We start from the raw sequence: 71642 nt of genomic DNA, 5'->3' as shown, positions 1-71642 counted from the left end.
CACTTAGCAAAATGCCTAGCACAAGGTAAGTAACCACTAAATGTTAATTTATCATCTAGATGAATCGACATAGAAAATTAGTCATAGAAAACTAGATTGTTAACTTGCTTCTGTTGAAAGGCCTTTTCTCCTGACTTGTCCTGCATCCTTATGCTCATAGAGTAAGGGCCAGATTGGGTCAGGGTCAAGGTCCGTTCAAAGCTTTGCTCCTCTGTGGACCTCCCTCTCTCTCTCAGACAGAGCAGGTGGCCTCTTCAGGGTTCCCTGGGTATCCTCAACGCTGAATTGGAATTGTTACCGATGCCCTGGGTTCTTGTTCTTCCCAGGACAGAAATCAAGAGAGACAACAAGTGAGAGTAAAGAGAATGAAAAGTTTATTAGCTTGTGCACAAGGGAGCCAAGCCAGGGAGAGAAAGAGGAGGCGATGGCTCCCCAAATAGTTTTGCTACGGGGGCTTTTTATGGGGCTGGGGCAAGGGGAGTGTCCTTTGTCACAGCATGCAGAGGTGGGGTTGTTCTTGCGCTGTGCTATTGCACATCGCGATACTACATGCGTCGCATGTGTCATCAGCATGCTAGCTCTCCACCCTGGGTGTGATTTTTTACTGCAGTAATGAGGGAAAAGTCACTTTCAGGCAACTCCGGGGTGCTAAGGCGCAAGTGTGAGCCTGGGACAGTCCCGAGGCTGCAGAATGTGGATCTTGGTGGTCTCTATCTGAGTCTCCTATCTTGCCGATTGGTTAGGGGCCTTATCTTATTAGGTCAGGGGCCTTGTGGTTTCAGAAGACTCTATCTCATTAGGCTGGTTCCTGTCTCAGATTCAGCTGTGCAGTGGGGCTCCCTCTCTAGAGTGTAGGGGCTCTGAAGACAGGGACTGTATTATTCTCCTCTGCATCCCGTAACACAATTTGTTGAATAAATACCTGAATAAAGAAGCGAAGAGCCAGTAGTGAAAGGAGATTTCGGCCCTTTCTCTCTCGTTAATCAGATCCTGAGGGAGAGCATAGAAGAGGTTACACAAGTGGAAGAGTTTGGTATGAGAATAAAAAAGATCCTACAAACTAGGGAAAGACTGATTGTTCTGTAGCCATGGTAACAACGAGCCATCAGAACTCGTTTGAAATCTGTTCAAGCTGTCCGTGACAACTAGCTGCAGCGAACATGCTTTTGCAAACCAACCAGTTGGTGTCAGCTCTTATGAAAATCAGCCAATAAGAATGGATCTACTCCAATAAAAATGCCTCCGAGCACAATAGGTCTCACCTCAGCAACCACACTTTACAGATGATGTCAACCCACTCACACCTCTGAAAGTCCACCAATCCATGAATTCCACATTTCTCAACAACCCTACGTGAGATCAGCAGTCTGCTCTGCTCTTGGAGACCAGGCCTGACCAGCGTATTTCTCCCTTACTAGAGCCAGCAATAAATTCAGGTTTGTGCTTTTATTTCAGATGTTGAGAGATAGTCTCATCATTCTTTGACAGTTCTGACATAGAAATTTTTTTGTATTGAGATAAATTTCACATAACAAAATTCACCATTTTAGAGTGTACAATTCAGTGATATTTAGTATATTCACAGTGTTGTGCAACCATCATCCCTATTTAATTCCAGAGTATTTCCTTTACCTCAAAAGGAAACCCTGTACATCCCAATTGCCCCTTCTCTTCATCACCTGTCAACCACTAATCTACTTTCTGTCTCTATAGATTTGCCTATTCGGGACAGATCATATGAATGGAATACAACATGTGGCCTTTTGGGTCTGCCTTCTTTTACTTAGCATGTTTCAAGGTTCATCCATGTTGTGGGATGTATCCACACTTCACTTCTTTTTATGGCCAAATAATATTCCATTGTATGGACATACTACATATTTTTTATCCATTCATCTGTTAATGGATACTTGGATTGTTTCTACCTTTTGACTATTGTGAATAATGCAGCTATGAACATTGGTATACAAATATCTGTGAGTACCTGTTTTCAATTCTTTTATTTGGGAATCACCAAACTGTCTTCCATGGTGGCTGCATCATTTTACTTCCTACCAGCAATGAACAAGGGTTCCAATTTCTCTGTATCCTTGCCAACATGCTATTTTCTGGGTGTTTTTTTTTTTTGGTATTGTAGCCATTCTAGTGAGTGTGAAGTGGTATCTCATGGTTTTGATTTCCATTTCCCTGATGCTCAATGACTAATGTGTTGAGAAATCTTTTTATGTGCTTATTGGCCATTTGTGTATCTTCTTTGGAGAAATGTCTATTCAACTTATTTGCCTACTTTTTAATTGGGTTGTGTGTGTTTTTTTTGTTGTTCAATTGCAGAATCTCTTTATCTCATCTAGATATTAAACACTTATCAGATATATGATTTGCAAATATGTCTCCCATTTTGTGGGTTGTCTTTTCACTCTCCTGATAGCATCCTTTGAGGCAAAAAAGTCTTTAATTTTGATGATTTTTTTTTCTTTTGTTGCCTATACTTTTAGCGTCATATCTAAGAAACCACTGCCAAATCCAAGGTCATGAAGATTTGCTCCTATGTTTTCTTCTACAAGTTTTATAGTTCTTAAATTTAGATCTTTGATCTACTTTGAATTAATTTTTGTATATAATGTAAGGTAAGGGTCCAGCTTCATTCTTTTGCACATGGCTATCCAACTTTCCCAGCACCATTTGTTGAAAAGACTGTCCTTTCCCATTATATAGTCTCGGCAACCTTGTTGAAAATCAATTGACCATAGATATAAGAGTTTATCTTGGGGCTCTCTAGTCTATTCCATTGGTCTATATGTGTATCCTTATGCCAGTACCACACTGTTTTGATTACTGTAGCTTTGAAGTAAGTTTGAAAATCAGGAAGTGTGGGGGCCAGCCTGGTGGCATGGTGGTTAAGTTCACATGTTCTGCTTTGGCAGACGGGGGTTCACTGGTTTGGATCCTGGGTGCAGACCTACTCACCGTTCATCGAGCCATGCTGAGGCAGCATCCCATATAGAAGAGCTACAACTCTACAACTATGATATACAACTATATACTGGGGCTTTGGGGAGAAAAAAGAAAAAGAGGAAGATTGGCGACAGGTGTTAGCACAGGTCCAATCTTCCTAAAAATAAAAAATCAGGAAGCATGAGTCCTCCAGCTTTATTCTTCTTTTTCAAGATTGTTTTGGCTATTGGGGGGGGGTGTCCCTTAAGATTCCATATAAATTTTAGGACAGGCTTTCCTATTTGCAAAAAATTCTATTGAGATTTTGATAGAGATTGCATTGAATGTGTACAGTTAGTATTCTCATCTTAACAATATTAAGCCTTCCAATCCATGGACTTGGGATGTCTTTCCATTTATTTAGGTCTTCTTTAATTTGTTTCAGCAATGTTTTGTAGTTTCCAGTGTACAAGTGTTGCACCTCCATGGTTAAATTTATTCCAAAATATTTTATTCTTTTTGATGCTATTTTAAATGGAATTGTTTTTTAAATTTCCCTTCAGATTGTTTATTGTTAGTGTATAAAAATGCAACTGATTTTTTGTGCTGACTTTGTGTCCTGCAACTTTGCTGACTTCATTTATCAGTGCTAACAGGTTGGGTTTTTTTTTTTTTCTGGTGAATTCTTTAAGGTTTTCTACATATAAGATTATTTCATCTATGAATAGAGATACTCCTACTTCTTCCTTTCCAATTTGGATGCCTTTTATTTCTTTTTCTTGCCTATTTACTCTGGCTAGAACTTTCAGTACTATGTTGAATCAAAGTGGTGAAAGTTGCCATCTTTGTCTTGTTCTTGACGCTAGGTGAAAAGCTTTAGCCTTTCTTCATTAAGTATGAGGTTAGCTGTGGGTTTTTCATACATGGCCTTTATCATGCTGAGGAAGGTCCCTTATATCCCTATTTTATTGACTAGTTTTATAATGAAAGGGGGTTGGATTTTGTCAAATGCCTTTTCTACATTACTTGACATGATCATGAGTTTTTTTCCTTTATTCTATTAATGTGGTGTATTCCATTGATTTATGATTATTACAATAAATTATTACAATATTGTTTTCATATGTTGAAATACCCTTGCATTCATGGCAACTACTCTTGCAAATCTCACTTGGTCATGATGTGTAATCCTTTTAATATGCTGCTGAATTAGGTTTGCTAGTATTTTGTTGAGGATTTTGCATCATTATTCATAAGGGATATGGGTCTGTAGTTTTCCTTTTTGTTGTGTCTTTGGTTGGCTTTGGTGTCAAGCTAATGCTGGCCTCTTAGAATGAGTTAGGAAGTGTTCCTTTCTTTTCAATTTTTGGGAAAAGTTTGAGGATTGGTGTTAATTCTTTAAATGTTTGGTAGAATTCACCAGGAAAGCCATCTGGTTCCAGGCTTTTCTTTCTTGGGAGATATTAAATTACTGATTCAATCTTCTTTGTTGTTATAAGTCTATTCAGATTTTCTATTTCTTCTTGAGTCAATTTTGGTAGTATGTCTTTCTAGGAATTTGTTGATTTTATTGAGGTTATCCAACTTGTTGGCATACCATTATGTGTACTATTCTTTTATAATCCTTATTTCTGTGGAATCAATAATAATGTTACCATTTTCATTTCTGATTTTAGTAATTTGAGTCTTCTTTTTTTCTTAGTCAATCTAGTGAAAGGTTTGTCAATTTTGTTGGTCTTTTCAAGGAACCAACTTTTGGTTTTGTTGCACCTCTTTATTGCTGTACTATTCTCTATTTGGTTTATCTCCACTCTAATCTTTATTATTTCCTTCCTTTTGCTGGCCTTGGTTTAGTTTGCTCTTCTTTTTCTAGTTACTTAAGGTAGAAGGTTATGCTATTAGTTTGACATCTTTCTTCATTTTTAATGTAGGCATTTATAGCTATAAATTTTACTCTTAGCACTGCTTTTGCTGCATCCCATACGTTTTGGTATGTGGTGTTTTTGTTTTTATTTGTCTCAATGTATTTTCTAATTTCCCTTGTGTGACGTTTTTTGACCCATTGATTGTTTAAGAGTGTGTTGTGTTTAATTTTTATATATTTGTGAATTGTTCAATACATTGTTCTCCTGATTTCCTTCATTCTTTTTCCTTTAGCTCATTGAGGATATTTAAGACAGTAGAGTTAACACTTTTGACTAGTAAGTCCAGTGTCTGGGATTCCTCAGGAATGGTTTCTGTCAAAGTCTTTTTTTTCCTGTGAATATGCTATACTGTTCTGTTTCTTTTTATGCTTTATAATTTTCTGTGGAGAACTTGACATTTTGAGTATTATAATGTGGTAACTCTGGAAATCAGTTTCTCCTCCTCCTCAGTGAGTACTGAATTTTTGCTTGCTGAGGGCTGCAGCCATCTGCTTGTTTAGTGACTGTTCCAAGCTATTTTTGCAAAATGTGTATTCCTAGTTGGTTGTGTGTAGTCACTGAAATTTCTGTTCAGTTATCTATGCAGTCAGCTAGTGACCTGACAAAGATTTCTTAAGTGTTTGGCTCCAAAATGGAAAAAAAAAAAAAAAAGTGGTTTGTCACTTTAAATCCTCTAATAGATGCCACCAGGGGAAGCCACTGCAGCCCAAGATTGAATCCAAAGCAAGCAATTGCCATGGTCCATCAGATAACTGCCAGCACAACCAAAAGGTGCAATCCAAAAAATTTTGGAGGACACGGTCCTTTCTGCCTGTCCTGGTACCAATCACCTGCTCCATGAACGTGGACTTCTATCCTAATAGGCACAGTGGTGCTAAGAAATGGGAGATGGTAACTGATTTGCACATATAATTACCAAAGATTGGCAGCTTCTCCCTTCATCAAACACTCACTACCCTGGTTGTTATAAGTATCCGTCCAGATTCCAGACTTCTGAAACAGTTGATTCTGATCAATTTTCCAGTTTAATGGTTCTTTCAGTAGATGGACTGGCCCCTAGAGCCTCCTACTCTGCCATTTTGCATGACATCATTCCTTTTTGATCTATTTTGAGTTAATTTTTGTATATAGTGCACATGCTTTTATTTTATAAATCTAAGATTGATGCCAGCTCAATGCAGAGTTGACATGGGCAAAGCCATGTTGTGGAGAAGAGACCATATTGTAACTTTGGATGACCTCTGACTAACTTTGGACTTTGTGGCCCCTCCCAGCTGCTATAAGTTGATAACTTTGTTCTTTTGAGTTCCTTAGGAATGTGATGATCCCCGGGCAGAGTCTATGCTGATAGCCATCATCAATGACAACTGAAAGATCAGGGTATAGGGCGTTGCTCCAGCCTCTGAAGCATATCAAGTAAAACAAAAGACTGCCAGGAACTAAGACCAGATGGATGCCCTCACCCAGAGACCCGATGCCTCCCCGACTTGGAGACCAGCCCTCTATCTAACTGGCCTGTAGTCTTTGTTCTGAGAGATGGTTCTCTGAGACATTAGACAGCCATCTTCCCTCTTGCTAGCAAGCTGTAATAAACTGCCCTTTCTTTTCCACCATCTTGCCTCCTGACGATTGGCTTTTGTCTTGTGGCAAGCAGATTGTGCCCTTTGTGTGGTAAGAAAATGATTTGAGTAAAGATTCTTCCAGCAAGTTTCCCTGCTCCTTTGACTATAACCAGCATAGGAATTCTCAAGCTGTAGAAATATATTAATATAGCAGGGTAGAGAGAGAAATTGAGTTTATAATTGAGCAAAAAGCCAGAATACTAATGCACTATAATACACTTATCAGAGATGATGTTAGTGCTAATAGACAAGTCTCAGAAACCAAGCTTGGGTTTGGGAAATTCTCCTCTGAGTTCCACACTCATATATTTTATTACCCATATCAAAATCTAGTTTGGGACAAACTTAGAGGAATCACATTTCTCAATTTCAAAATTTACTACAAGCTACAATAATCCAAGATAGTGTGGTTCTGGCATAAAGATAAACATATAGATTAATGGAATAAAATTAAGAGTTCAGAAATAAACTCATACATCTATGGTGAACTGAATTTTGACAAGGGTGCCAAGACAACTTAATGGGGGAAAGAATAATATTTTCAACCAAGAATAATCTTTTGCAGGGATATCCACATGCAAAAGAATGAAGTTGGACTCCTACCTCACACCATATACAAAATTAATTCAAGATGGATCATAGACCTAAATGTAAGAGCTAAAACTATAAAATCCTTAGAAGGAAATGTAAATTTTTGTTACCTTGGATTAGGTAATGGTTTCTTAGATATGACATTGAAAACAAACAACAAAAGAAAAAAATACATACATTGGATGGACTTCATCAAAATTAAATACTTTGGTGTTTCAAAGGATACTGTATTAGCTTGGTAGGGTAGCTGTAACAAAGTACCACAAACTGTGTGGCTCAAACAACAGAAATTTATTGTCTCAGAGTTCTGGAGGCTAGAAGTCTGAAATCAAGGTTTCAGCAGGGTTGATTCCATCTGAAGTCCATGAGGAAAGGTTCTGTTCCAGGCCTCATTCCTTAGCTTGTAGATGGCTGTCTTCTCCCTGTGTTTCTTTATATCATCTTCCCTCTATGCCTATCTGCCTGTGTTCAAATTTCTCCATTTTATAAGGACTCCAGTCATACTGGAATAGGGCCTACTCTAATGACCTCATTTTAACTGTATTACTTCTATGAAGGCTCTATCTACAAATAAGAATACATTCTAAGGTTCTAACACATTCTGACTGGGGGTTAAGACTCCAACATACCTTTTTTTGGGGGGACACAATTCAATCCATAACACATATTAGGAAAATAAAAAGATAACCCCCAAAATGGGAGAAATTATTTGCAAATCATATGTCTCATAAGGGTCTAGTATCCAGAAAAGTTATATAAATAACTCCTATAACTCAACAATAAAAAGACAACCCAATAAAACATGGGCAAAGGATATGAGTAGACATTTCTCCAAAGAAAATATACAAATGACGAATAAGCACACGAAAATATGCTCAACATCATTAGCCATCATATAAATACAAATTAAAACCACAAGATACCACTTCATACCCACTAGGATGGCTAAAATAAAAAAGACAGATATTAACAAGTGTTAGTGAGGATGTGGAAAAATTGGAATCCCCATTCACTGCTGGTGGGAATGTAAAATGGTGCAACCACTTTGGAAAACAGTTTGGCAGTTCCTCAAAAAGTTAAACATAGAGTTACCATGTGACCCAGCAATTCCACTCCTAGGTATACACTAAGAGAAATAAAAACTTGTTCCCACAAAAAACTTGTACATGAAGGCTTATACCAACATTATTAATAGCAAAAAAAAAAAAAAAAAAAAAGTGGAAACAACTCAAATGTCCACCAAATGATGACTAGATAAACAAAATGAGGTATATCCATAGAATGGAATATAATTCAGCCATAAAAAGGAATGAAGTACTGATACATGCTACAACATATATGAACCTTGAAAACGTTATGCTAAGTGAAAGAAGCCAGTCACAAAAGACCACATATTGTATGATTCCATTTATATGAAACATCTGAAATAGTCTCCATAGAGACTGAAAGTAGATTAGTGGTTGCCAGGGGTTAGGAGGAAGGAGGAATGAGGAATGACTACTAATGGGTATGGGGTTTTCTTTTTGGAGTGATGAAAATGTTAAAAAAAAAAATTAGTATTGATGATTGTGTAACTCTGTGACTGTATTAAAAACCACATAATTATATACTTTAAAAGGATAAATTATATCTCAAGCTGCTATAGAAAAATCTAAATTGGATCTCTCAAAGACATCTAAAACCCAATGTGTCCAACATCAAACTCTTGCTCTTCAGTGTCAAACCTTGACCTCCTCCTGTGCTCTTAGTGAGTGGACTACCATCCATCTACTGAGACAAGATAGAAACCCCTAGGTCATGCTTGGTACTCTGTCTCTCCCTTCCCCTGATATGTAATCCACCCCTGAATCTTATCAATTTTGCCTCCTAAATATCTCTAATTTTTCCACTTGTCCATATCTTTATTGATACATCCCAAAGCCACCATCATCTCTTGTTAACCAAGCCTCTTATCTGGCCTCCTTATCCATCCAGTCTTGCCTCTCTTAAATTTGCCATCCATGCTGCAGCTGGCAGTGCTGGATTGCTCAATAGGCAGACCAGGTACGTGCTAACTACATCAGCAAAGCAGGTCTCCAAAAAATTGAGGCAAAATTTCTTGGAAAATTTTGGTATTCTGTATCAGTTAGGATACAAAATTTATGTAAGTAACAAAAAACCCAGGTCACACTTGCTGAGACAGTGAGAAAATGTATTATCTCACCTAACAAGTCCAGAATTAGGTAGGCTCCAAGGTTAAGTTCAACTATGTCTTGAAGCACCTATATTTTTTCTATCTTTCCATTCTGCTGCCTCCGCTCATGGTGGTAAGGTGGCTGCCAGCAGCAAACTGGCACCATGTTCTCCTATTCACATCCAGTGGGAGAAGGAAAATCTCCTTCCCCAATGATAAATTCTTCCCTTAGCTTGTATTAGGCGAATTTAAATTATAGGCACTCCTGTGGACCAGGGAAAAGGCCAAACATTCACTGGCATGGACTGATTTAAGGTTTACCTGCAGAATGGGTGGACAGCTGAACAAAATTTGAGGATCTGCTGAGAAAGGGGAAGAGGGGGATGGATGCTTGCCCTTGATCTAATATGGCTCCTCTGTTACGCAAAGCTTGAAATACAGGGAAGGGGCCCTCATATACTGCAGAAAGAGGAAGGTAACTTCAGCAAAGTGTCCTTTACAGCATGAGTCTTCCTCCTTCATATTTCTATATTCAAAACTCAAATGCACTTGATTTTCTGTCGTCTGATACAAGCAAAATTTAATAATTTATCTATAATTCGGTAAAGAGCTTTCTAATTTTTCTTATTGCATTATGACAATGTTAGAATGTCAAGACTATTGTATGGATCGGGTGTGGGTCATTCTTTTTCCAATTAAAAAATGTATTGAGCATGATGGCAGAGGTTCCATAACTACAGGGGTAAATACCAAGTCACAGTCTTCCTTTTGGGCGCTAAGCATCTAAGCCATACAGATCAACATCTACAATTGTGCCAGCCAGCCTTAAGTGAAAAGGCCAAAGTAAAAACATATTTTAGGCACAGTTACAGGATAAGTTGAAAGGCCTGAAACCATTCTTTCAGCTAGTAGGCTTAGACACATTATAGGTAATTAAGATATAAAAATCTGCTATATTAAAAATCAAGCACATCTAACTCAGAGATAAGGGACTTTGTATAATCTTTGTAAAAAAGAGGTTATTCCTTTGAAAGTGTACGTAAGTCATTAGCAAGCTGAGGTCCAGGAAATTCATTTCCCTGTAGCCATGTATGGTTGCAGTTCCTGGAATTATACCATGGAAGCTCTCTTGCCCTATGTAGTCAGGATCTGTAGTCGGTCAGTTAAAGAGAAAAGTCAGTTAACTTGGGGAATCACAAAATTATAGTAAATATCCTTAAAACTTTATTTTTAATTTAAAACATATACAAGTCCATTCATCTATCACTCCTTTGATTAGCAGGCTAAGGCCTTTTCTTTAAGTGGGGTCTACTCACTGTGGCTCCACACAAGACATCCATTAACACAGCAAGTAGCATTGTCAATTTTAGTTTCAGTGGAGTGAGGACTGGAGACACTTGTGGAGAAAAGTGAGGGCAGAATTCATCTAGATTTTTACAACTCTGTCGTCCACCCAAACTTTCACATTTGTTTTGCCCACACCTAATTCCACAGCATTTTTTTTCTTGATAAAGACCTGTCTTTATCAGGTCTTTTCCAAGCATTCAACTTATTTTCATAGAGATTACAACTCTTCACACTCATATCTGTTTGATTTTGGTAATATTGAGTTAAATTATGTAATTATTAAGTACAATTTGCATAAACAAGTTTGGGAACGAATGACTGACTTTTGAAAGCACACAAAATTAGAGAAGTGCTTAGCCCATCAGAGACTAGCCTATTTACTAGTTGTAAAAATCAGGTGGGCCTTGAGCATCGGGCATATTTTTCACAGAGAATAGAGACTGGTTCAACGATCTGAACCATAGGAAAGCTGAATTGGTTTAAGAAACGAAAAATCTAAATTCAGAGACTTAGCGCTCAAACTCACATGAAGTTAGTGCTGAAACTCTTTTGAGAGGAATGCCAGCAAAGAAGATTTAACCAAACCTTTCTTTGCCAGGTATCTAGGAGGACCAGCAATGCTTCTCTGCGGGAGGACACAATGCCTGAAACTCCATTTGGCTGTGTTTAGTGTCACTGGGTCTACTCCTGGTGAATGCTCTGAAATATTAAAATATATCTCCCTTTGAAGGAGGCAGGAAAAGAACTGTTCCTAGTTTATGTTTAATAAAGTACTGAAGTCTAAAGTAGTCTTAATAGGGGTCAGATTACTAAGGATAATAAAACTCTCCAAGAGAAACCATTTGCGAAGCAATAGGGGAAAAACTATCCTGTTTCCTGGTGCCCTCTTGTGATTAAACAGCAGGTCTACAGTGGGGATTATAAAGCCCTAAGATTAAAGGATCATCCTTCACCTTCATTAATGGTTGGACTGCACACTAAGAATCAGCCACCAAAATGATAAAAGTGGTGGTGCTTGAGGGTGGGCCATGGAATGAGAAATATTTCCTCCTCACTCCTTAAGTTGTGTAAAATGAAATTATATTACTTTCATAAGTAAAAACAACAAAAACACAATTTACCACCACAGTTAATTAGCAAAGAATTAGTAATTCACTAGTAACTTATTAGTAATTCACAATTTACTAGGAACTAATAGTAAGTTAATAAGACAGCATTTACAGAAGATTCTCAGAGGAAGATCTTTGATGATGTCGCGTGCCGTGCCCATTAATAGATAGCAGCCCTTCCTAAAGCCACTTCCCCACGGTGTGGAGCCCCTAAGAGATGCTGACAGTGCCCCAGGGCGGAACCCAGGTGTAAATGGATGTGTGGGTACGCTGGTGGCTTTAGAACGTGAATATGGATTCCTGGACGCCTCCATCAAAAGGTGGAGCCTAGTCCCCGCCCCGAGTATGCGACGGACTTAGTGACTGGATTCCAAGAAATAAAATGAAGTGGAAGTGACGGCGTGCAACTTTAGAAACTAGGTCTTTCCTTGCTTGGACGTGAGGGAAGCTGAAGGCAGCGCACTGCCACGGCGTGAGGACGCTCAGCAGTCCTGCGGAGAGGCTCGAGTGGAGCAGAGGCCTCGTGCCAACTGCGCCGCGAGGCCGTCATCTTGGAGGGTATCCTCCAGCTCCACGCCAGCTTCAGAGGACTGCAGGTCTCGCTGCTGCCTGAGTGAAACCTCATGAAGGACCCGCCGCCAGAGCCCCCAGCTGAGCCACCCCCAGAATGGACCTGCAGAAACCATGTAAGATAATAAATGTGCATTGTTTTAAGCTGCTATATTTGGGGGTAATTTCCTACACAGCATAGGTAACTACTACAGTGGGTGTATGGATGAAGTGAAGAAGAGAGCAAAGAACCCTTTCTAGATCTGATGCTATTCAATTGGTGAAAATCCATCACCTTGACCTAAGAGCTATGGCCAAATTGCAGTAAGATACTGTGATAAAATGGTTTCCTCCTTCTCTCTGCCCAGCTGCTACTTTTTGTGTCACAAGCATGGCAGGGTTTGACCCACCATTTAGCATAATTGCCCAGAATATCTGTGATGAAATTTGAGAGCAATACTGTTACTAGGAGAAGGCTGGTAGCCTGGCTATGGAGAAGCCCCCAAGAGTGAAGTTTGCGATAAACTGTTTGGCCTTTGGTTCTTTGTCCTGAAGGGTCAGAAACTGTATTTTATCAGAATATTCAGAACTTGTAGACTAAATTGACAGACTCAGGGAATAACTATACAAACTAAATTCACATGAGACTGATGTATCAGTCAGAGAGTTTCTCTAAATGTACTACGTGCGGAATGGAATTCTGGCTCTCATCCAGAGTTCCTCCTTTTCCTGAATGATAGCTTGCAGGCCATATTAGCAATCAAAAGGTGGTTCAGTTAAGCTTGCAATTAGAGCCAAAAGTGGCATGTCTCAAGGTATGTTCTTCCCAAGCCACAGCAAGTCTTGATAAACTGATACTCCCTGAAGTAGAGGACACTTTGGGTCACTGACGGTCACATCTCTTGGATTCAGTATCTCCTCTCTGTGGTAACACTGTATACACACTGTCATATTTTGTTTCTCCGAAGTCTTGGTAGGTTTCTGTTCACATTTTCTTTCCTCAAATGAGTTAACATCATCTAAAAACCACAGTGTACCTGGGAAACATTGAGGCTCGTCTCACCACGTGTTAATTTAATTAGTTTAATCTCTGAGGGTGTCTTATTACCAAGTCCTTGGGAGGAATCTCACTGTTGTCTTCACACTACCTGTACTGTTCAGACCAGAGGACATTTATTAGCATATCAGAGCTTGTCCAGAGATAATATTTTAGAACTGGCACAGCATTTCAAAGGCAGTTTTGTAATTTCTCATCTTTTATCTAGAAAATGAAAAATGAATAAATAGCAGTTATCAAAAATAGGGCATTTATGTGATGTTCTCCTATTTCAATCCACTATATGCAATAGGACAGTTTGCTAACTTGAGTCATGAGTAGTCTTACCAAAATCAAGTCATTCAAATTTGGAACAAAGGCTGATGTGTACTTGGTCAGTTTCAGAAATTCAAAAGTAGTTTTATTTTTTTTGCTGAGGAAGATTCACCCTGAGCTAACATCTGTGCCAATCTTCCTCTATTTCGTCTGTGGGTCACCGCCATAGCATGGCCACCAATGAGTGGTGCAGGTCTGCACCCAGGAACCAATCCCAGGCCACCAAAGCGGAGTGCTCTGAACTTAACCACTAGGCCACGGGGCCAGCCCCTCAAAAGTAGTTTTTACTATCCACAATTAAATTTCAAGAGAAAATATTTTAGTATTTAATGTCTTAGTATTAATCAACATTGCTTAATTCAAAAGTTGAAAAGTATGTTCCATTAAATGTATGCACTTAAATTATTTACAAAACTTGGAATTACAATAAAATCCTCAATATTCTGCCCATTATGTAATTAGATAAACAGAATTATAACAAGGTGAATAATTAGTGATTAGTAATATGCCAAAATAACTTCATAAATTTATAAATATATCAAAATCTCTTTTAGTTTCACTGTCCTCAGAAACCAGGAATACCACTCAGTGGTCATTTATTTGTCATTTTCATCAGATGGCATTCTTTTTGACTTTGTAGTCTCCTGAATACTTCTTTCCCTGGTTACTTTTGTTTTAGGAAGAACAAAAATTTTTCTCTTGGAAAGAAGTCTAAATTAATTCAGTAGCTGCTGAAATTTCACCTGATACTTTAAATAGCTACAAATCCACAAAAAGATAAACACATTAGCTTTACTATAGCTAGTACACAATAAAAATTAAAAGAGCTATTTTGGGAAAGTTAATGCAAGTAGAAAAACCAATTCAAGTATGTTCACTAAAAGTACTGTCATCAACATTTTTATTTAGTTTAGTATATGTTGGAATATAAATACATAACAATATGCCCTTTCTTATCATGGGTAGTCTTCTATATAACTAAAATTTGTGGCCAACATTTTAAATAACAAAAGAAAAATAAACTAAATCTGAAAATTATCAGGAGAAAGAATATAGGAAAATAATACATTGTATATAAATTATAGAGGATAGTTACAATGACAATCCATTACTTCTCTCCCTAATTCAATTTTACAGAATAAAGTCAACATGTATTATTCTGTGAACTGCTAAGAGTGCATAAACACTGTGGCCCCTTCAAAAGACAGTGGTCAAAGACAAATGTTATCTTGACGTCATACATTGTTCTTAGTTCTTAACTGGAGTTGAGCTTCCTTTCATAGTCTTCTTTAGGTGGTGGTAGTTTGGCAAGATTTTCATCAGGAAATCCAGCTGTAGTGTCTGGGGCTACAAAGATAAGATAATTAAGAATTGACCAGCAGACGGCTGGCCCCGTGGCTTAGCGGTTAAGTGCACGCGCTCTGCTACTGGCGGCCCGGGTTCGGATCCTGGGCATGCACCGACGCACGGCTTCTCCGGCCATGCTGAGGCCGTGTCCCACATACAGCAACTAGAAGGATGTGCAGCTATGACATACAACTATCTACTGGGGCTTTGGGGGAAAAATAAACAAATAAAAAAAATTAAAAAAAAAAAAAAGAATTGACCAGCAGAAAGCAAAGAGTACCAGGTAGAAATGATTATCACTATGTCATGGAATTACAGGTGATTTTCACCAACTTATTTTAGCTTACCTTTTTTTTTTTTTTAATTTACAATGAACATATATTAAGTTTGGTAATAAGAAGCCAAAATATTTTATATATAAAATCATATATGATTCAAGTTTTCAACCTTACTTTTGTAGATTTCACCCTGGCTTCTAAAAAGTTAAACAGTTCCAATTACAGAAGACAACATAAGTAAAATACTCAGAGTACACTGCTTTCCACACGACCTCACAGCACACAGCTGTGATATGCATCTGATCTTCATTCTCATATACCAGCTTTGCCCAAACTTCCCTCATTGCAAAACTTGCTTAGGGTAGTAAAAAATATGGATTTTTAGACTCTTGCCCTAGACGCTCTGATTCAGTAAGTCTTGGGAATCCTTTTTTTTAATAAGGACCTCTATGTGATCCTTATCATCAGTGAAATTTGGAAAACGGTGTTGCATACTACTACGTATGAAACTTCAGATACTCCTGCTCACTTAATTCTAACCTCCCTTTCCCCACTCCAGCTTCATTTCTCTCTCTTCAATCATTTTTGTTGTCGTGCAGAAAGTTAGTGAAAAGATACTGGATTTGTTCTTATTTCCTTTTTAGTCTATAGAAGTAATACTTGCTTATAATAATAATAGCAAAAGCCAACATTACAGAAATAGAATAACCCAGAAAGAACTGGAGTTTTAATTTCTGACAAAATATGGCTAAGAATCAGAGGCAAAGTGATAAATGTCTTAAAAAATATTTTCTTTTAGGAGAGAAGGGAACGAGGCTGGGTAACTTCAGAAACACATTTAGTATGCCAAGCAATGAGGCTCAAAACTTCAATCAGAATGTCTTCTGTCCAAAGGAAGCCCCAAATGCCCTATCTTATTCATCTCCTTCTCCAAAATGAAACTCCTAATACCGACTCTTCATTATTCTTGGTTATTAGGAGGGGATAATTTCTCATAAACCAGGAAAATATCCAAACATGTTTGCATATTCACATAGCTGTGTTTATTTTCAAGCCAACTTTGTTAGTATAGACAGACCCCAGTTGGCTGTCCAGTATAAATTTGGTAGGTCATTCCTTACCCTCGAAGACTGATATTTTAGGAGTGAATCAATATAGTTCATAAGGTTTGGTGATGCATCTTCAGTGAAAACCCATAACACCAGGAGTAACATCTCTGGATTTTCTTTTCCCATAATCAATTTGTCATTGTCATCTTTGTATATATTTTTATTTATTTATTTATTTATTTTGGTGAGGAAGATTGGCTCTGAGCTAACAACTGTGCTCATCTCCCTCTATTTTCTATATGGGACGCTGCCACAAGATGGCTTGATGAGCGGTGTGTAGGTCTGCACCTGGGATCTGAGCCTGCGAACCCTGGGCCGCTGAATCAGAGCACACCAACTTAACCACTACGCCATCAGGCCGGCCTCTACATATTTTTGATATAAATTCTAGTTTTAGGAATGTGTCTCTGATGTTTTACTTTAATCATTTGCTTTTTAAATAGCAAACTTGCTGCCCCATTAAAACAATTATGTGGTATTTTGGGAAAATAAGCAGCCCTAGAAAGAACTCTTTTTCAAGTGAGGTTCTAAGTACGTACCTGTGGTCGCTCAGTCTGCACCCGACGAAGGCAGTCTGCACCATAGATCACTGTATTCTCAGGGATGACTTCAAATGTATTCAGGTTGCAACAAGCCCCAATGATGCAACCGCTTGTCAATATTACATTTCTGCCTACATATGCTGCAGCAAAAACATAGAAAGAACTGCAATTTAAGACATCAAATGATTAGAACACTTTTTTTCTAAGATGATTTAAATATAAACATGCAAACTGGCCTTAAGAAAAAAATTAAAGAAAATACTTCAGTTTAGAGTTTGTATAGTCATGCACCACATAACGACGTTTCGGTCAATGATGGACCGCATGTAGGATGATAGTTCCATAAGATTAGTACCATATAGCCTAGGTATGTAGTAGGCTATACCATCAAGGTTTGTGTAGATACACTCTGTGCCACTCACACAGCAACAAAATCACCTAAAGATGCATTTCTCTGAATGTATCCCTGTCATTAAGTGATGTATGACTGTACAGCATAGAGGCAGGCACCAGATGAGTATTAGATGGATTCAAAACAGAGCTCTGCTGCTGGTTGGCTGTGTGACCTTGGGAAAGTCATGTAAATTCTCTGAGAAAGTTTATCTCTAAGATGGAGAGACCATCCTGTTTCACAGTTTGCTGTAAGGAACAAATGAGATAGTAAAGTGCTGAGCACAGTTTGACACATAGTAAGTATATAATAAACAGAAAATGACAATGATAATAATAATAATAATTGGTAATCCAAATTAAAACAAAAACTATTAAGTAGATTAACAAAAAGTCTAATTTTATTATTTAGAAAAGGAAGCATTTTCTTTCATGCCAAAAACCATTATTTTAAATTAGTCTCATCGTTCAGGTTCTTTCTGGACCTTAGTGGGACAAGCTCTTGGAGCTGCTTCCCAGTGGTGGTGACTTTACATGACCCTCTGCCTAGCCCCACTTACAATCAGTAGCTTCCATTTCTTTCTGACTGGCTAGGGTAAGGTAGTCCTGAAATTTAAGAAAGCAAAGTGCTGGGTAAACTGATTTTTCTTTCTTTAACTCTACAATAACATTAATCAACTAAATTATCACTGACACTAGTTTTCAGTAGAAATATTTTTTAAATCTTTCATCTGAATTTTATGGTTTAATTCAATTCTTTTTTTTTTTTTTTGGTGAGGAAGATCAGCCCTGAGCTAACATCTGCCAGTCCTCCTCTTTTTGCTGAGGATTGGCCCTGGGCTAACATCCGTGTCCATCTTCCTCTACTTTATACGGGACGCTGCCACAGCATGGGTTGACAAGCGGTGCATTAGTGTGCGCATGAGATCCGAACCCCGGGCCGCCGCAGCGGAGCGTGTGCACTCAACCACTATGCCACTGGGCTGGCCCCTAATTCAATTCTGATTTAAATGTACACAGCTGAATTTTTAATTTAATGTATTAAACACATAACTAAATTAGGTTCCTTAAAAGCAAAGAATTAGTCTCACAGCTATTTTAGTCCACTTCCAGCCACGCCTTCCCTCCAACCACATCACTCTGCCATAATTTGTACTTAGGTTGTTTTCCAGGACACCACAAAGAGAGAGGAGGTAATCACTCTTCACAACAAAATTCCAAACACAGCTTACCTTTTGATTCAATAACATTATTATCTCCCATTTTCATGGCTTGGGAATCTGTAAGCCAGAGGTAAGGAAACATAGTAAATATGTTCATCTTTTTTCTCTACTAATTTACTATGCCCTCATCCTGCACCGGGGCAGTGGACAGAGACATGCGAAGGCCACGCAGGCTCAGCCTGGCCAGAACTCCATACAGGGCAGTTGGAAAGTAAAGTTTTAATCTTTAAATATAAATATCTCTAAGTATAAATAATGACTTCTATGTTTTTCAAAGAAATGAGCACCTTATATCCCAAGTTGACAGTAATATATTTTCACAATTGTTTTATGAAAATTAAAACTACCTATCACTAAATCACTTAAAGATAACACTGTTAATGGTTTGATATACCTTCATGTAAATATATATAATTCTCTTTATATAACTGGGAATCAAACTGCATAAACTTTTGCATCTCACTTTATTCGGGTCACTTAAATTTGCAAGCATTATTCTGTACCATTAAAATCTTTAAAAATATTTTTTTTTTTTGAGTAAGATCGGCCCTGAGCTAGCATCTGCCAATCCTCCTGTTTTTTTTTTTTTTTTTTTTTGCTGAGGAAGACTGGCCCTGGGCTAACATCCATGCCCAACTTCCTCCACTTTATATGGGATGCCGCCATAGCATGGCTTGCCAAGCGGTGCGTCGGTGCACGCCCAGGATCTGAACTGGCGAACCCCGGGCCGCTGCAGCGGAGCGTGCACACTTAACCGCTTGCACCACCGGGCTGGCCTCCATAAAAATATAATTTTAAATGACTGTGCTTAATAGTCCTAATAGTCCATTTTACGCTTGTAGTTTAATTTATTTAAATATTTTGCTATCATTAAACATTTAGATTTTTCCCTCCAAGTATTTTCTATTATAAAATGTTTTGCTGACAGCATGAAAAGATGTTGTTATCTTTTTTTTTTTTTTTTTTTTTGTGAGGAGATCAGCCCTGAGCTAACATCCGCCAATCCTCCTCTTTTTTTTTTTGCTGAGGAAGACGGCCCTGGGCTAACATCTGTGCCTATCTTCCTCCACTTTATATGGGACGCCGCCACAGCATGGCTTACCAAGCAGTGCGTCAGTGCGCGCCCGGGATCCGAACCAGCGAACCCCGGGCCGCCGCAGCGGAGCGCGCGCACCCAACCGCTTGTGCCACCGGGCCGGGTTGTTGTGCCAACAACCCAAGATGTTGTTATCTTTTTAGAGCACAAAATCAAGCAAAAGAACTGGTGACACTCTAGGGGAAGAAAAACAAAGAATGAAATATTTTCATCCCCATCCACCATTTCCTTGCATCAGACAACATACTGTCAACCTAAAACTACAGAAATCAAATGGATAGAACTGTGGTTCTTAAGTCAGGATAGAAGCCAGGATTACTCTGTTTCTGTGTCTACTGCCACTCATTGCTACCTGTCAACAAGTTGTAGCAACAGGAGCAAGATGGCACCTAAAGATGTGTGTGTGTGTGTGTGTGTGCGTGTGCGCCCACGCACGTGCACACGCCCCTGAAAACAGCATGCTTCCTTTACTCTATTGGGTTATCCAATGGAAGAAAGGGGGTAATTTTTTTGAGGTACTGAAAATAAGTCGTTTCAAAGAGCTGGATGGCCTAGTTCTAAAAATGTAATTTATATATTTTATTTATATATTTGTATTTTATGTAATATATTTGATAGGTAAACTATGACAACTTCCATGGAGGAGATTTGGATACTAAAAGAGAGCTGGGAATGATTTGTCTTAAATTATTGTAAAGGATACAACAGCCAACTTCAAACACATTATTGGTGCCAATGATCATAGGTTTGGGTTCTGGATCTTCAGTATCAGGGGTGATATTATCAGGATGACTATAAAAGGAAGAGATAGATGGTCAAAAAGTCAATAATGCAATAAGAAATTCTCCTGTTTTAAAATCTGGGCTCTTTCAATTTTACTTCCATCAAGCTTAAAATATGTAACCATGTAAGTAATTTCTTAATCCAAGTGACTTATTTATCCTCTATGCTGGAGAAGACTTGATTCTGAGTTGAAAAAGAACTACTGAGATGTAAAGAAGTCCTAGGTGTGTACACAAGGTCAGCCTTCCTTTGCTTATTTTTTAAACTCAAAGCCCAGAGGGCCTTTTCCAGGACAAAGTAAAAAAGATGTTGGCTATGACTTTTAGCTTGTTAAACTAGAAACAAAATCATGCTCAATTTGAAAATTTTCCATTCTTAATAATCAATCATTTGAGATTGTGAAACATAAACAGATATTCACATAAAATAATTATTTTATGCTGTAACATAGTTAGTTGAAGTATTTGGAACATAAAATGTTTGTGGTCTAAGAGGAGGAAGCCATTTTAAAATGGTATTTTATCTCTGACAGTTGAGTTACTGCAGAATATAGCTATTGTTAATTGACTTACACTAAAGGTGCCAAAACATATTTTAAAAAGAAAGTGCTTAATATAGTAAGAAACTCCCAGATTCTAAGTAAGCATTAAGACAAATCAATCTCTTTATCACAGTTAAATATTTTCCCAAGGTCTTTCTTACAAATTCCATACATTGTTGCTATAAATTAGGTATAAGCTTAAATTTCCTGCCAAATTTTTATCTAGAAAGCTTTACAAATGCTTATGAAAATTTCATAGGTATTACAGTCCAGTTCACTAAGATCATGTACATGTTCTAATATTTTATTATTTTTTTAATCTTTAAAGTTTAAAAATTGCCACTAGGACTCCCAATTTTTCAAATATAATTCTGGGTGTACCCCTACAAAGCATATGAAAATATATATCAGAGTTAAGTTCATGTGCCTGGGCATGAGTAATAATAACATGTCAGCCAGAACCAAGAAATCCAACCACAGACTCTCTTCAGGGAGGTCAGCACAGCCCTTGAACGTTGGAGGTACTCAGGAAACATCTGCTTAAGGAACAGAAGAGGTAGTGACCCGTGAAGGAAAGATTATCAGACTGAGCGTCAGAGATTCTAGTCCGCCACCAACGAGCTAGCTCACCTTGGACAAGGCTCCTCACCCATCTGGTCTTTGGTTTCCTCATTCACTAATCACTTGTGTTGAAAAAGATCCTTAATGTTGAATCCTTAATGTAACTTAATGAAAAAGATCTCTAGTTCTAAAATAGTGGGCTTTCCAGATGTCAGTTGTAAAAGGTTCCTATAAACAGCTGAAATTAATAAAAACACTCTGTGGTCCTTAGTTCAGAGAATCTGTAAGAGTCTTACTCACGCATTTATGATAAGCGCCTGTTCTTCTATTAGGTTACCTTCGCCAATCACTATGGGCCCGGCTTCCGCAATAATTCGTGCCTTAGGGTGGATCACTGTCCTAGGTCCTGTTAAAAGTATCGTGAAAAGAAATTATTTGTAGACGCTTCCAACAGGAGGGTAGGAGGTGACCCAGGGGCTGAGGCTGTTGGGAAGAAGACCTTCTAAAGTACGTGCCAGGCACCACACTAGGCACTTTACCAACGTTATCTCCTCGGCTGTTATCAGCAGCAGTTAGTGCCAGCTCTCAAGCCACGGTGAGCGGAGACAGCACAGGCTGTGGAGCCAGACAGCCCCGGCTCACTCTCTATTTTGAAGCCTCTGTTATCTCAGTGGTGAAATGGGGGTGGTGATAATATCAGTCTTGTAGGGTTGTCGTAGGATTAAATGAGATAATGTTTGTAGACACAGTATTCTGGCACATAGTTGGCAATAAAAATTAATTCCCTTCCTAGACATGTATATGGTGATCGACAAACAGTAATGTACAACCATAATTTCACAATGTTATAAACTATTAAGACATCAATCAAAAAAAATTAATTCTCGGGGCTGGCCCGGTGGCGCAAGCGGTTAAGTGCGCGCGCTCCGCTGCGGCGGCCCGGGGTTCGCTGGTTCGGATCCCGGGCGTGCACCGACGCACTGCTTGGTAAGCCATGCTGTGGCGGCGTCCCATATAAAGTGGAGGAAGATAGGCACAGATGTTAGCCCAGGGCCGTCTTCCTCAGCAAAAAAAGAGGAGGATTGGCGGATGTTAGCTCAGGGCTGATCTCCTCACCAAAAAAAAAAAAAAAAAAAAAAAAAAATTAATTCTCTTCCTTTCCCTCAGAAAGGTAAGGCTCTCTTTGCTTACGACGCTGGGGCTTTCAATGCTAGTGAACCCAAAACACTTCCTTATGCTAGTGTACTACAGGATCAGTCTTTTTATTAAGTGATTAAGAGGAAATATGGGCAGGATGGGAGTCAGAAAACATGGAAACTAACCTTAGCTTTGTTACTTTGTCACCGAGCCTAACCATAGGGAGTAGGCAGAGCTTCTGCTGACTGGTCTAGGATATGATTTTAACCAGTTAAAGGTTGAAAAAGGTAAAGGGAGGCAGTGGAAGGAGCCATGTGATTATTGGAGTCCTAAGACTCTGATCCAGGGAGACCTGTGGCAGTGACCCCAGTCTCAAATCGCAGGGAGCAGGAAGGGGTCTCCTCGCATCCACTTCACGGTCAGGGTGGTGGAGGCGCTGCACTGCCCAAGCTGGGACCTTGATTCTGGAATGCCAACACACTCCCTCCCCCGGCTTTTATTTACCCAAGGGCCTAGTATTTTGCTGATAATGAAACCACTGATGAGAAAACTAACCTCATTTTAGCGTCTCCCTCCAACACCACCCACCCAGCCCCAATACCGAGGCTATTCTGATTGGTAAACAAGGGGACAGGAAAGTAACTGACTCTGAAAGTAAGAGAGGGTGGGCAGAGGTGTTGACAGAGGTAGGGAGGGAGTCAGGAGATGACAGTGTCCACGAAATTCAGTATTCAATTGTATAAACTGTTAATTTATTCAATAATCATTATCTGCTTGTGACAGGCAAGATGCAGTGCTGTATGTTACAGGGAAACAAAAAGGAATACATGCTATTTTTGCCCTTTTGAGCTCGTTTATCTTAAGAACTAGAACTACTTAACCCACTCAGTCACAAATGTATTAAATAAGGAGGTGTTCCCAGTGCCCAGAGAATTGGAGGGAACCTCAGCGCAGCCTGTTTTCTTCCTAACAATGAAGAGCTGGAGACGGATAGAGGGCGGGGCCCAAGACAGGATGCACAGACAAAGGACACAGAGTCTGCTAAGAAACAACATGCGAGTGGCTGTTATTTCTGTCACCTTTGGCTCCCCAAATCCTCAGCTGCTGAAGTTAAATTTCCCTGGCAAATTCTCCTATTAAGGAGAGGGGATTTCAGGATAGAAGACGGATCCCTGCGAGGCTTCTCAAGATGACCATGACTGTGAACACGTGGGTCTTTTTTCTTTGTTAAAAAAATACACACACACACCTTTATAAAAGGAACACATGCTCATCACAAAAAATTCAAACAAAGCAAAAAGTGAAAGATCCTCCCCTCATGCTAATCTCATTTCCTAGTGGTAACTGTTCTTAGAAGTTTAGAGTATATTATTCCAGACTTCAGTACTACTGTACACTTAAGATCTGTAAATATCACTGTATATAAAATATATTTCATTAGAAAGTTAAAAAATAAATTCAACGTGAAGGAGAAAAAAATATAGATTACAAGCACATACTTTTTTTTTAAAACCAAGGAATAGTACTTATTATTCTGCAGTTTTCTTTTCTCATCTAATAAGTCACGGTGATTTTCCCACATAAGTACATCCAGCTAGCCATTCTTTTTAATGGCTGAATAGTATTTCACTTCATATTGATATACCATAATTTATTTAACAAATCCCTTAATAATGGGCATTTAGATGTTACCACTTTTGGGGGAGAAAACAGCTAAACAACGCTGAAACAAACACTGGATTCCCTTGAAGTGAGAAATTTCTTACAGGTCTTCCAGCTACGTGAACCAATTTAAATCTGTAGTTTGCACAATACCATATTTACATTTTGCTTCAAAATATTCTATGATAAAGGGACACAACCTCTGTATTTTAGGTTCTTTGTAATTAAAGCCCCAGCTAGCACCACACCCCTTTTCTAGAAAGTCTAGACTCTGGCCTCTATTAGTTAAAGGCTATGCGCTTATTCTCTCAAATGCCTCAGTTTTCTCATCTATAAAAAGATGAGATCTATAACAACCTGCCTCATTGGGTTGAAGTGTGGATTATATGAAATAATGTTTGAAAGGGCCATCAGGGGGTCTGGCCCATAGTTCTTAAAAATGGGAGGTTCACCAGTATCTGACACTAAGAGCTAACAAATAACTTCGTCATAGTAAGCAAAGTAACTCCTTCCGATCGGAGAAACAGAAGAAAACGGTCTGCTTTACTTCTCTGCTCAGGTATCAGGGTAATATCCCCTTCTAACTGAGGGGGAAATTCCACACCTTCTAGTAAGATAATAAAAAAGATTAATAAATATATTTTCCATACGAGCATTAAAAATCTGAGGAGGAAGAGATCATGGCTGCAGTAGAAAGCAGATCCCTTGCCCCCACTAGCTACGTAGCCCCCAGAGGCACTAGACCTTCCGCTGGTCCTCAAGCTGTAGCTTTTGACTACAAGCAGACTTCTAGAAGCTACCTGAGAATAGACTAATAACACAAAGGTACCCACTGGGACCTGTGTTTCTTTAAAAGTTTCTCTAAAGTGTAGCTTTGCAAAGAATTCACTTTTCATTTTTCCCTTTCAAAAATGATATAATACACGTTAATTATACAAAAAACAGATGAACAGAAATTTAAAAAAATTAAACTAACCCCAAGTCCCATGTCTTCTTACACAATATTTCAAAGTAATGCCTGGGCTATTTTAACTAGATGTTTTATTATTGTTATTATTTTTATCATTATTAATGAGTTAGTAAATAACTGGAAAACTGGCGAGGAATCTGAGGGCCTTGCCCTGGCATATACAGCATTATCACCAGCTTCCGTGAGACCTGTGTTTCAGACGCCAGCTCCACCTAGTGGCAGCATTGCCAAACTACAAGTCCTGGTATTTCAGGGCTGCAATTACGTAAAAAGTGCAAGTATCAACTTTGAGTGTGGAGTGACAGCAAATGTCTTCGGCAACAATAATCTGAATAGTTCCCCTAAACCTCTTGCAGGTCTTTTCCGGGCAGAGACTAGAGAGGTCAGTATACACGAACTTCAGTATATGTGGCTGCTAAGACTTTGGTTTGTACTAACAACGAAGTAGCAGAAAGAGAAATTAAGAATGCAATCCCATTTACAATTGCAACAAAAAGAATAAAATACCTAGGAATAAACTTTACCAAAGAGGTGAAAGATCTGTACACCGAAAACTATAAAACATTTCTGAAAGAAATTGAAGAAGACACAAAGAAATGGAAAGATATTCCATGCTCTTGGATTGGAAGAATTAACATAGTTAGAATGTCCATACTTCCTAAAGCAATCTATAGATTCAATGCAATCCCTATCAAAGTTCCAACAACATTTTTCACAGAAATAGAACAAAGAATCCTAAAATTTATATGGAACAACAAAAGACCCCGAATAGCTAAAGGAATCCTGAGAAAAAAGAACAAAGCTGGAGGTATCACACTCCCTGATTTCAAAATATACTACAAAGCTATAGTAACCAAAACAGCATGGTACTGGCACAAAAACAGACACACAGATCAATGGAATAGAATGGAAAGCTCAGAAATAAACCCACACATCTATGGACAGCTAATCTTTGACAAAGGAGCCAAGAACATACAATGGGGAAAAGAAAGTCTCTTCAACAAATGGTGTTGGGAAAACTGGATAGACACATGCAAAAAAATGAAAGTAGACCCTTACCTTACACCATACACAAAAATTAACTCCAAATGGATTAAAGACTTGAATGTAAGACCTGAAACTATGAAACTTCTAGAAGAAAACATAGGCAGTATGCTCTTCAACATCGGTCTTAGCAACATCTTTTCAAGCACCATGTCTGACCAGGCAAGAGAAACAATAGAAAAAATAAACAAATGGGACTACATCAAACTAAAAAGCTTCTGCACAGCAAAGGAAACCATCAACAAAACGAAAAGACAACCTAACAATTGGGAGAAGATATTTGCAAACCATACATCTGATAAGGGCTTAATCTCCAAAATATATAAAGAACTCATGCATCTCAACAAAAAAACTAACAACCCAATTAAAAAATGGGCAAAAGACCTGAACACACATTTCTCCAAAGAAGATATACAGATGGCCAACAGACACATGAAAAGATGTTCAAAATCACTAACTATCAGGGAAATGCAAATCAAAACTACAATGAGATATCACCTCACGCCCGTCAGAATGGCTATAATTAACAAGACGGGAAACAACATGTGTTGGAGAGGATGTGGAGAGAAGGGAACTCTCATACACTGCTGGTGGGAGTGCAAACTGGTGCAGCCACTATGGAAAACAGTATGGAGATTCCTCAAAAAATCAAGGATAGAACTACCATATGATCCAGCTATTCCACTGCTGGGTATTTATCCAAAGAACTTGAAAACACCAATTTGTAAAGGTACATGCACCCCTGTGTTCATTGCAGCGTTATTCACAATAGCCAAGACTTGGAAGCAACCTAAGTGCCCATCAAGGGACAAATGGATAAAGAAGATGTGGTATATATACACCATGGAATACTACTCAGCCATAAGAAACGATGAAATCCAGGCATTTGTGAAAACATGGATGGACATTGAGGGTATAATGCAAAGTGAAATAAGTCAGAGGGAGAAGGTCAAATACCATATGATTTCCTTCATTAAGTAGTAGATAATAACAACAATAAACAAACACATAGAGACAGAGATTGGATTGGTGGTTAGCAGAGGGGAAGGGGGGAGGGAGGAGGGTGAAAGGGATAATTCGGTACATGTGTGTGGTGATGGGTCGTAATTAGTATTTTGGTGGTGAACATGATGTAATCTATGCAGAAATAGAAGTATAATGATGTACACCTGAAATTTTTACAATGTTATAAACCAATGTTACTGCAATAAACAAAAAATTAAAAAAATAAAATAAAATAAAATAATGATGATGAGGAAAAAAAAAAAAAAGACTTTGGTTTGTGAACTTCCTAAAGAATGTCCTGCCTCAGGTGAGTGAAGCGCACAGCGCGGCTTTGTCTGCACGGTTGGTGCTGGAGGTCAGCACAGGGAGCCGGGCCAGCGAGCACTACGCCAAGACCCGGGCAGCGACAGCACACTGAACCGTGGACACAGTGTGTTCCACGCTTTTCTGCATGCAAGAGGCACTTTTACAGAGAATGGGTCTGAATTCAAGCCAAGTTTTAGGGTCTCAGGGTTAAAATGCTTTAAAAATAAAAATCTGTCACCATGGAAAGTTTTTTTAAAAAGGCTGTTGTGAACTTCTTGGAGCTCTTTCTGGCAGGGTAGTTTGTATATTTTCTTACCAAATGTGCTGAAACTCTGTTTGGCTTATCTCCTTGTTTGGATAAATGTGTCTAGATTTGGAGCTGCCTTACTGGCTGATGACTAATTTTTCTAAACGGTTGGCTGGCCTTGATACAACATAGCCAGAAAGACATTCCTTGCATCAAATTTCCATTCCCCTCATTAGGTAAAGGACATTTTTCCTGTCTATCTTTGCCACAGAAAGCAATCATTGTGTACATTTTCATTTGTCAATAAACAGTTCAAAAAGCCACAAGCTCTCTTTTGAAAATTAAAACAATTCATTTGACCCGTAAGCTGAAGTATCTGTAAGAACTGCTTTATATTTGATTAATTTCTCAAGTCTGCCTTATTGAAAAGATTTCCACAATAAAAGGGAAGCTTTTGATTTATATTAAAAACTCTAATGGAGAGAAAGACAGAATAAGGGGGACAAAGTACTTGCATCATAAAGCTTTTCCATTGTCCCTTCACATTTGACGTCCCAACCAAGCCCTGTCCTACCACCAGGAGGCTGCCTTTCACCCTGTAATAGGACTCCGGTGCTTAGAGGTACCTTTCTGAAATGTTTTCCAGCTTTCAAAACAAAATTTACAGGAAATACTGCACGGCCCAAGAATCAAGGCAGCCTAATTAAAAACAGGCTTGATACTATGAAACCTTATTTACCCAAATTATAATTAACAAGAGAGTTGTTATTTTTCCCAAGGTCTGTTTCCCAGCAGCCTCTAATGAAAGGGGCCAGGCTTCAGCAGAGGCTCAAGTCATAGGGTTTCTGGGTAAGGACAATACTTCAAAGCTTCAGACTAGTTTCTTTGATAAACCAAATATCTAATTTTCTAGGAAAATGGAAGATTAGGTTTAAAATTCTACTTCATTAAAACAAAGCAAAGGAAAAATTACTTTCTTCCCAAAATATTTCAGAATGGAATAATCTGGTAAGAGTATAACCAATTAGGGGATGGAAAGTTATGCATAACATCCTGAAAAATCTATTAATTAAACTACACTTCAGTTTATTGCTACTTAACCCAGAAAACAGAGCTTATTAAGTGCTCAAATCTCCATATCCATAGCATAACAGAAAAAGATTTTAATTATTCCAGTAAATTAAGCAAAACCAAAAACAATAAAAACCATAAATTGAAAATTAAAACATGGTGGGGAGAGTGAGTTTTAATGATAATTTATCTCTACTCTGCTTTGACTTAACTTTATATCTCCCAGCAGCTTTCTAATCTGATGTATTATATCAGAAAAATGAATTAATAGTAGCCAAAAGATTAGAGCTATTTCATAAGAAATGTAACAATGATAGAAATGACTATCTAAATACCAATTCTGGAAAATTTCCATTTTTATACATACAATTAGAGATAAGAAACACACATAATGAAAATGAGATAAGAATTGTGGAAGACAAAACACTGGGTAACTATATCACTTCTGAATCTTTTCCTTAATTTTTAAAATTGAGATGTTTCTGTAAAGTATCTGAGCAAATTTTGTTTTAAAAAACTGGGTCAAAAATAAACACAGCAAATATTAACTTAGATCCATTCTGTGATAAACTTCAAACTGCTAATTTTTTTTTTTTTTTTTTTTGTGAGATCAGCCCTGAGCTAACATCTGCCAATCCTCCTCTTTTTTTGCTGAGGAAAACTGGCCCTGGGCTAACATCCATGCCCATTTTCCTCCACTCTACATGGGACACCGCCACAGCACAGCTTGCCAAGCGGTGCATCGGTGCATGCCTGGATCTGAACCGGCAAATCCAGGGCCGCTGCAGCGGAGCGTGCGCACTTAACCGCTTGCGCCACCGGGCTGGCCCCTCAAACTGCTAATTTTTAAAAAATTATTACCACTTTTTTTTTTTTGCTGAGGCAGATTAGCCCTGAGCTGACATCTGTTGCCAGTCTTCCTCCACTTTATATGTGTGTCGCCACCGCAGCATGGCTGACGACTAGTGTAGGTCTGCACCTGGGATCTGAACCCACGAAACTGGGCTGCTGAAGCAGGGCGTGCTGAACTTAACCACTAGGCCATGTGGCGGGCCGCTTATTACCACTTCTTATGCTATAATCCATCATTGAAAATCTGTGCTGAACTGTCATTTTATATTTTAACCATCAGAGCTGTGCACTATCAGCTAGTGGTCAAAAACTATACAGAAAGTAGACTTAAATACTGTACATCCTTACATAATGTCAACATTTAGGGAAGGCTGGAGGATAACAGGGTAAAGAAAGTGGAGGAGCACAGAGTAATGCAAGACAGAGGGAGAAACAGGACAGTGAGTGCTGACTCCAGACACCCCCACGCCCCAATCCAACACAGTGGTTGACCTCTCCTTTTCACAGGATAAAGCCTTTACTGCTATTCTAGAAGGGCGTCAGCAAGTAACAGGTGTTACTTCAAATCTGAAATGAACACACACAATGTATACCTGTATGTACATCTATGCTTGTAGAGATATCTATACTATCTATATATCTGTTATATAGTAGATGTTGTATACTTTTGTTTAAAATGGGGAGAAAATAACAACAATAAACAAACACATAGAGACAGAGATTGGATTGGTGGTTACCAGAGGGGAAGGGGGGAGGGGGGAGGACGAAAGGGATAATTCAGCACATGTGTGTGGTGATGGGTTGTAATTAGTATTTGGGTGGTGAACGTGATGTAATCTATGCAGAAATAGAAGTATAATGATGTACACCTGAAATTTATACAATGTTATAAACCAATGTTACTGCAATAAACAAAAAATTTTTTTAAAAAAGTTAAAAAAATAAATAAATAAATAAAATGGGGAGAAAGTAGAAATGAAAAGGGAAAGTTTATATAATTAGCTACATTATGTTAGTCTAACTTTTCTTCTAATTATAGAATAACTTGTGAGCTAATATTAGATGTTATTCCTTAAATCACGATGAAACCATAAAAACACCAGAATAAAAATAACGCAGAAGAGCATTTTGATCAACATGTGGCTGTCATAATTTCTCCTCAGAAAAAGTTTGCAAGCGGTTTAAGAGTTAACGAAGAGTTCACATACCACTGAAAAGAAACACACACCTTCTAAACTTTGAAACAGTCAATTTAAAAACATTAAATAAAGCCACCCTGGCCAATTCCTAATGATGTTCCATAATACTGGCACAATCTTCATCAGTTTTATAAGACATGATGCCTAAATTGGTGGGGGGCTTAGACTTCCTAAAATTTATAATTTTTTTTTCTATTAGCAATTCTGTCAGTATAAAGGAACAAGGCATATTTTCTCTCTGAAAATGTACTTTATTCACTGAGAGCTCTACTCTGGTAACATGCAGCTGCTAGTAAGGACGGGCTCATGTTAATAAAGCGCGAGGGCACCATATCCAGGGAAAACACATGTAAAGGAACGAGTGACTAAAATGTGAGTTTGGGGGAACTTAATCATATTCATATAAGCAAGTTGCCATATGTTAAACTGTTCATTTGATTTAAATGTTGGACCTCACTGCTAGCAAGACTACACTGATAAGATTTAACAGTGCGATTAGCCAACATTTATTGAGTGCTTATTACGTCTTAGGTATTGGGCAATGACTTTCACAAATATTCTTATTTAATCCTTCAAAAACCTATGAGGTAGGCACTCCCATTTTGCATGTGACAGAAACTGCTAATTGCCACCAGATATCCATTCTTCCCCTTTCCTTGTCACAGAACCCTGTCTTACTGGGGGCACCAATGCACCCAGTTCAGACTACGTCTCCTAGCCTTCCCTGGCAGCTAGATGGGTCCATGAGACTAAGTCCAAGGCATCAGACACACAAAGGATTGTGCGGAACTTTCAGGAAAACTATTTAAAGGGAGCTACTCAACTGGGAGGTGCACCCTTTTGTCTCCACTCCTCCCCTTTCTTATCCAAGACCACTCTTGCTGCTCTAACCATCCCATCCAGGCCTGCAAGGCTGGAGCTCCTGGACACTCAGCTGACCAGCCCTGAACTGCCTACCTCTAGACGTTTTATGTAAGAGAATAAAAACAAAAAGGTGGCATGTTTAAGCCACCCCTACATGCAAGTGAACCTAATCCTGATACACCCAATTATACAGATGGGGAAAATGGAGGTGAGTGAGGTTAAATATTATGTCCAAGGTAACCCAGCAGGTAAAAAGCAAGGATGCTAACCCAGGTCTGGCAGACTCCATGGTCCATACTCTTAATAACTATCCAGTAGAATGTAAGCTCCACAAAGGCAGTACCTTCACCTGCTGTGTTCACTGGTGTGTGCTGTGCACAGTGCCTGACACATAGTAGGTATGCAATAAATGAATGACTTCATTATACTGCCTCATTAGTTTATCAGATAGGAGTTTAAAAATAGACTTCACTATACTAAATTCTTTTAGAAATATTAAACACTTATGGAAGAAATACATTGTTTTGTCAATAACATTAAGACATCAGTGAAACAAACATAGAAGATAATAATTAATCGTAAAGCACTGAAACAAATTAAATCACATCACTTCTTGAGAAACAACACTAATAAACAATGTTCTTACCTATAGTTACATCACCCCTGATTTCACTTTCGACACAGACAACTGCTCCAGGAGCAATCTTCACACTGTATAGGAAGAAAAAGGTAACACTCATCATGGGTAAGGTTTAAAAATATTGCTATAGAAGCTATCCTGACACTGCAGTGAGTAAAAGGTTAAAAAAAATTGATGAAAAATGAAAAGTAAATTGTAAGAGGGCAAGGTTTAATATATTATAAACTTCTCAGGTGGCATACTATCCACTGCAAAAATCTTATACGATGCTTTATTAAAATGCTTGAGAAGAAAAGAGGCGTTGGATTCTTTTAACACCAGCATTGTTGTTTTGTTTTTTTTTTTTGGTGAGGAAGATCAGCCCTGAGCTAACATCTGATGCCAATCCTCCTCTTTTTTCTGAGCAAGACTGGCCCTAAGCTAATATCCGTGCCCATCTTCCTCTACTTTATATGGGATGCCGCCACAGCATGGCTCGACAAGCAGTGAGTCGGTGCACACCCGGGATCCAAACTGGTGAACCCCAGGGCCATCGCAGAGGAGAGTGCGCACTTAACCGCTTGTGCCACTGGGCCCGCCCCACCAGCATTGTTTTTAAATAGCAAAGAGCTGAAAACAACCTAGATATCCATTAGCAGGGGGCTGGTTAATAAACTGTGGTACACTATGGACTAATATATAGTCATAAAAAAGAATGAATAATCCTTTATGTAAAAGCTTGGGAATGGTCTCCAAGCTATACCGTTAAGTCAAAAAAGCAAAGCCAGAAGATGGACCGTATATAATATGCCACTATTTTTCTAAAAAGGAGGAAAAAAAATGTATATTCAAAATAAACAGCAAGGTAATAGTAGCATAGAAATCAATGTAGAAATTTAAAATTCATAAATATTTCTATTTATTCTCTCTATAGAAAACTGCTTATCAAGTGATATAAATTGTAGTGCAAATTGTTCAAAATCAATAATTTCCAAATTATTGATGCTTTTTGATATTCTGCTGTGATCTTTTGACATAGCTGAATCTAGCTAAATGCTGCCTTAGCCATGAGCTGACATGAACAACTGCACCAAATGACTTTCCCATTAAGTTGATAATCACTAGATAACTTGTTCTCATTAAGTAAAAAATTTTTCGTAGTAGTAATGGTATTATCATGGTGTTAAAATATGCAATTTTATTAAGCCCTAGTCAAATAAATTACGCTTTATAAAATGCCTTTTGTTTTAGACCCTATTTCCCACTCCAATTTTCCATTCCCTCAGCCTCCCTCTATGATTTTCTTAATGAAAAGAGTATTATCTAACATTTAATTTGTCAAGGACAAGTGAGGATAGGAGCGATTCACAAGCGCCCCTGTCTTCAGTTTTACGCCTAAGGGAGAGGCCCCACGCAGTCCGTGTCACAATCAGCATACTTCTCCGTGAAGCAGGAAATAATTAAATTCACCACTAGACCAACTAAAATGTGGTCCAAACATCTCCGTGTGGACTCCACTGCACCTCGGAGTGCTGGGGCGGAGGGGGAGCAGGCAGCCGGGAGGAGAAAGCTAAGCCAAACACCTAACAAAATAACAAGTCAACAATACCTTCATCTCCACTGTACACTACTATATACTGTACATAATATTCATAGGAGATCTATTCCTCTTTAGCTTATGAAAAAAGATCGCAGTTACCTGCCTAAATGAAGAAAAGCCTAAACTTTAATTTATGGCACCAGAAACAATGATTGTCGGTTTTTTCAAAAAGAGTCAGCGGAGGGTGCTCAACACCGCTGCTTCTGGAAACAGTGTAACTAGCTTTTTTCTCATCCAAGCCCTTCCTCTCCACCAACAGCGCCTAGCAATGAGACTGCTGGAGAAGCCACAGTCCCTGTTCTCACACGTTTGCAAAGGAGCCTGTCCACGCCGGGCAGAACGGCTCCAACAGTTCTAGTCCCGGCGCGGCCCCGTTTTTGACAAGCGACGGTGCATCAGTTTATACAAACACACAGCGCCCATGACAGGCAGGAAGGGACTGGGGTATGGCCAGCACTAACGTGGGGGTCCCGGCGCACAGGGCAGAGAATGCAGCTCCCAGCCGTCGGTGGAAGCAAGCGCAGCAGAACGGAAGGATGCGGGGGACCCTCTGGGTACCGAGAAGGGGGCGAGGCCATTCTCTCCTCGGAGCTCCGCCCGGAGACCCCTTCCGCGCAGGCGCCTTGCGGAGGAGGGCTGGCGAGGTGGCGTTGGGACGAAGAACAAAAGCATCCAGGCACCGATTCCGCATCCCTTCCCAGGCCTTCCTAACCCCACTCCATCGCCTCCTCCCTCAGCGGACGCCAGGTCTGGGCCTTAGGAACCATCTAGGCCGAGCGCCCGGGATAAGATACCATCTAAGTCCCCACCACTGGCGACCAGGAACAGGCTCCACCCCAGCGGAGAGTGGAGAATAGGGTTTTCTCAAACAGTAGACGCACCTCTTTTGAGTCTTCTCCGCCATGGTTTGGCTCCGTCTGCAATTGGAGCCGAGATCGACACAACCGCCTGGGTAAAGCGATGATCTCTACAAGCGATTGGAGAGCCTGGCCGGATTGGAAGGAGGCGGGGCCTGCCCGCGGGGGCGGGGCCGGAGGGCGGGGCGGCGCGGGCTCGCGGTGGCTCCTCTGCCCGGGTGGGCAGGATTGTGCAAGGCGGCGGTGGGTGGCCGCCGGCTGATAGCGCGGCACAGGGATCGAAAACTCGGATTTAAAACAGCTGTTTAGTCCAATCCAACGCACATTATTAGGACCTCATTATACCTACCGTTCATTTTCAGCCTCCTTTCTGGTCTCTACTCCTTAAGATTCCTCCTGCTAGGCCCCGGGCCCTTTTCCCCATTCAGTATGAACTCCTCTCTTCCTGGGTGAGCGCATCATTCCCATAAATGAAGTACCCTCTATCAGCTGGCTTTCTCAGGTTAATATCTCTAGTTCTGTCCTCTTTGCCAAGCTTCATCCCTGAATCTTCGATTGCCTACTTGACATCTCCCTTTGGGTGTGGTGGGGCCCAGGACAGGCCACCTCAAAATGTTCCACAGTGGCATATTGATTATTTTGAGTTAAAGTTACTTAAAAAGCAGAAAGGGCTTTCTGACTCTCCTCTCTCAGTTCCCCCTGAAAGCAGGAAATACATCTCCCATGTGAAAGGCGCTCTCCCTGCATCCTTGTCACCAGAGCTAGGGGATTCAAGGCTGAGAAATCTGAATAAACAAACCTTGCTAATTTACTACCTCAAGCCTAAACTCTGCTTAAATTCCTCACTAGTTACATATCCCAAACTTAAGTTTCTTTGTCCTGTCAATTTTTTCACAAATTTATGTTTCTTTGTGCAAAAGATATATATACTGCCTGTTTTGTTCACTCTCTGAGCATCGTTTCTTTATGGTCTCCAATACGTATGTATTAAACTGGGTTTTTCTTCTGTTAATCGGGTCTTGTGTCAATTTTACTGTTAGTCCAACCACAAGAACACAAGAAGGGAGGAAAGGGGATTTTCCCCTGCCCTGACAGGTGCCTCAAAGTCTTATCAAACCTAAAACGTCCAGAACGGAGCTTCTGATTTACGCTCCCGCCCTCTCTCCATCTCAGTAAAGGAATCCACCATTCACCCAGCTGCTCAAGCCAGAAAGTCAAGAGTCATCCTCGGCGCTCCTCACCTCCGTGTATAGTTCACAGGCAAGTTCTGCTGGTGCTGCATCTGGAGTCTCGTTCTTCCACTTTGCATCGTTTGCTCTCCCACCTCTCTAATCTCATCTCAGCTGCTGTCCCTCCCCTGCTGTCTGCTCCTTCCACCCTTGGCCTCTAAAATCACGCCCCCATCCCCGCCCCCCCACCCCCCATCCAAGCCATTCTCCTGTAGCCAAAATCATCCTTTAAAAACCAAATCCAGTTATTTTACTTCCCATTCCTTTTATTTATTTATTTTTATAATTTTATGTATTTATTTTTTCCCCTCAAAGCCCCAATAGATAGTTGTATGTCATAGTTGCACATCCTTCTAGTTGCTGCATGTGGGACGCAGCTTCAGCATGGCCAGAGAAGCTGTGCGTTGGTGCGCGCCCAGGATCGGAACCCGGGCCGCCAGCAGCGGAGCGCGCGCTCTTAACCGCTAAGCCACAGGGCCGGCCCTCCCATTCCTTTTAAAATCCAAACTCTTTTTCATAACCTATCTCTGGGCTAGATCCAGCCCCTGCCTACTTTTTTCTAATTTTATGTTCGTCTTCCTCTTGCTCCAATCACCCTTGCATTCTCCGAGAAGCCAAGCTGACTCTCAGCCCCAAACCGCTTCCACTTGCGCACATGCCTCCCCCACCACCTGTGAAAGTCTCAGGTGTCACATACTCTGTATCAGTTAGGGTTCAACCTGAGAAACAGAACCACTAGGAGATAGATATTAAGAGGTTTATTGCAAAGAGTTGGCTCACATGATTGTGGGGGCTGGCTAGGCAGGTCAGAAGTCCGTAGGGCAGGCTGGATCTGGCATGCATGGAGTGAAGCTGCTGTTTTATCGAATTTTTCTTCGGGGAAGCTCCAGCTCTACTCTTAAGGCCTTTTAACTGATCGAATCAGGTCCACCCAGATTATCTGGGATAATCTCCCTTCCTTAAAACCAACTGGTTATGGACTTTAATCACATCTATAAAATACCTTCACAACATGACCTAGATGGGCGTTTGACTGAATAACTGGGAACTGTAGCCTAGGTAAGTTGATACAAAAAACTGACTATCACACTCAGAGAAACCCTCTCTGACCACCCAGTCAGAAACAGGTCACTCTTGCTGTACTGTTGGTGTTCTTCATGGGGTGAGGATGGCATCCATGACCAGCTGTGCTTATTTATTTCACTGTCTCCCCCAAAGACTAAGCTCCATAAAAGTAAGGCCAGATGAATTTGTCCCTACTCTTTACTCAGCTCTGACACCAGTCCCTGACACATAGTTGATACTCAAAAAGAAGTTTTGAATCAATGTGTGGATGAATTTAGAACATTCTGTTGTCCCCAAGCACGTAAACACCTATCCATTTTCAAGCAATGTCTGTCTAAATTAATTCGAAAGACTTCCACGGCGTGTGCGTTAGGGTTCTCCAGAGAAACAGAACCAATGGGAGATATATACATATACATGTACACATAGTTATTTTAGGGAATTGGCTCATGTGATTATGGGGGCTGGCAATTCTGAAATTTGTAGAAGTAGACCCACAGCCTAGAAATTCAGGAAAGTGTTGGTGTTGCAGTCTCAAGTCCAAAATCTGCAGGCTGGAAACTCAGCCAGGGTTTCTGTGTTACAATCTTGAGTTGGAATTGCTTCTTCCTTGAGAAACCTCAGTCTCTGCTCTTAAGGCCTTCAACTGATTGGATGAGACCCATCCACATTTTGTATGGTAATCTGTTTTACTCAAGTCTACTGATTTAAATGTTAATCTTATCTGAAAAAAAATACCTTCACAGCAACATCTAGACTGGTATTTGACAAAACAATGGGGCAGCATAGCCTAACCGAGTTGACACAAAATTAACCATCACTGTGTGCTTATAAGGAGGACCATTTTGTCAACATTAGGTATAGTAGCTAGGGCCTATAAGCTTTTCAGGGACCTAAAAAATGTTTGAGACCTGAAAATAAAATGTACAGATTCCAAAATAAACAAGTGGGACTTTATCAGATTAAAGAGCTTCTACAAGGCAAATGAAACCAGGATCAAAATGAATAGGGAACCCACCAGCTGGGAAAAAATATTTGCAAACCATATATCTGACAAGGGATTAATCTCCATAATATATAAAGAACTCACACAACTGAATAACAAAAAAACGAACAACCCAATCAAAAAATGGGCAGAGGAAATGAACAGACACTTCTCCAAAGAAGATGTACAGATGGCCAATAGGTACATGAAAAGATGCTCAACATCACTAATAATCAGGGAAAAGCAAATCAAAACCACACTGAGATATCATCTTACACCTGTTAGACTGGCTATAATCACCAAGACAAAAAGCAACAAATGCTGGAGAGGCTGTGGAGAAACAGGAACCCTAATCCACTGCTTGTGGGAATGCAAACTGGTGCAGCCTCTATGAAAAATGGTATGGAGATTCCTCAAAAAATTAAAAATAGAAATACCTTATGATCCAGCTTTCCCACTACTGGGTATCTACCCAATGAACCTGAAATCAACAATCCAAAGAGGCTTATGCACCCCTATGTTCATCACAGCATTATTCACTATAGCCAAGACATGGAAGCAACCTAAGTGTCCCTCGACTGATGATTGGATAAAGAAGCTGTGGTATATATATACCATGGAATACTACTCAGCCATAAAAAAAGACAAAATCATCCCATTTGCAACAACATGGATGGACCTGGAGGGTATTATGTTAAGTGAAATAAGCCAGAAAGAGGGAGACAAACAGTGCATGATTTCACTTATATGTGGAAGATGAACCAACACACAGACAGATAGAACTGTTTGGTGGTTACCAGGGACTAGGGGGGTGGGGGGTGGGCATAAGGGGTGGAGGGGTGCACTTATATGGTGACTGATAAACAATAATGTACAACAAAAATTTCACAATAAAAAAATGTACAGATTCCAAAATGCAAAAATAAAAGTACAAGTAGGAATTAATAAATATATAATCAATGACAAAAAGCATAAATTTTTTTCTAACAAATTAACTGCAACTTAATTCTTCTGTACCTAACAATTATATTTAATGGGGGATGTGGCTGTATTTTAATATGTTTAATATGATGTGAGCTTATTCATTGCTTAGGGAGCCCTCTCCTCCCCATTAATTTTCCTACTGTTTGTCTACGTCTTTGTGCTTTCTGTGGCCTGGGATAAGCTATCCATCTGTTTGGAAACTTCCTTCTAGAGCCAATTTAAGCATTTCTACTTTTCTATTTCTCTTGCTTTTTAAAAATCCCCTATCTCTGCGATGATTGCTTCTTTATTTATCCACTACAGTACACCCGTGGTATACTGTACTCATAGTTCTTTGATGAAAGTATTTGTTGCCATTCCCATCTCTCTAGTGGATTGAGCGCTACCTGAGGGCAGGGGCCATGTCTTATACAGCCTTATATTCCTAGTGCTTGGCACAGGTCTATCATAAAATGGTAGCCCAACAGTGCTCATAATTTTTATTATTCAATAGTTTTACCTTCAACTACATTCAGCCAACCACCTTCATACTGCATGCTTTTACAAACTTTGTCTAATCCTTGCAACAATTCTGTTGAGACAGGCATTATTGTATCTAAGTTTAAGATGAAGCAGCTTGGTCTCAGAGAAGTGAAGTGATTTGCTCGGAGTTCCCCACTTAACAGGAGACTTTCTTTCAGGTTTTCTCTTCTGTGCAGAGCCGTGTCTCACTGAGAGGTGGTCCTTGCCCCTACGATGCCTTTGTATCAGGCTGTACTCTCCCGCCCTTAATTTAAGGCTGCTTGCTCTCGCACATGTCTTTGGAGATGAAAACCAGCTGGTCAGAGACAGCACTATGATGCGTGGGGCTCGGTAGATGGACTCTACCAGCTAAGAGATGGCCTGTTGTTCTTGTCTTGCCTCTAGGCAGTGTGTCCTGTATTTCTTGCCCACACTCCAAAGAAAAGCTTCTCTTAAGCATTTCCTCTCCACACTTTTGCTTCCTTGAAACCTTTTTAACTTTAACAAGTATTTACTGAGTACCTAGTATGTGTCCAGCGCCGTTCTCTGTGCCTGGAGATACAGCAATAAACAGAGAAAGTCCCTCCCTTGTAGAACTCACATTATAGCAGGGGACAGGCAATAGACACACAGAGAAATAGATACATAAGGAGTGGTGACAGGTACCATGAAAAAAAAAAGAGGTAGCACAAGGAGGACAGTGGTGGTTGGGAGGGGGAATCTTCTTCCTTTTTGAGAACCAGCCTCCTTTCTTCATGCTCATTCTTGGTCCGCCTCCCCAGTCCAGTGAATTGTCCCTCCACAACTGGAAAATGAGATGTTTCATTAACTTAGTGAAGAAAATATGACAGCCAGATGACTGGAAAGGCAAATAACGTGGTACGTAAAGTAAACAAAGCCAGAACTTCTGAAAGCAGTGTTTTTCCTACGTTATTAACTAATATAACATCAAAATGCGTTTTGGTTTCTATAGTGCAGTTCCTTTTATCAGAAAGCCAACTTTTATGCTGCTTATCTCCAGGGCTTGTTTGCCTTTTGCTCACCCGGGCCTTCCTAAACCGTATGAAAAGATCAAAGGGAGCCTGATTGAGGTTTCTCTTGCAGGAAGGCACGAGTTACGGTCCCTGGAAAGGACAGTATCTTTTGTTCCAGTTCATGATGGATGGGCTTCCGCTGTTTTTCCTCCATCCTGCATCACTTTATCAAGGGGCTGCTTTTCCTTTTGCGCTTCTGTTTAATTATCTTTGCACTATGGATTCATTTTCCATTCACGCCAGGTAGGTTTGATGGCTAATTTTGCTCTTAAATCTATGAATACCATCATAGGCCAAAAACCACAAATTGGAGTGCAGATGTGAATATTAAATACTAATTACGCTGGTTGTTTTAAAGTTATTATCACTGCCACTGACTATTGATTGCTGGATCACGAATATCTCTAATAGAGTGAAATGGAACTGGAAATTGACATCATGTCTGCCTTGACTCAAAGTTTGGTAGATTTACATTAAATGGGAAAAGGATAAAAATAAACCCTGGGAAGAAATAAATGTTGAGATGGTACTGGAATTCCCCAAATGGATACATCTATACACCCACCATATGTCCTAGATGTTCTTGAACAGCCCTGGTTTCATGGAATTTTATCATTATCAATAAAATTAAATTTTATTAAATATATAACTGAGATTTTTAAAATGCCTTTGTATGATTTCTCAGACAAAGGAAACAAGTCAAAATAAATTTTGTTAGATAAGCTATATCTCATTATGGGGCTCAAAAATTTTTGTCACTAGAGATTTGATGACTTGATTGAAATCAATTTTTTTTTATAGCTAATAAACTGGCTATATTAGAGACAGTTCCTATTTTTAAACAAAGTTTGGTGGAATATCCTTTTGTAATGTGAAAATCCATTGCCAAAGGGCTGCCCCCTTATAAGTCCCTTATCTTGGAAATTAGGATTTTTATATATTGGGGATTCTGAAGTAAAATCTAGCTGTGTCTAACCTTCAGTTAGGGGGCCGGCCCTGTGGCATAGTGGTTAAGTTCACATGCTCTGCTTCAGTGGCCCAGTGTTTGTGGGTTTGGATACCGGGTGCAGACCCACACACCGCTCCTCAAGCCATGCCGTGGTGGGGTCCCACATGTAAAAAATGGAGGAAGACTGGCACAGATGTTAGCTCAGGGACAATCTTCCTCACCAAAAAAAAAAAAAAAAAAAAAAAAAAAATTCAGTTAAGATGGCTGAGTTTGATTAAACTATGGTATGTTACTACATGTTCACAACTGGTTGACAGCCTTTAGCTTCATTTAGGAGATGGGGGTGGCAGTTGTAAACAAGTTTCCTATCGAGAAAGAATCACAAACAATAAAGCAAAACAAGTGCAAAAATAAGGGTTCATTCCCATGGATTAAGATTGCTGGCTTTGGAATCAGCCTAGCTAGTCCTGGGTCCCTTACTTCTCGAGTGTCCTTGTGTATGTGAATAAACTCTCTCCAAGTTTATCTGTAAAATGGAAATAATTATGCCTATCTCATGGGGTTATTTTAAGGATTAAATATCTTTCTTATAAATGGATTATTAGCACAATGCCCAGAATAAAATAAGCATCCATAACCATGCATCCTACATTGTACATGAATACACATTTTAATGTTTACAAATCCCCAGGGCAGTTGCCTCTGGCTGGAGGGTTGCTTCAGGCTTCCACTTCTGCTGTTGAAGGAGTAAGTGTTCCTCCTTATTTACCCATGGCAGGGAAGCGAAGGCCTGGACCACAGAGTTGATTGGGGTGGCTGGCTCAAAGAGAAGCACAGGAATGTCCCAGAGTCTGTGTAATAGAGCTTCTCACACTGAGGCGCCTCCCAGTCTCCCCAGGAAAGTAATTCTTGCCAACGTGTGCATATCACTATACCTCAGAGCCATGATATATGCCTGCCTTGTGACGGCCAAGAGGGCGTAGACCTCTTTGACTCAATTTTCCTGTCCCGGAGACCCTGTTTCACATCTTCTCTGACCTCTTTGTTCAGATTTATTAATTTGGCACTAATTAAAAAAACCAACACACAAACCTCCATATGCTCTGTAGAGAAGACCCGAGTCCTCATGATGTGAAATCTCCCAGGTCTCTGCAGATCCTCAGGGCATCTACTGGTTTTCAAGGGAGGCAGGCTCCATAAACCACTTCACTGATGTGGGTATTTTACAATGTTAATAAAAACACTAACTCATACGATCTTCAAGTGCAGTAGAGAGGATTAAGGGCAGATGTAAAGATTTTCTAATTGAGTTTTCAAACACTTACTGAAGGGACGCATTGAGTCTCCTTTCTCTCTCTTACTCTCTGGAGTGGTCCAGGGCAGTACGACCCTGTGAAAAGGAGAGAGACTCATCTTGATGAGACGATGTCTGGAGAGCTCTCCTGGATCCTCGACACTAGGTTCATATGACTTTTCAGTCAGGTCGCATATCACTAGGTTTTTAAGCTGTCCCTAACTAGGAAGCCTTCCAGACCTGTCACCCACAGGATCATTAGGGACAGATGTTGTGCCTGTTGGAATGGCGGATATTAAAGAGAGGTTTCCAGGGTGACGAAAGCAGGAATCAAGATTTGTCTCCTGAGGAGGTCATTTACAAATGGACTCTGGCTGTCTCTTTGTCCCATGGTTCTATCCTTCAGAAGAACAAAAGGAAGACTCTGGAGTGATAACAGTATGACTTCTTTAGACGTTATGTGGCGACTACCTTGATTGGGTTACCCAGAGTGACATCTGAAGTGACTCGTTTGTCACACTGTTCTAAGTCAGTCTCCCAGGTTGTCTTTTTCTTTCAGGTACCTCTTTCTCCTGGCTGGAGGAGGCGTCCTGGCCTTGGCTGCTCTGGGTCCCTTCGCTGTGCTTGTCTTCATCCCTGCTCTGTGCGCTGTGGTTCTGATCTATGCCTTCAGCCCACAGGAAGTCCACAGGTGGACTTTCTGCTTCCAGATGAGCTGGCAGACGCTGTGTCACCTGGGTCTGCACTATACTGAGTATTATCTGCAAGAACCCCCTTCCATGAGGTAAAGCTCCCAGCTCATTTGGTTGTACTGAGCTGACCCGGGGTTTGCTTGCACCGTGGTGGTAGCAGAGAGAAGCCGGGTGTGGAGTTTGAATCAGAATTTCTCCACATGTGAGCAGTGTGACCTTGAGCAAGTCATTTAACCTCTCTCAGCCTCAATTTCTTTTCCTGGAAAAAAAATGTGTGTGTGTGTGTGTATAACAATACATATCTGGCAAGGCTCTTAGGTTAGAGATAATGAATATAAATCTAATTATATGACTGCTAATAACCACCACGTGTTGCCTGTGTAGCACAGTGCCTGGCACTGAGCTGTAATTATCATTGTGCCTGAGAAGGGGCTGGACCAGGAGTCCCAGGGCCACAGCTGAGGCCTGCCTGGAAGTGACTAGTTTGCTCACCTCAGTGTGGGTGGTTCAGACACACAGCCAGCAGCCTCTCCTCCACTTCAGCAGGAGAGGGAAGGTATAAATCTACTGTAAACCTCTGCTGCCTTCCCATGGCACCTGCCATGCAAGAGTTTTACTTTCATTGAGACTCAGCTGTTCCATCCCCTTTGGAAAAAGGATAGTCAGCCAATGTAGGAAAAAAAAAATCAGACGCTAATTACAGTCTAGAGAATTGTTTTCATGGGTCAGCGAGATCACCAAGATTAGGGGGAAACGGGTATCTCTGTGATCTTGAGGCCTGTTGTTCCTGGCCTTCTCTGTTATCACAGCTGGCATGGGTCCATGGTCACTCAGAGAACTGGGGCTGTGGCCTGTCGAGGTGGGTCACCTGGTTCTAGCCTGCCATTGCTTCACTCACTTTGCCTTCCTAACCACACCCAGAATCCTTTTCTTTACTCTGACTATTTTCACCAAAGGCTTCAGGGCTTGCTTCTCTGAAGAAAGGGCAAGATGGCAGGTGGGTAGGGAGTGGGGAGAACTGACTTGGAGGAATTAGGATTTCAGTAGGAAGCTGGGACCTGACAGGGGCTGGAGGAGCAGGTTGAACAGGATCTGGCTTCATGGGAGGAAGGCTGAGGCAGAGCTGAAATGGGAAGATGTGTTAGTTTGCTCCAGCTGTCATAACAAAGTACCACGGACCAGGTAGCTTAAACAACAGAAATTTACTTCCTCTGGAGGCTGGACGTCCAAGATCAAGATGCTGGCGGGTTCAGTTTCTTCTGTGGTCTCTCCCCTTGGCTTGTAGATGGCATTCCTGAGTGTAGAGTACGTCACTGTAATTTTCATTGATTTTCTCCACAATAATTTTGCCAGCTGGCTCTTCTCTCCTCTGTGGTGGTGAAGCAGGAACAGTTCAGGTGATTGGTTAAGAACACACCCCAAATTGCTGACTCAGCTCACGCCCTGAACCCCTAGCTTGACTCACCGTTCCTCAGTGCAAATCTCAAAGCCTGCAGAACCTTAGAGTTAAGGGATTGGTTCATATTTAAATTCTTCAACTTCCTATAATTTCTTTACTACAGTTTTTGTTTCTTCTATGGCAAATTTCTCTCAGGTCCTAATGTTTTTTTTTTTTTGTGAGGAGATCAGCCCTGTGCTAACATCTGCCAATCCTCCTCTTTTTTTGCTGAGGAAGACTGGCCCTGGGCTAACATCATGCCCATCTTCCTCCACTTTATATGGGACGCCACGACAGCATGGCTTGCCAACCAGTGCGTCAGTGCGCGCCCGGGATCCGAACTGGTGAACCCCGGGCCGCCACAGTGGAGCGTGCGCACTTAACCGCTTGTGCCACCGGGCCGGCCCTCCCAGGTCCTAATCTTTATGAGCCATTCTTAGAAATGTTATCATCAGTATTTCCCCACAATGTTCCTTGTCATTCTTTCATTTGCCTCTCTGACTAATGATTAATTTCCCCATTTGCCTTTTGATCCTGCCCATAGTAGCCTGTGGTTTTGAATTAATCCGAGTCTTTGTGGGGGTGCTGCAGGCCATGAGATTAATCTTAATTGTTCAGAGCCACCCATTTGCTGTGGGGTCATGTGTGAGGGACTGGAATGGGATAAAATAAATATGGAGTGTTTTTACATTAAAAAAAAATCTTTTTCAGGTTCTGCCTCACTCTTTCTTCCCTCATGCTCCTGACCCAGAGGGTCACGTCCCTCTCTCTGGACATTTGTGAAGGGAAAGTGGCAGCAGCATCAGGAGGCATGAGGAGCAGGAGCTCTTTGTCTGAGCATCTGTGTAAGGCACTGCCCTATTTCAGCTACTTGCTCTTTTTTCCTGCTCTCCTAGGAGGCCCTCTGTGTTCCTTCCAGAGATTTCAGGCTCGTGTTCAAGTGTCCAGCAATTTGTGTCCCAGGCACTCTTTCAGGGCTCTGACCTGGAGGGGTCTGCAGATTCTGGGACTAGAGTGCCTAAAGGTGGTCATGAGGGCGGTGGTGAGTGCAGGAGCGGGACTGACCGACTGCTGGCATCTCCAGTGCGTCTATGTCATGTGGTCCACAGCTGGGCTCTTCAAACTCACCTACTACTCCCACTGGATCCTGGACGACTCCCTTCTGCATGCAGCGGGCTTCGGATCTGAGTTTGGGCAGAGCCCTGGTGAGGAGGGATACATTCCTGATGCGGACATCTGGACACTGGAAACGACCCACAGGATTTCCCTGTTCGCGAGAAAGTGGAACCAAAGCACAGCCCGGTGGCTGAGACGCCTCATTTTCCAGCACGGCAGGGCCTGGCCGTTGCTGCAGACATTCGCCTTCTCTGCCTGGTGGCATGGACTCCATCCGGGACAGGTGTTTGGTTTCCTCTGCTGGGCTGTGATGGTGGAGGCTGACTACCTGATTCACGCCTTTTTTGCCAAACTGTTTATCAGATCCTGGCCGATGAGGCTGCTCTACAGAACTCTCACCTGGGCCCACACCCAGCTCATCATTGCCTATATAATGCTGGCTGTGGAGCTCAGGAGCCTCTCCTCTCTCTGGCTGCTGTGTAATTCTTACAACAGTGTCTTTCCCCTGGTGTACTGTATTTTGCTTTTTCTATTAGCAAAGAGAAAGCACAAATTTCACTGACATCTTTCCCTGGCCTTCAACTTACACATCCATGAAACAGAGTTTAGAAAGTGCCAGAAGGTGCGTTGATGATGTGTATGTTTGAACTTTTCCATAATAAAAGTGTTTTCCAAGTACTGGAGGTATATACCTGATGACTTGCCATAGAAATTTGTGTATCTAGTTTGACAAGCTATTATACTGGTACTGAGGATTCAAAAGACAAAGATATGGTTTCTTCCCTTAGGGTTTACAGTTTAGGTGTGGAAGCAAAGTTTAAGTAAAGTGATACATAAAAACATAGTGTACTGTGATCCAAATGGCAAACGGTTTACACATGGACATCAAAAACTGAGTGTCCAATCGGTCCCCTTGATCCTGGAATGTGAGTTTAGCAAGACAAAAACGACAACAAAACAAAACCTAGATCATATTATCATATTGGTTTGTTACATGAACTAGACTCATCCCTATCCACAATTTGAAAAGTTTGCCCTAAAAATGGAAAGACTGATATTATCTCAGAGATACGTTAATAAACGGAAAATCTAGCTAAGACTTGATAACCACTTACATAACTGTTAAATAAAAAACTGACTCATGAAATATGTCACATGAAGAGACCAATAACAAGAAGTAACCACTTTTAGGGGCCGGCCCGGTGGCGCAAGCGGTTAGGTGCGCGCGCTCCGCTGCGGCGGCCCGGGGTTCGCTGGTTCGGATCCCGGGCGCGCACCGACGCACTGCTTGGCAAGCCATGCTGTGGCGGCGTCCCATATAAAGTGGAGGAAGATGGGCACAGATGTTAGCCCAGGGCCGTCTTCCTCAGCAAAAAAAGAGGAGGATTGGCGGATGTTGGCACAGGGCTGATCTCCTCATGAAAAAAAAAAAAAAAAAAGAAGTAACCACTTTTAGTATAAATTTGAGGGTCTGCTTCCTTTTTCTTGGCATATCCTAAATAACTCCTTTTGTTTCTTTCTCTGTTAGGACTTAAAATACACCAAGAGAAAGATGTCAGGACCTCCAAGTTATAGTGAAGCAATGTCACTTAACTAGCACTGTCACAGTGCTACCACATTCGCAGGCCACCTGGACTATTATGTAACTACTATTTTTCTTTAAATCAACTTTAACTCAACTTACTTTTAAAAACTTACCCTCTTTCTAAGCAATGGCATTGGTAAAAATTTGGTTTGGTGTACTAATTACATTTTATTCTAGTACTCACTAAAAGAAACATATACTTGTTTATACGAAAAATGTTATCTGTGTTCTGCTTAAAATCATCTTCTTACCCCGGGGTTACATCTGTCCCACCACAGGAAGCACTGTATAAGTAACTAAGCTTCCAAACCACTCATTTTCATCCTTCTCAAAGTATAAAGGTGCAAATAAGCTTTTAATCTTTGAAACCTGACAAAGATAATACCAAGTTAGAAGTTATAGATCATTTAGAAAGTTATAGGTCAATATTGTTCATTAAGACAGACAAACAGCCCAATCTCAGCACACAGAATGTAACATCACCAGCAGCCAGGGCCTTGAGCAGATGGCACGAATTTGCAGTGGTCTTAACCGGCACAGTTCTGTACTTCCTCTCACCGCTCTCAATAGCCCAGAGCAGACCACATGGACAAACGGGGTTTCCCAGGGTTGTGGACAATCAAGGGGGAAACGAGATAGCTGAGGTGGTATTAAAGGACTCTAAGACCATTACAAACATGTCACTGAAACGATGATCCTTAGACTCCAACCCGGAGAGGCAAATGGGGTGATGGTGGTGGTGTCATAAGTTGGAAGAAAATTTAACCGCTGCAGCATTATTTATTATAGAAAAAAAATGTTCAATTAGGAGAATTATTAAGCAAAATAAGCAATTATTAAGCAATTAAGCAAATGATAGACTATTACAGAACTGTTAAAAATGAGTGCTTTTTATAGAGGTGTTTCTGGGGAGCTGGCTACATGGATGTATGTATTCAGTTTATGAAAATCCTTCCAACTGTACACTTAACATATGCGCAAGTTTCTGTATATGTTGCACTTCAATAATTTTTTCAAGCGAGTGCTTTAAATGATTAGGGAAATGGTTATAAGAGGATGTTCAATTTTTTTTTTTAAGAGGATTTATTTTAAAAAATTTAAAAAAGAAGCTGGTTAATAAAGTCTTTTAAAGTGCAGTTCGGTCTCTAAATCTATCTCTCCATTGACAGCCAGGGGGGATTTCTGCTCCTTTGACTGGTTAAACCAGGACGTCTACTGTCTTCCCTTTCTATTGGCATCCTATAGGAAGGGTTTCATTCAGCTGGGCAGTATAAAGCACAATGTGATTTGAGGGAATTAATGGAAGGAAATAAGTCAGAGCCAGAGATGTGGACGGGGGAGCCATCTGCACAGAACAGATCCTGGGATCCACGAAGGGCAGAGAACAGAGAGAGCATGTCGTCTAGTCCTCATTTCCTTTGTTAGGGCAGAGAACAGAGAGAGCATGTCGTCTAGTTCTCATTTCCTTTGTTAGGACTGAACTTGCAGTTTCTGATTCCTGCTGCAGTTGCTCCCTGAGCAACTGGCAACTTGAGTTTCCTTCAGTTGCTGATTCTGTCACTCCCAAGAGCCTGTCCATTGCCTCCCAAATTCCCTTTGACACATGACTGGTAACCTCTCTTATAATAAATCTCATGGCTCTGACCTGGCTTCCAGAACTGGATTTGATGTTTTCCTTCCCTTGTTTGATCTAGAAGTGGCCCCCAGGCCACCTCTGCTTTCTGTTTTGTTCTGGCCTGTTTGTTGGCCCAAGCAGGACAGCATTTTGACAAATCATGCTTATTCTCTACAAATGCAAGGAAGGGGCCAGCAAGCTGTCCTGTAGGCAGCAGCCCTGGACAAGTGAATTAGATTCTGTGGGCCAAGTACTAGAGCTAAGTAACCCACCGCCATCAGGCCCCAGTGGGCACACACCTCCTGACCCCTGGCCTCCTACCTCTTATAAGCCAAATTACTCTGATGGGTTTGGTAGGAGCCCTTACAGATCCCCCAGGGGACTTCATCCAGTTGTTTGACAGTCTTCTGTGAGATTCTGGTGATTAAGAAATCCTTACAAATGGGATAAGCCGTGATAACTGAGACGCTCAGGTTTGCTGCAGGAGTGCGGGTAGGGAGGATCATGTATACTTAGTCCACTGGACACACGTGTCATAGCTCCTGGCAGTGTTTATGAGATAATCAACAGGCCTTCTTGATTAACTGGAAGTGCTGCAACGAATGACTGGGAACAAGGTGGCTACAGCATTTCCAAGAGATCCTGAGGCTGACAGAGTGACTCATGTCTGCAATATATTCTGTGAAGACTGGATTGTTATTGTTAAAATGTTTTCTTTTTTTAAGAATTTATCTACTTCTACAAGAAAAAGGAACTGCTTAGCAGTACAAAAAACTGGTAAGAAACACAGTAATCATAGCTAACAGTTAACAATCACCATCACCGTGAGCCCTCTGCATGTCACATTTAAACTTTCAACCACCTTATGAAGTACTATTATCCTCAGTTTACAGATGTGGAAATGAGACACAGAGGGGTTAAATAACTCACTTCAGGTTAGACAGCTAGTATAAGGAAGAGCTAGAAGTTCAAGTCTGACTCCAGAGCCCAGAGTGTAACCACTATGCCAAGATGTGTGCTACAATGTCAACCCTCAAGGAATTTACAAAGGAGTTATAAGTGTCACAGTCTCAATTGTATTGCTTTGTTTGGTAAAGGTTTTAAACAAGGCAAATGATGGTAACAAATGGATATGATGAACCAGTAGTTTATTTATTTATTTACTTATTTATTATTATTTTTTTAAATTTATTTTTCCCCCAAAGCTCCAGTAGATAGTTGTGTGTTATAGCTGCACGTCCTTCTAGTTGCCGTATGTAGGACGCGGCCTCAGCATGGCTGAAGAAGCAGTGCCTCGGTGCGCGCCCGGGATCCAAACCCAGGCAGCCAGTAGCAGAGCACGCGCACTTAACCGCTAAGCCATGGGGCCGGCCCCGAACCAGTAGTTTAGACATGTGGTCTAGACCTTAGCTATTTTTTTTTCACTATCCCTCACTACTTCTTCACCCCCCCACCACCCTTACATGGACAATCAAAAACTTGGTAGCCACCCTTGACTCCTCTCTTCTTCCCACACAGCTCATCAGCAAATCTGCTTGGTCATTCCTTTAAAATATACCCTAAATCTCAGCACCTCTCACATCTCCACTGTATCTGATCCAGAGATCAGGGTGTCACAATCAAGAAGCTCCGCCTACCACTGCTGCTGCCCCAACTGCTTCCTGAGGGTCAGGAAGGAAGCTGAAGGACCAGTACCAGAACACTGCTCCAGAGAAACACTCCCCTCTCTATGACCCTGCCTGCCAGCAGAAGACTGGCCAGAGCAGAACAGGAAACGTCCCTCCGTCTCACTTTTGCTTCCCAAATCTCTTCCTCCTGCGAACTCCCACAGTTCCCTTTTGGCATGTATAGCAACCAGCTTCCTTGGATACATTCTTGTGTCTTTGTCTTCTTACTAGATTGCTAGTTCAGAGAGGTACCATGTGTTCTCATTTTTTTTCTATTTCTCGACAGTACCTAGAATGCTGTCGTTTAGTGTATACCTGCCACTGGGAACAAAGAACTTTTCTAGATGGAAAGCTTGAACCAAACGTGGAGTTTCAGCATAAGTATCTCAGTGACACAGCCGAGGTGGAGTACAGAGGTGTGAACACCAGACCATTTCTACCTAATTAGTTGGACACTTCTCGGTATCTAGAAGGGTTTTCTTTTTTTTTTCCTAAATAATATATTTTTTGAAGACACTGTTTTAAGCATTGGACTGTGAAAATATCACTAGGCCATTTATGCCTGCAAATGACAAATGTCATTTCTAGTATGGAGTACGGCTCAAAACCAACTTTGTTTAATCCTTAGGAGATGTAGGGGAATCAGAATTTACCACCCCAATATGTCTCTTTGGCTTGATATTTTTAAGACTCAGAAAGAATCTTTGACCTCCCCAACTAACTGCCTAAAAGAATTCAAGATAGACGGCCTGTTGCAGGAAGGAGCTAATACCACAGATAACTATAGTATAATATAAACTAGGTGTGGTAGACAGGGAGGAACCTCGAAGGCCCATTTGATCAAAGTCCTCTCCATGTCTCATCGTCTTTTATTTATTTACCAAACATTTGCTTTTCCATCTCCATGTGATTTGCCTTCCTCCCCTCTGAAGACCCAAACCACTACCTCCAACATCCTCCTTTGTCTTTGGCTGAAGATGGTATTTAAGGTGATGGCTTCAGCCATTTTGGTGAGTTACTCAGTTTGCCTGGGTTTCTCCCATGTATACATGTTATTAAATTTGTTTGATTTTTTCCTGTTATTCTGTCTCACCTCAATTTAATTCTTAGACCAGCCAGAAGAACCTAGACGGTAGAGGAATATTTCTTTCTCCCCTACAAGACTAATACTCTCTTCACTGCTATACACATAACTAGGTTTTAGAGCTGATCTTAGCTATGTTTTGGAAGTTGATTTAGACCATGACAAAAACAAATTAAAATTCATCCATCTTAGTTTAATCCTAGGAAGTTATTCAATCATGAACACTTTTAGAAACAATTCTCAAATGTTCTATGTAAGTATACCCAGCTTTCAGGAAAACATCTGTCCTATTATGGGGAGGTTCACAAATCTACACAAGTTCACTGACTTTTATGTCTTAGCTATATTTACATAATATCAGACAAGAAATTGATCTGCTAAGAGAAGAAGATATTTCTGATATTAAATGCCAGACAAACTATAAATCAAGATAATTAAATTATTAAGTAGTAATGTTCTTACAAACACATATGGAAATACTCATGTTAATTCTATAATATTTTATTCTATTTGATGTTTTCTGTGGTTGTAAACTGCAATAAAGTTTCTCCTTCATAGTATTAGCCATTCTACTGGCTCCCGAAATAAAACATTCCTGATTTCTCCCTATTAGTACTGCCCCGAAACACAAACAAGAAAACAGAATGATCATTGAAAAAGGAATGTCTTATGGTCATAATTTCTCATTTGTGGAAACATTTTTTTATTTTCTCTGTTTTATTCTTTCCAACTGGAATTTGCAAGCTTCACAATTAATACTTGAATTGTGACTACAGTGTATAGTCCTAAACCCAAGGGATGAATTCAAATAATATTCAAGAGACTGGAAGCAAAATATATGGTGCAAAGTTTCCTGCAAAAATAAACTGTAAAACTGTCTTCATCTCCAGACTGCTTTTAGTTAAAAACAAATGGAGAAGAGAGATATAAGATCTTAGAAATCAGATAAAGGTCCATGAGTGTCTTAAGCTAGGAATAACTCCTACATGAAAGTGTAGAAAACTGCACTTTTCAGCTTTTGCTGCTGCACAGCACAGTAACATCTCCCTGCTGGCGCTCCCCCTCACAACCTCCCACTATCTGGTACACAGTTAAGAATGACAGCTTTTTCAAAAGCCTTTTCAGCAGGAAGAATACTCATCATAAAGCATTTCATTTGTATAAGAGGTGGGAGACAGCCTCATTAAGTCCACTGATGTTGTACTGTGTACAGAACTATGTAACAGTTGATTCAGTCAGCTTGTCTACCTCATTTTTTCTTTCACAACTTTCCATTCTTACTAATATACTATAGACTAGAAAATTAGAAACAAAAGAAGTCAAGAAGTTCTAGGAACAAACAGTTGTAAGAAAAGCCAGCAAAAACACAATTCCAGAAAAACACAGGTCTGGGGCCATTTAAAATAGGGGAAACCCTAAATTACCAAGGAAGAATTCTAAGAAAGTACAAAAGTATATGATCTATTTAATACTTTCGTTAAAATAAAACAAATGTTAGCTCTTTTTTGAGTTAAGCTTCAGTTATCTGGAATATTTATTTTATAGGATATGTTCTCTTCCCTGGGAATTCCAAAAAATTAGGAGGTCTGTAACAAAATAAGAGCTCCCTAACCTTCACTGAGAGAAAAGACAATACAGGCTTATATGGAAGAAATATGAATTTGAATTTCCCACCAATTTTATGCATCATAAAGCAAACCTGAGATCTAAAACATACCTATCACTTAACAGTAGTGTTGCATGGCTGCTTTTTAAATTTGATACGATGACTTAAAAGTTACCTGAAACTTATGAATCTAGTCACATTCAATATAAATATTCTAGAGTTTACTTTAGAAATCTGGATTATTTTCACAATGCCCCAAAAATCACATTAAAGCAGACACTTAGAACCTATGATCTGAACTTTTATTTTTTGCTGAGGAAGATTCACCCTGAGCTAACATCTGTTGCCAATCTTCCTCTATTTGGTACGTGAGCTGCTGCCACAGCATGGCCACTGATAATGGTGTAGGTCTGCGTCTGGGAACCAAACTGGGGCCGCCAAAGCGGAGCATGCCGAACTTAACCAGTAGGCCACTGGGGCTGGCTATGAACTTTTTAAAGTATATAATGAGATTATAATCAAAACAATTTGGGACAAGATTCATGTTTGATAAAAGAGAACAGTACCTTTCTCTGTTCACATTGCAAATGGTAATAAATATATAATAAAACATGCAGTCATAAAAAAGTTCTAAAAATTTAAGAACAAATACGACCTTGACATTAGATCATCAGTAGTCTTCTTATGTCAACAAAACCTTCTTTGGCTGTTTTTGTAAAAGTTTAGGTAAAAATTCTACTTCCTCAGATTACTAATCCTTTTACTATAGCTCAAAATCATAGGGCTTCATTGTAATATTTATTACTATGGTTCCAATTTTATCTTGAAAACTTCTGCAAGTCCAACATTATAACTAATGTCATACTTGCTTTATATCATATTATTAAAATGGAAAATGCACTTCAGGAACTGAAGTGTATAGTATATTTTCATTTCAAAAACACTCACAAACTAAAATAGATATTTAAAATCTTTATTGTTTCATCATCAAAAGTCTTTCCATAGAAGAATGGCAATGCAGTATCAGTGCATATTCTATGGAAAATTCATACTTCAAGTAACTAGCCTAGAAATCAGAGACAGCACTATGTCAAGCTAGTGTGCAGGGTCAAAGACACAATGCTGCCAATGCAATCAGTATACAGAAAGAATATGCAGTTGTTAGAAAAAGAGTCTATGGCCAAGTGAATAAACCAGTAGCAGTGCACTGCACTGACATTCTAGAACAGAAAATGGGGAAGGACCCGAGAATGTACTTGCTGCAAAAAAGAATCGAGTAGATCACAGGCACTGAGTTCCCAACTATATCGCCAGCTAATTCATGTGTACCCGTCCCTTCCTCTTTAAGTCTACAACATTGTAACACTGCCAGCCATTTTCAGCCTAAGGTGTAAAGGGGACAGCCACAAGTGGATATTTCATTCTGCTTCTCATCTCACAGCTAAAAGTAACAACTTGGGTTTGGCAATAAAACGTGTGGCCTTTAGGCATCTTTAGTAAAAAGCTGAATGAACCCAAAATTTGTTCCCATTTTCTTGAGAAATAAACTTTATAAAACAACAAAAGATAGCTGTCATGATTACTCAGTTTTGACCAAAGGCAAAACAATTTTTATGTAAGTATACTGAATAAACATACAAATATCCTTCACAAAATACTGTCAGACCAACTTGAACGTTTTCATAACTAGCTCCTGAAAAGGTACTGATAATTGAGATGCAAATGACCACTACACTTTGATCATGCCTGGTTACTGGGAATTTTCTGGTCAGGTTTGTGTCTGAAGCTGCTATACAGCTGGATTTGGCTACTTTGCATTAATTCACACAATAAATGCCATTTAAAAGGAATCAGTAGATCTATCATGATGAAATAAAAAATCAAAACACTTCAGAGGTATACATGAAACTTGTCTTAAATATTTTTAAATTACATATGATATAACCTTAGAGAATAAGAACTACCATTACCATGGTCTAAATCTTAAATTGTTAATGCATGAATTATCTGTAAGACTAACAAGTCACTTGTTAATCATGTCAAGGCCTCGCGGGGCAGGGGGCGCTCTGCATGTATGGCATAGCAATTATTTTCCAGGTGAGTTAAACACCTCTAATTTAAAATGTTATTAAACTATATTTGAAAAGTTATTTTACTTAATATATACAACATATAAAATAAGTTAAAGGGAGGAAGCAGGGAAAGGCTTTCTGGTATACATGATGCAAACATACAACCTTCCCTCATCAGCAGTAGTTCCATGTACGTCCATTTTACCCATGGTAAAACATGAAAGGCTGACAGAAGAATCACAAATTTCACTTACAAATAGAAACAGGAGTCAAAAAATGGAATTTCAACGTCGTTTCTTCCCACAATGCAACTCACTCTAACTATAATAAACATAAATAAAAACCATATCTCAAAAATCTGTTTTTATACCCTTACCTTTAACAATAAATTCTCCTAACAACTGAGAAGAAAAGCACTTCTTTATAGCAATTCCACAAAATAATTTTCAATTCACAAAACACCCGCTTACTGGCAAAACCAGCAACCCTTATGGAGGGCACGGGCATTAAGACTTGGCCCTTCTGAGGTATAGATGCAGCTAGATTTGCAAAGAGTATAGAGTCTATAAGGTGTGCCAACGGCCGGCATGTCTGCATAAAATTGGGAGTGATGTCATCCTGACTGATTGAAAACTTATTTTTATAGCTTTCGGTAATAATGGAGGCTAAATAATTTTAAGAGAAAAGATGTCCTTTAGCCCAGTAATAGCCAGCAGAAATCCAATTCCTAACCAATGCAAATGGTTACTACATTTAAAAAATGTTTGACATTGCATATTGATTTAAAAAAAAATGAACAGGGAAAACACATAAATATTTAAATTCAGCAGGACACCACAAAAAGCATACTATAGTTAAGTGTGAAATCAGTCAAGCTTTTCCAAAAGAGAAAATCCTTTTAATCCTTCAGCAAGTCTCTGTGAAAATAGTATGCTTACAATAAAAGTGAGAAGGGAGCACCTAGAATACCCCCAGGAGGCTTGCTATACCACTCAGCGTGACTGCCCCATCTCTGGTGAGCATGGATGGTCAACGAATGACAACAAGTCCACTTGACAAGAGTTCAGTAATTCATTTCACCACTGCTGCCAGCTGAAGTCGTCATTGCTTCCAAAGACCAAGAAAAAGCCCAGTATAGTTGCGAAGATGACTGTGTTTCCTGTGAGAACAAGTGCACAAGCTCCCCACTCAATCTAGGGAAATAAGATATAAACAATCGGTTAATAGACATATGAACAACAACAAGAAAATGAAAAGCAAATCAAGGCTCTATGTATGACAATCATGATCTAAAACAAACAAGACTTGCAGTAGTAACTTTCATACTATTGAACACGCAATGACATTTCTATATTGCTGTGTTCACTTATCTCTGGTTCCTTTGAAAAGACAGAAAGTCATAGAAGGCGATAATTATTCAAAAGCAAGCTTGACTTCTGGGCTATGAGGCAGCATAAAATTCTACAATCTTCTGTTTATAAAGAAATTTGCTGACTCTTCCTTAGTGAATCTCAAATTTTACCTAGAGAGCAGATTAAATTTAAAGAATCAGAGATAAAAACACACTTGTGTACGCTCTTTTAAAGGGGCAAGAGGAACAGTGGCCCTCTCCATGTGGAAGGGTGGCCAGCCCCTGTCCTCTCTGCCTTCCCTACTGCCCCGGAGATGGAGGAGTGAATCTGACCAGTGAGGCTGTGGGGGAAGAACCCTGTATATGTAGTCCAGCCTCTTCTCCTCTTTCGCACTTTCCCACCTGAAAAGATCACGAGATCTCCTCGAGTCTTCCATGTTTTAAGTTGTATGGGGCAGGCCTGCGGCTCCTTAGCACCAGGTGAGCTGCCATGCCCAATTCTGAGAGCAAAGTATTAGCAAGCCAACGGTTGCTGCAGACCCCAGCCATGCTCTCCAACATCAATTTTATCAGTTAACACCAACAAAAGCAAGATTTTTATCTTTATCCTCTAGGTTCCTATGCCTCTCATCTCTTTTTCATGTCATTTAACAAAAACTTTTTCCTGAGAAAAATTCAACACAGTCTAATGTAAAATCATTAATAGAAGAACGTATTCACTTACTAGATGTGCTCTGGCAAATACAATAGGGAGTCCAAAAGCTGAGACAACAATGCCTGTTGTAAGAAATATGGCAAGTTCCTTACAAGCATTACTCATAGCATCGGTATCATCCACTAGTCTTCTCGCTATGCAGTATGGGATAGGTGAAAGGATGTAAAAAAACAGAACAAAGAGGGGCCAGTATTGGCTAGAAAAAGAAAAATAAGTTAATGTAGTTTTTGCTATGTCATTTTCTTACACATAAAATATGCTTTTTAAAACTAAGGACCAAAGGAATATTGCAAGGTACAAAACATGATACAGTTTTAAAATAAGCTATAATCTGAACACTGAAAAGAGAAACATTTAGAGCCACAGTATTCCTGAAGTCAACTATGACACAATGATTAAATATTTCTTATATTAAAAGAAAATGTTTTATACAGTTGGAATTATACAGTTGGAATCAAGGCCCAAAATCAAAAATATTTTTCATTTTAGCTTATAAATAAAGACACAAATGGAAAATGGGAATATTAACACAGTAATTTTTTTTCTTTTTTTTTTGGGCTGAGGAAGAGTCACCCTGAGCTAACATCTGTTGCCAATTTTCCTCTTTTTGCTTGAGAAAGATTCGCCCTGAGCTAACATCTCTGCCAATCTTCCTCTATTTTCTATGTGGGTCACCACCACAGCATAGCTGTCAACAAGTGGTGTAGGTCTGCATCTGGCAACCGAACCCAGAGCGCCGAAGTGGAGCACGCTGAACTTAACCACGCCACAGGGCCAGCCCCAACACAGTAATTTTTAAAATTGAAGATTAATGCCTTTGTCATATCTTTAAAATTTAAGATTCATGCCTTTCCCACTTCTAATGTATGATATCCTGTTTTAGCATAAAGCTGGAACACCCCTAAACTTTACTTAGGTCCTTAGGAACTCCCAAAATACTGAAACCAAAATGTAGAAAACGAACTGAAAGTATCATTGAAGACTTTCAGTCAGAATATAAAATTTATCACAATAAAAATAGATGGCTTTTAGCCAATAGTCTAGCTACTGTACTGTGCCAATGTCACTTCCTGGTTTTGATAATATAACTACAGTTATGTAAGATACTACCACTGGGGGAAGCTGTGTGAAGGGTACAGGGGACCTCTCTGTACCATTTTTGCAACTTCTTGAGAGTCTGTAACCATTTCAAGATAAAAAGTTAAAAGGAAATAGATGGCCTTTATTTTTGTTTGTTTGTTTTTTTGGTGAGGAAGACTAGCCCTGAACTAACATCTGTTGCCAATCCTCCTCTTTTTGCTGAGGAAGATTGGCTCTGAGCTAACATCTGTGCCCAGCTTCCTCTATTTTGTACTTGGGATGCTGCCACAGCATGGCTTGGTGAGTGGTGTGTTGGTCCGCACCTGGGATTCGAACCTGTGAAGCCCAGGCCACTGAAGTAGAGTGCACAAACTTAACCACTACACCACTGGGCCAGTCCCCTAAATGGCCTTTAAAACTGCTATTAAAAAAAATACACATCATAGTGGAGATTAGCTTGTACTTAGAGGCTTATAATAACCAAAGATTTATCTATAAGTTTTTCCTAAATGTTCTGAGAATAAAACATTTTAAATGAATATATGCTTAAGAAAAAAATTTCAAACGCTATAAAAGCACAAAAAATGAAAACTCAAAGTTGCCCATGCCTCCCCTGCTTTCTCTTTCCCACTCTCCTATCGAGCTTCTTGTGGATCCCTCCACATTTCCGTATAAACTTTAAAAACACAAATGGGGCCGGCCCCGTGGCTTAGCGGCTAAGTGCGCGCGCTCTGCTGCTGGCGGCCCGGGTTTGGATCCCAGGCGCGCACCGACGCATCGCTCCTCCGGCCATGCTGAGGCCGTGTCCCACGTACAGCAACTAGAAGGATGTGCAGTTACGACATACAACTATCTACTGGGGCTTTGGGGGAAGAAAATAAAATAAATAAAATAAAATAAAAAACCAAAAAACCACGAATGAATCACTGCACTTTATTTAACAACACATCTTGAACATCTTTACATATTAGCTCTTCCTCATTCTTTTTAAGACTGCCTAGTATTTCCATTGAGGGATGTACCACAATTTAACCATTTTTCTTTTCATACATCTTTAGGATGCTTCCAGATTTTTTTTGGTTATTATAAACAAGGCTGCCATGAACATCCACTCTCCCCCCACTACACCTATCTTTGCAAACATCTATCAGTAGATTTGTATGAGATTCTAAGAAGTGGAAGGGCTAATTCAAAGAATATATACATTTTGAGAGCTACAAACAAACTGGCTCCAAGAAGACCGCACCTACTTACATTTCTACCCACAGGACATGACAGTGCCTGTCTGCCCGTATCGTTTACCTTTGCCAATGGATTTCATTTAATTTTGAGAGAGGATGAGTATATTTTCATATGCTTATTAGCAATTTTCAGTGCTTCTTTCATATTTGTTGTTCATTTTTCTATTGAGTTGTCTGTATTTTTCTTACTAATTTATCCTATCAATTTTTAAAAGCTCTTTCTATCCTAAGGAAATGAACTGCTTACATGACTTTTTTTCTTAGTCAACTGTCTCTTGACTCTGCTTATGGTATTTTCTGCTGAAAAGACACTTTTAATTTTCTTGTATTTAATTTTATCAATAGGTGCTCAAAACTGAGCAGCAGTGCTGGGCTACTGTGTTGCTATCTTGCCTTTACAGCCAAGGAGCAACAGCCCAAAGTCTTTTTTGCACCTAGTATCCTAAAAGACTTTACAAACAAATTTTAAGTGAAGACTTTTAAAAAGGTTTGTCCTTGGTAAATGAACATTTGGCAGAATTACTTCTACAGTAGAAGCTTTAATTTTTAAAATTTTTTAAAGCTTTAATTTTAAAGTATAAAAATTTTACTCATAAACACTCAAAAAGACAAAAAATTTACATACTTGTATATTGGAAGGGCACATCCAAGCATCAAAAACATCAGCCCAATTGCTCCTCCAAAGGACAAACTAATCAGAGCTGCAAAGTAAATAAAAAGTCAAACAGAAATACCAATTAAACTAAATTAATATTATTTTTATTAATATTATATTAGCAGTCTGAACATGACCTTTTGATCCCAGAAGCAAAAAGCAAAACAAAACAAAGCACAAAAACCAATGTATTAAAAGTGAGTTATCTTCAAAAGTGTAAGTTACCTAGTCTCAGTATAAGTCTTTTATGGCACCTTCAAGGCAAAATAAGGCAATACTGATTTTCGAAGCCCTATCCTACTGCTAGCACAGCACACATTCCCTAATTACTAGTTCTATTTCTAACGAGCATCCTAGCCCACAAGATCCATGCTCCTCCAGGTACTGGTATTATATTTACACCACAGATCATTGCAGTTTTGAAAAGCAGGATGTTGAGAAACTGCATTGTTAGCTTTACTGGAATTCTTTAGAAGCCTCATCCTGTGGGAAAACCGCTCCTGATCAGCTCCTGGTTCTTGTACATACACGCCCAACATGCACAACACTGGTAAGAAAAAAATGTCCACCAGTGAATAATTTTGATTGATTAACTTTGTTGCAGATCTTTAAACAGTTTGCAAAACTATAGCTGGGTTTCCTCCCCTAACATCCTACACATTAGAAATCCTGCAGGATAACGGGTACAGATCCTTCTGTGCTATCACTATTTTAAGACATTATCACAAGCAACAGATGCATTCTATAGGTGGAATAAAGTTTCTACAGGTGAAATATAGTTTCTAAAGTTGAAATATAGCTTCTAAGGTTACACACACACACACTTATACAAAGCATTATATTTTATAAAGTGTTTTCACTTATATCAGTGAGTAGAAACAATTTTCTTTTTTTTGGTGAGGAAGATTCGCTCTGAGCTAACATCTGTGCCAATTTTCCTCTATTTTATATGTGGGATGCCGCCACAGCATGGCCACTCACGAGTGGTGTAGGTCCGCAGTGTGCGAACCTGGGCTGCTGAAGTGGAGCGCACCGGACTTAACCACTATGCCACAGGCCCTTGAATAGGCACAGTTAATCAATGGCCTAGAATTAAGCAAAGAATTAAATGATCAATTTATTTTGAGTTCTATCTAACCTGTATTTCTGCAATTGCAGTGGCTAAGAGAATAATTGTCTTTTTTTTTTAAATGATGCAGTGTACTAACCTTAACAGAAATGTTAAAATTCAAAAGAGTTGTAGAAGGTCTAAAAGTTACTAAGCAAAAGCTAACAAACACAAACCAAAATTAACAGTAAAGGGGTTAAATGCTGCCAAACACTGCTGATACACTACTCTGAATTACAATGGTCATTATCAAGGAAGCCACTGACAACATAGCCTGGCAGATTTCATTTTCATTAGATCACTGACGTGGTCATGTCAACCCCGAACACATTTACTTAGTCCTTAATGCTATTATATTTTCAGTTACAGGAGAAAAAAAGAAAAAGAAAAATTTGCACTTTTATTTTTCAACAAATGAGAAACTTTAAGTTTATAATGGAATGCAATGTAAACTGGGAAGAAAAGACTGAGTTTACCATTTGCTTTTTCAGTTCCAAATACGTTCTCATAATCTGCCCTGCTTACTTCTCCTGACACATATCACACCAGGCTGCTCCTCCTTGCTCTCTGCACTCCAGTTACACGGGCCTCTCCTTTCCTGGAAATGAGCAGGCTCCCTCACCCACATGGCCTTTGCACATGTTGTCCCTTCTACCTCAGACACTTTTTCACTCATTCATTTCATTTGAGAAATATTTACTGAGAGCCAAGTATATAACAGGTGCTGGAGGTCAGTTAGCACATGAGACAAGGCCCTCGCACTCTCAAGGAGCTTGCATTCTCGTCCCACTCTTCTCCTCTTCCCTCCAAATTAACTCCGACTCTTTCTTCAGATCTTGGCTCAGTCATCTCTTCCTCAGTGAAGTTGTTCCAAACCTCCTGACTAGACCAATTCCCCCTTTTATATGTATCCATTCCTCACTCAACAAATATCCAGTGAGCACCTAAAGTGTGTCACACACTGTTCTTGATGCTGGAGACAGAACAATGAAAACAATCTAAGCTCTTGCACTCATGAAGCTTACATTCTAGCGTAAGAATATAAAATGATTAAAAAAAAAGAGGAGGCAAATAAACGTCAAGTGCTATGAAAAACAATCAGGTAGAGTAAGGGGATGGGAGTGCTATTCTAGACCCAGTGGCCTGGGAAGGCATCTCTGATGAGGGGACATAGGAGCAGAGATCCATAAGAAATGAGGGAGTGAATCATGTGGCTATCTGGGGGGGAGCATTCCATGCAGAGGAACACGCATGTGCAGAAGCCCTCTTTGCACTGTAAACCTCCTCTTTGCTCAGTTATCACAGCTGTAATTTTATAGTGATTTCTATTCGCCTTTCCTTCTAAACAGTTCGCTCCGCCAGAGCAGGGAAAAAGTTTTTCTGTTGTTGCTGATGTTCACGCCCCAGCTCTTAACACTCAATAATAAATATCTGTAAAATGAATGAAAGGAACCAAAATGGAAACAAAAGAGAGAAAAGGAGGGGAGGAGAAGGGAGAGAAAGACGTGTCTAATGCAGCAGAGGAGAAACTGCATATAGCTGAAAGTCAGGAGACACTGGGTCCTAGCTCCTACTATCCATCGACGAGCTGTGTAAATAAGTTATGTGAGTGGCATATAAAATGAGAGTTGGACTAGATCTAGAATGCAAATAATTCTCTGAACACCACAGATACTTGTTTTAAGACATGCTGAAGAAGTAAAAAACCATCTCCACTTTTCTATTGTAGTTGTCAATCAGCTAAGTTCACCACTATAAATAGTATATAGTAACACCTTATTTATTCAGAAGCCAAAGTATAGCTCAGAATCCTGGAGGAAACAAAGGTCACTAAAGAGACACAACAGATGTCACAAAGCCCATACACTAAAGCTAATGTCCTTTATAAACAGACCCTTACGCTCTTATTCAGAGGTTATTTATTCATTTTTTTGGTGACAAAATTGTGTGTGAATTTCAGCAAAATAAAAAATTTTGATTTTAAAGAATCCTCTATGCTCATTTATACATATATTTTTCAATAGCAATTCATGTATCCAGAACAAAATTAAGTGAAAAGTAACTTCCCCTTCCCAGAAATGATCACTGTTACCTGTAACTTGTGACACAAAATTTTGTAAGTTTGATGATCTTGTTTCCTATTTTGAAACAAATGAGAAATAGGGAGGTAGAACTGCATATAAGCAAGATCTGCCCTCTGACAGGAGGGAGGAGACTGAAAAAAATTTTAAATAGGGCAGAAAATTCTCAAAAAGCATACCAGTTTGCAGCAATCTTGGCTAGGAGGCAAGCAGACTTAGGACTGGATGGTTTCTGAGGGTAACTACGTCCTGTGACAGAGAACAATTATTCATGTTCCTATCATCACAGAAGAAAGTCTAAATTCTTTGAGTATACTCTTAAAAAGTTAATGAAAGACAGTTTCTTAAAGCAAAAAAAAAAAAAAAAAAAAATCAAGGAACTAAAATGAAATAAGATTCAGGTATCAAAAAATAATTTTATGTGACATTTCACTTCCCAATCATATTGGCAAAGATAAAAGCCTTAATACAGTGCTCAAAAGTATTCTTGTAAAGTTTCGTCAGTCTTATAAAATCAGCAACTAGGCTGATTTATATGCAAATTTCATCATTTGTGTATAAACGGTTGTCCTAGATAACACATCAACAAGGCAAGAATTTATACCGTAATTGAGTGACACAACATTTGGAAGACAAAACTTAGATGAGTCTGGTTTCTACTCCCAAAGCCTCGAGGCTAGGGATGGACCAGCCCAATTATCTAAACTCTCTAGAGACAGGGTGCTGGTTCTGTGATAACAAAGAAATTAGAGTAGGAGAAGGGGCCAGTTCCCCAACCTGGGAGTTACCAGAAAAACCCAATATGTAACAAAGTAATAGGTAAATAGCTCAAGAAATAAGTAATAGACTCCAGTTATGGCAACACTTCTCCTTAATATAGATAGGCCAACAGGAAGAAAATATCCTGGTAAACAATCATAACAATCAGAGAATCTTTCTGAAACCAAAAGCGCAAGTGCAATTCCATCTGAGACACTTTTACCCGATTAATATTTATGTAGATTTGGAGAAGGAAATTCAAAGTTAAGACCGAGACTCCTGCATTAATGACACTGAAGAAATGGGGAAGAACAGGCAAACTGGCAACATTCTAAAAAACCACAGCATTCTACCACAACTGCCTTTCACACGAGGATTTAAAAAGGTGTATCATAGTTCAAAAGGAGATTGGAAAGTATCCCAGTTGCTCAAATGACAACGTTCTACATCGGAAATGAAACGTCTTCAGACATTAAAGCAAAAATGTGACTCTGGAAAAGCAGCTCAACAAAAGCTGTCCTTGAAGGAGATAAAACACACAGAAAAAACACTGCTATAAAAGTTCTCACTTCCTGTTTGCCTGCCCTGCTACAAAGCCGCAGGTCAGGAAATCAATGTAATTCGTTGTCAAGATGTTTGTCAAGTTGAAAGCGCTGTTAACGGTATTTGCTTCTAGTCAGACTAACAAAACATTGAAAAGAATGCAACACTATTTCTAAAGAAAATACAGGAATAAACGAGTCATTTTTAAGTTTTAACACTATTTTATCTTAAAGAAAAACACAACTAAATAAAAACTTTGAAACGTGAAAAAGCCTCAACGTGCAACTGCGGACAGGGAAGAGAAAAGGAGCACTTTGGGGTCGCTTATAGGAGCTCCCCCATCCGAGAAACAGCACAAATCAAAACGCATCCGTTTTCGGAGCGTGTCAAGCTTCGAGGACCGGTCCCGAGAGTGGATGTGATAGCCAAGATCTCGGAAAGAACCGTCCCTAAGCCCTTCCAGGGCGTTCCTGGGGGACTCGGTTCGGCTCGGCACCCGAAGATCGCACTCGTGCCTTTGAGTGGGAAATGACACTGATTTTCCTTAACTGGCATCTCTAGCGGCCTCAAGCCCCTCCAAACCCCACTCGGCCGGCTCTCTCTCGGATGCAACTCCTGCAAAAGTCCGATGGCCCGAGCCGCTGCGGGACTCCTACCAGCCCGCGGACCACTTCATTCTTGGCGCGGGGGGCGACGGGGGGAGAGGCTGCTGAGGTCAGCAGAAAGCGGGGGCCCACGGAGGAGCCGTCCTCCCCGGGAGGGCGCCGCGCCCACCTACGCTCCAGCGCTGCGAGGGCGGCGGCGGGGTCGGGGTCCGGGGTCGCCCCCCGGCGCAGGGACCCCACAGCGCGCGCCCGGGCCGGGGAGGGGTGTGGAGCTCCGCGCGGGCCCCCCGCCCCTCTCTCCCGGCGGCGCCCCGGGCGGCCCTCCGGCGCCCCGCGCCCCAGGCCCACCTTTGATGCCGGCCATGGCGATGACGTCGCTCCTGGCTCCAGGACCCGAGGCGGCGGCGGCGGCCGGGAAACCGGAGACGCTCGGCGGCGGCGGCGGCGGGCAGACAACACCCGGAAGTGCGCGACGCAGCACTTCCGCCGGCGGCTCGCGCTCGCGCGGGGGCGCGGGGGGCGCGCCGGGCTGGGGGTCGTGGGGCCGACCCCTGCCTTTCCTGCGCGGATCGCCGCCTTCCGAGGCCCTCCGCCCCCGGCCCGACTCCGGGCGGTGCAGGCCGGCGCCCGCCTCCACGGTCTCCGTCCCGGAGCCCCATCGCGTATCCCGCAACCTCCCACATTCTGTGAGGAGAAGGGAGCACGAGTGGCCGCCGTCCTCTGGGAGGCGGAGTGTGATGTCTTCGGGGGATAATTTTGCGTTCTTTAAAGCGCATCCATTTCTGTCTCCTCCCCAGCCTTGTGATAAAGGAGAAGTGAGGCTAGCTGGGTCGTCTGCGCTTGGCTCCTGGGTGTCTTGCACGGAGCTAGGGTTCTGCAGAGAACCCGCTTCCAGAGACAGGAGCCCCGGGACCCAGGAAAGGGTGGATTTACTACAAATCCGATCTCTTGGGAGTCTGAGAAGCGCTGGTTTTTTAGTAGTAACAGGGCTAGAAAAAATACGAGAAAGCATAGGTACAAATGCATTGATTTCAGTCATCCTACAAATTTATTGAACACTTACTGTGTGTGGGGAGCAGGGCTGGGCACTGAGGTGAGCAAAGCTAGGTACGGTTTCTACCCTCAAGGAGCTTGTAGTTTAGTGAGAGAGACAGAGACAAAAATTGTAAAATTGGAACAATGATAATTGCTAGGAAAATGGGTCGGTAGTCCTAAGAAAGCCTTTGCTCTAGATCAGTTAGAAAAGATTTCCCCGAGGGAAGGACAACAGAGGGATGAACAGGTGTGTAAGTAAGAGGAGAGAAAAGGGAAAAGGCGTTACCGGGAGGGGATAGTGTATTGGGGAGGATGAGCCAGGGGGCGAACTCCAGGAGCCGGGAGCTTGGTCTGTTGGAGAGAGGAGAGAAGGCCAGACGGATTGCTCCAGGTTGGGGTGGGGCAGCATGGTTATATAGTAGGGTTCTCTACTTGAAGGAATTTTTTCGTTTTGTTTTGTTTTTTCTCTCTCAGCAATGAGAATCTTTTGAAGGATTTTAAAAAGATACAGGAGGAGGTGGGTGACATAAGATTTGAATTTTTCAATCTTTTCCGTCACCAGAATCAGATACACTGGCAAATAAAATTTTGTTTTGTGAATGGTTGGGAGAGATGTTTCCAACACGCTTTACAATGAGAGCCACTGGGAAGCTCAAGGTATTGTCCACCATGCTCCCCTCCACTACTTCCAGGGTTGAATTACAATTTTTTAAAAAACAGGTCACTTGAGGCTTCCTGCCCCAAATAAATCTATAGATATCCTGTGGAGGAGTAGAATTTTTTTCTATTCAAGTTAGTGCAAAAAGTTCTGCCATCTTCTGTATCAGGAAGGAAGAGCTTCCATTTAAGGATTCTGGTATCAAAAACACGAGGCACACTTCAACATATGCCATGGAAATGCTATTTAGACAGTCTGTGAACCACCAGCTCCCTTTTCTACACTGAAGCAGGCATATGCCTCCTCCTCCCAACCATCTTGAAAGGAGTAGGTAGAATTCCTGGAGAAGTAAATGATTCCATCCCAAATAGTCACCACTAACACCTTTTCTTGATTTGTTCCACGGTATTCCATTCTTGAAAGCAGGGATGGCTGAAGGAACATAGAAGAGAGAGCTGATCAGTGTTGGGGTATTGGTGGTGGGAAGTGATAGGTTCTTATCTCATAGGCTCATAGCTTGGGTCCTGGGGGAAAGATCACGTTTTAGGAAGCCTTTTGGGGCTTCCACAATCCCCAGTGTCTGAGTCAAGTGCTAAGCCCCTAATTTCCTCCTGTGAATACGAATGGGTTGGGCATTACAGACATTCATCTTTGGTGACATTAACGGGCAACTGGGGTTGTTTTCCAGATTAAAGGGATCTATATTCTTTTGCTTCCATGGTAATGGAATCCTAAGAGATTGTGCTCCTTTGACTTTTCCATGAGATCCACAGTGTTTCTGGCAAGAAAACGCTCACTACCCTAAGGACTGTTTTTGGTCTACAGATGTTGTCTAGAGTCACCAGACCTTAAAAACAGTGTTTCCAAATGTTGTATTTCAAAGACCACCTGTAAGAGAATTCTTTGGGATGCATCCTAAAAATGCAAATTCCTGGGTCCCACGCTAGACCTGCTGAATCAGAACTTTTGTGGGCAGAGCCCAGGACTCTGAAATTTTAACAAGCATCCTAAAGATCTCCTATGCAGGGGGCCGGCCCAGCGGCGCAAGCGGTTAAGTGCGAGCGCTCTGCTGCGGGGCCCGGGGTTCGCCAGTTTGGATCCCGGACGCTCAACAACGCACCACTTGTTATACCATACTGTGGCGGCGTCCCATATAAAGTAGAGGAAGATGGGCATGGATGTTACCCCAGGGCCAGTCTTCCTCAGCAAAAAAGAGGAGGATTGGCAGATGTTAGCTCAGGGCTGGTCCTCCTCACAAAAAAAAAAAAAAAATCTATGCAAACTAAAGTTTGAAAATAATTGTCTGAAAAAGCTAGAATGTCAGGAGTTTTCTTCATCAGTTTGCCAAGTGAATCCTAAACTTTGTTACATCCTTTAAATGTTCTGTAAGTATTCTTACATAATAGTTAATCAGTATTACTTCTCATAGTTTCAAAACTTTTTATTCAGATGGCTTCCCATCCTCCCAAGTTAATTCACAAGGATAAGGAAGGAGTGAGAGGAAGAGCTGTGGTTTATTGAGCACTTGCTGTGTGCCTGGTGCTTTAAATATTTATCTGATTTAATCCTCTCCACAATTTTGTTAAACTTGAAATTACTAACTCTTACAGATCAAGTCAGAGAAACCTCAGAGAAGATTTTAGTTTTAGTTTTTAAGAAACTTTTTTTGGTGGCCGGCCCTGTGGCATAGTGGTTAAGTTCATACACTCCGCTTCAGCAGCCCGGGTTTGCAGGTTCGAATATCGGGTGCTGACCTACACACCACTCATCAAGCCATGCCATGGCGGCGTCCCACATACAAAAATAGAGGGAGATGGGCACAGATGTTAGCTCAGGGCCACTATTCCTCAAGCAAAAAAAGGAAGACTGGCGACAGGTGTTAGCTCAGGGCCAATCTTCATCACCAAAAAAACCCCAAAACTTTTTATTGTGGAAAAAGTTAAATATATAAAAAAGTAGTCTGAATAGTATAATGAACTTCCATGTGCCATCAACTACCTTCAACAATTAACACATGGTTAATGTTGTTTTATCTATACTCCTTACCCACTTCCCTCTACCTCCCATGTTATTTTGAAGAAAATTCCAGACATAATTTTTTGTCTTTTATATTTCAGTATGTTTCTAAAAGGATTCTTAAAAATAACATAGCTATAGTACATTTATCACACCCCAAAAATAATTCTTTAATATCATCATATATGAGTTAGTGTTCAAATTTCCAACTGTCTCATAAATGTCATTTATTTTATAGTTCATTTGAATCAGAAGCCAAATCAGGTTGACACATTGCTACTGATATGTCTCAGAGACATTTTAAGAAACTGCCTCTTATCATTTAGATCTCAGCTCAGATGGTAGCTTCTCAGAACCTTTCCTGGGCATCCTATTTATTATAGCACTTCAAATCGTCTTACCTTCTTTTCTTCTTGAAGGCACTTATTATTTATCTGAACTATATTTGTTGGCTGTCTCTCCCACGAGAATGTAAGTTAGTACAATCTTTTATGTTTTGTTCACCACTGTCTAGAACTGTACATGGCAAATGATGGGATCTTAAATAACAGAAATTCTCTTGTTAAGTAATTAATGACCTCGACGTTGCAAAATCCAAAGGCTACTTTTTGATTCAACCTTTCAACAACAGTGGACACTGTTGACCATTCTCTCTTTCTCTCATCTACCACGTTACTACTCTCCTGGTTTTTCTTGTACCTCACGGGAGTTACTTTTCAGACTCTTTCTAGGATCTTCTTCTGCTCAAGGTTCAAATGATAGTGCTCTCTTAGTTTGGTCCTGGGCCTCCTTCTTTGCCATATCTACATTCTCTCCCTATGCATTGTATTTCTTCCTGTGGCATTAATACTTTCTTCATTTTGATAACATAACTACCAAGTTTACCTTAGCTTTGAAATTCAGACTTGTATATCCAAGTGTCCATTTGACCTGTTTACCTGGATGCTTAATAGTCACCTCAAACTTAACATGTGGAGAACAAAATTCTCCATTATCTTTATTCCAATCCTGCTCTGTCCTACTCCAAGCCCCCATTGTTCTGCCTCCTCTTGTTCCAATCTTCCTCTGGTTTACTTTGCTTCAGTTTTACTGACTTGTTTGCCTCTCCCACCCCTGGAATTTTATTTCATTCATTACTGTATCCCCAGAACACTGCCTGGCAGGTGCTGTTATGTACTGGTAGGTGCTCAATATATATACACACACATATGTATATGTGTGTATATATATATACACATATGTATATGTGTGTGTATATATATATGTATATGTGTGTATATATATATATATATATATGGTATTGGTTGAATTGATGAATGACTGTTCCTCAAAACACAAAGCTAGGGCTTTTGCGTCCACTATTCCCCAGGCTATGAAGGCTCTTCCCCTGATCTTTGTATGGCTGGTTCTTTCTCATCATTCAGGTCTCAAGCTTCAAAATCACTTTCTCAGCAAGACCCTCCCTGAAGTTGCCTCCCAGTCTTTATCGTATAACTTGGTTTTATTTTCATCAATGCCTGTATCGCTACCTATTATCTTTGCTTATTAATTTATTATTTAATGTTGTTTGTCCTATCCCACTTCAGTGTAAGCTCCATGAGTACCAGGACCTTGTACAGATACCCCCATGCGTGAAACAGTGCCTGGCACATATTAGGCATTCAACCCATATTTGTTGAATGAATGAATGAGAGAAACTCAGGCCTGTCAGACCTCAAAGATAATGCCTGTGCACTCTCAGAATTGTTTTCTCTGACTGGTTCTTTAGGTAGTAGTTTCTCCTCCTGATATTTTGTAAATTCTTACTGCCTCCACGTACAAGGAAATAGAGTATGTATGTAAAGGTTTTGAGCGTCTGAAACCTGACAATATATTTCCATGCTACTTTTCGCTCAAATCTTCTCTGGATTTAGCAAATGGTAATAGAACACAATCATGTGCCAAGCGCTATGCT

The 71642-nt window shown here is 40.3% G+C and overlaps 3 protein-coding genes and 1 long non-coding RNA gene across 5 annotated transcripts in view; 2 read left to right on the top strand and 2 right to left on the bottom strand.

Moving 5' to 3' along the window:
* Window positions 1-6558, top strand: part of LOC131394001 (uncharacterized) — a 7253-nt gene extending 695 nt beyond the window's left edge. The window contains exons 2-3 of the long non-coding RNA XR_009216033.1: window positions 5540-5630; window positions 6174-6558. This is a non-coding gene — a long non-coding RNA (uncharacterized LOC131394001). The remainder of the gene's footprint in view (window positions 1-5539; window positions 5631-6173) is intronic.
* Window positions 6559-12256: 5698 nt separating this feature from the next.
* On the bottom strand, window positions 12257-35034 carry DCTN6 (dynactin subunit 6). Of its 2 annotated transcripts, XM_058525150.1 has the most exons (8): window positions 34950-35034; window positions 32496-32560; window positions 21793-21898; window positions 20311-20399; window positions 18521-18568; window positions 16896-17038; window positions 14864-14969; window positions 12257-13511 (listed from the first exon to the last, which is right to left on the bottom strand). In XM_058525150.1, exons 1-7 carry the CDS (start codon window positions 34970-34972, stop codon window positions 14871-14873), a joined length of 573 nt encoding a protein of 190 aa, XP_058381133.1. In that variant the 5' UTR covers window positions 34973-35034; the 3' UTR covers window positions 12257-13511; window positions 14864-14870. The 2 variants fall into 2 exon arrangements, with proteins under 2 accessions (XP_058381133.1, XP_058381132.1); XM_058525149.1 differs by lacking the exon at window positions 12257-13511 and having other exon boundaries at window positions 14507-14969.
* Window positions 35035-40847: 5813 nt separating this feature from the next.
* MBOAT4 (membrane bound O-acyltransferase domain containing 4) lies at window positions 40848-46822 on the top strand. The gene is made up of 3 exons (XM_058525144.1): window positions 40848-40966; window positions 43526-43750; window positions 45808-46822. Exons 1-3 carry the CDS (start codon window positions 40848-40850, stop codon window positions 46772-46774), a joined length of 1311 nt encoding a protein of 436 aa, XP_058381127.1. The 3' UTR covers window positions 46775-46822.
* Window positions 46823-54726: 7904 nt separating this feature from the next.
* LEPROTL1 (leptin receptor overlapping transcript like 1) lies at window positions 54727-66439 on the bottom strand. The gene is made up of 4 exons (XM_058525151.1): window positions 66328-66439; window positions 60854-60929; window positions 57917-58103; window positions 54727-57034 (listed from the first exon to the last, which is right to left on the bottom strand). The coding sequence occupies exons 1-4, from the start codon at window positions 66341-66343 to the stop codon at window positions 56918-56920; spliced, it is 396 nt and encodes a 131-aa protein (XP_058381134.1). The 5' UTR covers window positions 66344-66439; the 3' UTR covers window positions 54727-56917.
* Window positions 66440-71642: the final 5203 nt, after the last annotated feature.

The sequence above is a fragment of the Diceros bicornis genome, chromosome 29, assembly GCF_020826845.1.
Source record: "Diceros bicornis minor isolate mBicDic1 chromosome 29, mDicBic1.mat.cur, whole genome shotgun sequence".
NCBI classification, from domain to species: Eukaryota; Metazoa; Chordata; class Mammalia; order Perissodactyla; family Rhinocerotidae; genus Diceros; species Diceros bicornis.
The sequence above is the reverse complement of the archived record's forward strand: the minus strand, read 5'-3'. Positions and strand labels throughout refer to the sequence as shown.

What these genes read in the sequence shown, in the direction of transcription:
- LEPROTL1 (XM_058525151.1), bottom strand. An exon ending in TGTGCCCTTCCAATATACAA is followed by an intron (nt 58,104 to 60,853) that starts GTATGTAAATTT and finishes TTCTTTTTCTAG; the next exon opens with CCAATACTGGCCCCTCTTTG. An exon ending in TATTTGCCAGAGCACATCTA is followed by an intron (nt 57,035 to 57,916) that starts GTAAGTGAATAC and finishes TTATTTCCCTAG; the next exon opens with ATTGAGTGGGGAGCTTGTGC.
- DCTN6 (XM_058525150.1), bottom strand. Translation starts at nt 34,972, where the DNA reads ATGGCGGAGAAGACTCAAAAGAG. An exon ending in TAATGTTATTGAATCAAAAG is followed by an intron (nt 17,039 to 18,520) that starts GTAAGCTGTGTT and finishes TTTTTGCTGCAG; the next exon opens with CATATGTAGGCAGAAATGTA. An exon ending in TGCAGACTGAGCGACCACAG is followed by an intron (nt 14,970 to 16,895) that starts GTACGTACTTAG and finishes TTATCTTTGTAG; the next exon opens with CCCCAGACACTACAGCTGGA.
- MBOAT4 (XM_058525144.1), top strand. Translation starts at nt 40,848, where the DNA reads ATGGATGGGCTTCCGCTGTTTTTCCTCCATCCTGCATCACTTTATCAA. An exon ending in TCATTTTCCATTCACGCCAG is followed by an intron (nt 40,967 to 43,525) that starts GTAGGTTTGATG and finishes TTTTTCTTTCAG; the next exon opens with GTACCTCTTTCTCCTGGCTG. An exon ending in CAAGAACCCCCTTCCATGAG is followed by an intron (nt 43,751 to 45,807) that starts GTAAAGCTCCCA and finishes AATCTTTTTCAG; the next exon opens with GTTCTGCCTCACTCTTTCTT.